The sequence below is a fragment of the Zingiber officinale genome, chromosome 5B (assembly GCF_018446385.1).
Source record: "Zingiber officinale cultivar Zhangliang chromosome 5B, Zo_v1.1, whole genome shotgun sequence".
NCBI lineage: Eukaryota > Viridiplantae > Streptophyta > Magnoliopsida > Zingiberales > Zingiberaceae > Zingiber > Zingiber officinale.
Window position 1 is genome coordinate 80,601,264 of NC_055995.1, and position 71,874 is coordinate 80,673,137.

General features: G+C 37.8%; 4 protein-coding genes across 5 annotated transcripts; 2 read left to right on the top strand and 2 right to left on the bottom strand.

The window, feature by feature from the left end:
* Window positions 1–1,753: 1,753 nt before the first annotated feature.
* LOC121984668 (cell division cycle protein 48 homolog) lies at window positions 1,754–9,362 on the bottom strand. The gene is made up of 9 exons (XM_042537735.1): window positions 9,215–9,362; window positions 8,917–9,079; window positions 8,355–8,583; window positions 4,183–4,949; window positions 3,870–4,091; window positions 3,496–3,567; window positions 3,135–3,416; window positions 2,703–3,062; window positions 1,754–2,228 (listed from the first exon to the last, which is right to left on the bottom strand). Exons 1-9 carry the CDS (start codon window positions 9,247–9,249, stop codon window positions 1,935–1,937), a joined length of 2,424 nt encoding a protein of 807 aa, XP_042393669.1. The 5' UTR covers window positions 9,250–9,362; the 3' UTR covers window positions 1,754–1,934.
* A 7,012-nt stretch (window positions 9,363–16,374) lies between these two features.
* Window positions 16,375–18,567, top strand: LOC121984669 (putative glucuronosyltransferase PGSIP8). The gene is made up of 4 exons (XM_042537736.1): window positions 16,375–16,901; window positions 17,167–17,425; window positions 17,508–17,709; window positions 17,787–18,567. The coding sequence occupies exons 1-4, from the start codon at window positions 16,651–16,653 to the stop codon at window positions 18,482–18,484; spliced, it is 1,410 nt and encodes a 469-aa protein (XP_042393670.1). The 5' UTR covers window positions 16,375–16,650; the 3' UTR covers window positions 18,485–18,567.
* A 384-nt stretch (window positions 18,568–18,951) lies between these two features.
* On the bottom strand, window positions 18,952–31,957 carry LOC121984670 (GATA transcription factor 4-like). Its single transcript, XM_042537737.1, has 6 exons — window positions 31,711–31,957; window positions 31,499–31,620; window positions 21,871–21,968; window positions 21,439–21,577; window positions 19,792–21,285; window positions 18,952–19,700 (listed from the first exon to the last, which is right to left on the bottom strand). The coding sequence occupies exons 5-6, from the start codon at window positions 20,218–20,220 to the stop codon at window positions 19,080–19,082; spliced, it is 1,050 nt and encodes a 349-aa protein (XP_042393671.1). The 5' UTR covers window positions 20,221–21,285; window positions 21,439–21,577; window positions 21,871–21,968; window positions 31,499–31,620; window positions 31,711–31,957; the 3' UTR covers window positions 18,952–19,079.
* A 320-nt stretch (window positions 31,958–32,277) lies between these two features.
* Window positions 32,278–40,951, top strand: LOC121984671 (E3 ubiquitin-protein ligase BRE1-like 1). 2 transcript variants are annotated; one of them, XM_042537738.1, is made up of 18 exons: window positions 32,278–32,786; window positions 33,498–33,659; window positions 33,757–33,841; window positions 35,302–35,526; window positions 35,634–35,801; window positions 36,016–36,209; window positions 36,297–36,380; window positions 36,458–36,577; window positions 36,670–36,856; window positions 36,929–37,089; window positions 37,166–37,237; window positions 38,031–38,107; window positions 38,586–38,780; window positions 39,094–39,166; window positions 39,252–39,338; window positions 39,736–40,076; window positions 40,144–40,306; window positions 40,385–40,951. In XM_042537738.1, the coding sequence occupies exons 1-18, from the start codon at window positions 32,673–32,675 to the stop codon at window positions 40,514–40,516; spliced, it is 2,640 nt and encodes an 879-aa protein (XP_042393672.1). In that variant the 5' UTR covers window positions 32,278–32,672; the 3' UTR covers window positions 40,517–40,951. The 2 variants fall into 2 exon arrangements, with proteins under 2 accessions (XP_042393672.1, XP_042393673.1); XM_042537739.1 differs by lacking the exons at window positions 33,498–33,659; window positions 33,757–33,841 and having other exon boundaries at window positions 32,682–32,786.
* The last annotated feature ends 30,923 nt before the right edge of the window (window positions 40,952–71,874 follow it).

A 71,874-nucleotide genomic window follows, 5' to 3' on the forward strand; every position in this document is an offset into this window, starting at 1 on the left:
CAATCAAAATACGATGGCGACACAACTAGTATATGACCTCGGCTCGCAGGCCAGAATGCGACAATGGCGCGCAGGCCGGATAATATTAATAACTCACAAGCATGATAACGATACGAAATGAAATAGAACGGCTCGATGGCCGACATCCAACAATGGTCAGATCTGCGCAGCAAACAGTGGGCACCGACTGTAGAGTCATCAGAGTCGCCTGTGGGTACGCTAGAGTCGCCTGTAAGGCCACAAGAAGTGGTGGCAGCTGCTGGGAGAGACGGCGACGACCGCTGTACGGCGCTAGACGCGGGAAGAGGCGGCGGTGGCAGTTGCCATGGCCGCCGGAAGCAGCACTAACCGCTAGAGAGAGAGAGAGGCGGTGGCCGCCGGAGGCGTCGCCAGCCGCTGGGGGTAGAGGCGGTGGCCGCCGGAGGTGGCGCGAGCCACTGGAGGTAGAGGCGGTGGCCGCCGGAGGTGGCGCGTGCCACTGGAGGCAGCAGCGGTGGCTGCCGGAGGTGACGTCGGCCGCTGGAGGCAGTGGCGATGGCTGCAGGAGGCGACGCATGCCACTGGAAGCAGTAGCGGTGGCTGTCGGAGGCGACGCCGGCCGCTGGAGGCATCAGCGGCGATGGCCGCAGGAGGCGACGTAGGGCCATTGGAGGCAGCAGCGGTGGCTGCCGGAGGCGACGCCGGCCGCTGGAGGCAGCGGCGATGTCCGCAGGAGGCGACGCAGGCCACTGAAGGTAGCAGCGGTGGCTATCGGAGGTGGCGCGAGCCACTGGAGGCAGCAACGGTGGTTGCTGGAGGCGACGCCGGCCGTTGGAGGCATCAGCGGTGATGATCGCAGGAGGTGACGTAGGGCCACTGGAGGTAGCAGTGGTGGCTGCCGGAGGCGATGTCGGCGTAGAGAAGGGACTCCTTCCCCGTGTGTGAGCTCGGCGGCGGAGAAAAAGCCAGCCCCTTTCTTCCTCATGAATAGTGCATCTTATAAACTCAAAGCCCTGATCTTGCAAATGACTGAACTGCCCCTCCCTTTCTCCCTAATCACTCCTACGCCCCAAGCTGCATCCGCATCAGATACAGTTTCCTTGAAACAGATTCGCTTCACCTCTGACTGTGTTTCAAAGTTTTCTCGGGTCGTCTATTTCCTAAAATACAACGATTAATTGTGACGCGCACGAAGCACTCGTGGTTACCACGGTGAACTAAGAGTTACCCGACTGCTACCACAGATAATCTGCCAAGCAAGAGATGCAGAACAAAGGAGGGAAACAGAGGGGAACGAAGGTGGAGAACTACTACTTGTGTGTCTATTGCCTGTGATCGCCCACTTGGACAAATTTTATCCTGACCAGTCCGACATTCAACGCGCGCAGGTCGTGTTCGCACATGAGTCAACTTAATTCAATGCAATTGAAGCCCTGAATTTATAGCATCTAGGCGTGAAAGAACCTCTCCCGCATTTATTCACATCATCAATGCATGTAAATCAATATAAACCAACTAATATGCTTTGAAACTCCCAATGTGAGACTAAAATCTCATTCACAATGAAACTTCATACCTCTTCCATATCTTCTTCATACACATATATCCAAGAGTTATCACTTTGACCATATTCATCAAACTGAATTTGTTATAACCATTCTATTTAATGCAAAAGTGAAACGTTTTTTTTTCTTCCTGCAACACTTCGTATCCGAACTGTATTTATCTTTTATTTTGCAGCAAGAACACTTCCTATGCGATGCACAAACTAAACTGAAACAATAAATCACAAGTGAAAGGTTTTTACTTGGATATAGTCATATAGTGATACCAATGCCTATGAGCACATCCTGTGCCCTTAAATTCGTAGTATGGAGTCAACACGACGAAAACTAAAGGTGGAAATTCAACATGGTATCACAATAACATTTTATCCATTCTTCTAAATCAGTTAACTAACTATATAAATCATCATCATCAGCATCGACAGTTGGGGTTGCAAAAGGGTCTGCTCCAGGTGTAGCTTCAGAACGATCGGCAAAACGGAACTCACTGCCAAGACCCCGTGACTGCTGCAAAGTTTGAGCAAATGCTTGGTACTTGCGAATGTCAGCGTCGCTGACACTCCTGCGGGCAAACTTCATTGACTCTTCAAAATGAACGGCTTTGATCTCTGCTATGTCATCAGCCTCATCGTCTTCCTCCATGGCTTCAGGATTTTCACTCTTCCTCTTTTCTCTTTCAATGTCCTGCAGAACAAGGTGACCAGAATTTTCTAACCCAATCACTGCAGGAAAATCAGAAAGGAACTACATTGACGAAAAATAGTTATGAAAGTGCTCATACCAGAATTATATCTATAAACCAGCTGTATTTCAAAATAAAAACAAGTATACAATAATAAAAAAAAGTGTGAGCCATGAAATGTTGAAGGTTAGGTTCTGAAACACGAATAGCACAACTGATGAATTGATTCAACAAACTGGCGCTATCAGTGTAATGGAATTGTTCCAAATGTTGTAGTTCCAGCACCTATTTCTCCCACACAACTTCTTGCCAGTTATAATAAAGCTTAGCTTACATGCAAAGTTGCAGGTTTCTATTGAAAAGAAAACCTGATAAGTTTGTGTTTTTTAAATGCAAGATCAGTAACATTTGGCATGCTATAAATTTGCACTGCAGTAGTAACAGAAACAAGTGAACCAATACAGAAATGGCATTACCTTTTCAATGTTTTCTCTAATGGCATACTTGCATGCCCGCTGACAAATTTCTGTGATGTCCGCACCACTAAATCCCTGAGTGTACTTCGCAAGAGCCCTCAGCTCAACATCTTTTGCCACTGGAGATTTTCTTAGGCAAGCTTTAAAAATTTGGTACCGAGAGGCCTCATCTGGTAAAGGAATATAAATCAACTGGTCCAACCGGCCAGGCCTAAGCAGAGCAGGATCTATGATATCTGGTCTGTTGGTTGCCCCGATAATGAATACAGTTTTCTTGGCATTCATGCCATCCATCTCTGTCAGTAGCTGATTAAGAACCCTATCAGCAGCACCTCCTGCATCACCGACACTGCTGCCTCTCTACAGGGACAAAACAAAACAGTTAGAGTTGAAGACAAACTGAAACGGCAAAAGTTGACAACAATAGCTAACCTGAGTCGCAATGGAGTCAAGTTCATCAAAAAAGAGCACACATGGTGCAGATTGGCGAGCCTTATCAAATATTTCACGCACATTTGCTTCGCTTTCACCAAACCACATGGTCAGCAATTCAGGACCCTTCACACTAATGAAATTAGCTTGGCATTCATTAGCAATGGCCTTAGCTAGCAATGTTTTACCACATCCCGGTGGTCCATAAAACAAAACTCCCTTGGAAGGAGACATTCCAAACTTCTCAAACTTCTCAGGATGCTCAACTGGATATTGGACAGTCTGCAGAAGAAAAAAAATAATCAAAAATCACTGTCAAGCACTCGGTGGGCATAAAACATCAAAATATCCATGAAACTACCTCTTGCAGCTCCCTCTTGACATTTTCCAGCCCACCAATATCATCCCAGCTGACATTTGGTACTTCGACGACCTTATCAAAATCCAAAAAACTATCAGCATTTCTCAAGGATAAATGAATATACCAGCTTATATCCCAAGTGCCAAAAGCATTTGAAGAAGAAAAAAAGGATTTTTTTTTTAGGCCATTCAATAACCTATGGCAGTAGCCACAAGTTGCCAACCAGACATTTGAGTTTATAGGATTTTTTTTGAGCTGAAAAGTGTCGTTTAAATTAGAAAAAAACATCAATCTCAAATTTCTTATTTTCAACTTTTAGCAATGTAGTAAACTAAAGCAATTGAAAATGATTATAGTTATCAATGAAGACTTACAGTTTCACGGAGAGCAGATGGGTTACTAGATCCCAAAGCAGTCTTAAAATGTTCATTTGTAACAGCCATAGAGTTGAGAATCTCTGCATCAATTGATTCATCTTCTAGATCAATTATGTCCATCTTTTCCCGGATACACTGGAGAGCAGCTTCAGTGCATAAAGCAGCAAGGTCAGCCCCAACATAGCCATGTGTGTCCTTAGCAATCCTTTCCAAATCAACCTGCATTATAGAAAGCAAACTGCATAAAATCAACATTCACTGCCACATGTTTATTGAACAAGGTAACAACAATTGGCAAATGGTCACTTACATCATCAGATAGCTTCATGTTCTTAGTATGGATGCGAAGAACCTCCAATCGTCCAACCTCATCAGGGACACCAATGTCAATTTCTCTGTCAAACCTACCGAATCGTCTAAGAGCTGGATCAATACTGTTCGGCCTGTTGGTAGCTCCAATGACCATTACATGAGCACGTGACTTCAACCCATCCATCAGTGTTAATAGTTGAGAAACTATACGCCTTTCAACTTCCCCATGAGTTTTTTCTCTCTTGGGAGCAATGGAATCAAGCTCATCAATAAAGATAATTGAGGGTGCATTTTTCTCTGCTTCTTCGAAAGCCTTCCTCAAATTACTCTCACTCTCACCAGCTAGCTTTGACATGATCTCTGGGCCATTGATGCAAAAGAAAAAGGCTCCCGTCTCATTTGCAACTGCTCTTGCTATTAAAGTCTTACCTGAACCAGGTGGTCCATACAACAAAATACCTTTTGGCGGCTTGACGCCAATAGATTTAAATAATTGAGGATGTCTTAGAGGAAGCTCTACTAGCTCTCTTATTTGAGCCATTTGTTTCCTAACTCCTCCAACATCATCATAACCTACCTCATCAAGCCTGTCTTCGTCTTCTCTTTTTACAGGCTCCCCCTCACAGAAAATCTCAGTATCAGGAGCGACAATACAGTATTCAGCAGGATCAGTTTCTATAACCTTAAACTCAACACTCCTCATACCCCCTCTGACGAGGAAAAGATCCCCTTTTCTAACAGGACGATAGGCTTCTAGAAAATAAGCTGCAAAAATGTTAATTGTTAAGTTAAAAGAGAATAATAAAGAAAGCAAGTCACGAGTATCAGATAACTCCAGCCTTCGTAAGTATTGTTAAAGCTAGCATAAATTTTCATGTGGTTCCAATATATTGAAACCATATTAACATAGGGTAAAAATGCAATGGTATGCATAAATTCACAAGTATAATATTGCGTATGGAAAATAGGATTAGGAACTGATCAAATTGAAACTGAATAAGATAGATGTAGCCAGCATAAACCAACAACAACCAAGCCTTATCCCACTAGGTAGTGTGGACTATGTAGTTAGCATAAACCAAATGAGGAAAACTAATGACTCAAGTATGCACCAGACATAGAGTGAGCATAAATCTTGACTCACATTACAGAATCTCTGATCTACTCCACTTAGAACCACCAATCTGAGCTCATGAAAACATTAAATGCATATTCACATGAGAAAAATACTACTACAGCATTTCAGCATTAGGAAGTAGAAAAGATGATTTATCAAGACTTTTTCTGATCAAAGTATATGAATCAAATAAATTATAGATCACAATAAGATTGCAAGAAAACTTCAAGAAATAGGCAGGTAGCTTGATTAGTTAGATTACCAATGCAAAAGACTAGCAAGTAAACAAGAAATCCAGAATTGATCATATACCAGAAACATAAATTACAAATGAATGTATAAAGAATGATTTAACAAAGACAAAATCAAGTGACCAGTCTTTGCATAAATACTTAGTTTGCATGCTGGGGAAATCAATCGGCATAGTCATAGTTGTGAAAAGCATGCGCCTGGGCGCAACGCCTAGCCAATCACCCAAGGCAAGTACTTGAATGAAGCGCGCCTTTTGAGAGGTTAAGGCGCGCTTAAGGCATAATTTTCCTTGTTTTACTAAAGTTTTAATTTTTTTTTAAGTCCAATCCATACCTTTAAAGACCATTTAAATTAATAAGGTTGCATTAACTTGTATGCATGCGACACATTTTTCTTGCTTGACTCTTCCTCTCCCCTAGAAAATGAACATTATGGGCATCTCCAATACAAGGTTTATGAGAGGTTTATAAAATTTAAAAAAAAAAAACGGAATAAAAAGCCTTGAACCATTGTAGATGTGAGGTTTGAGGTTTGTAGTTTAAACTTAAACCTACTCTTTTGTCTCAAAATTGATGCAATATGCTCGTAGCCATGCAACTACATGCTATGAATTGGATCACAAAAAAGTTCATTTAGAGCTCTAACCATTGGAGATGTTTCAATAAGTTTTCATATTATTGATGTGGCATATTGAGATCATAAAAAAGAGCTCATTTAGAGCTCTAACCATTGAAGATGCCCTTAGTTCCTTGCAAACTTATTTCACTAATTTTCTCTTGCATGACTCTTTTTCTCCCCTAAAAAATTAGCATCAACCTCCCCTCCACTCCACTCCACTCCCTTCTCAAAAGTAAACTCTTCTCTCACCTACACCATCAACAGTCTTCTAAATTTGGCTACACTTTCTTGCTTTTCTCCTTTTGTTTCGTCATAACAGTATATTTTTTTCTCACATTAAGTTCATAAGTTTTCTTATCGATTTACATTCTAATTATTTTATTTTTCGTTGCTCACAAATTCAAATTGTAAATTAGTTTAGAATTTTCATTCATTGATTTTGATTTTTGTTTAATTTAAAATCTGATTTTGATTATAAAAATAAACTATTTCAATATTTGAATGTTAGTAAATTTTATATTTACATTATTGTTTAATAGTTTGCGAAATATTTGAATTTTGTTGGTGAAATATTTTGGCAAAAATTTTCTATATATGTTTGAATTGTAAAAATGTATATCCATGTCTTACTTCGGTAAGGTGTGCACCTCACCTTGCGCCTAGCGCCTTAGGCCCCACGGCACCTATGCACTTTTGGTCGCTTCACGCCTCAAATAACTATGGGCATAGTTATTGTGCTTTAAAAATTGCATCTAATTTGTATTAAACTTGGAAAATGCTTTAGAATGCAGCTCTTTAATGCCCTCAGTTGACAGGGACTACTAGCATAGAAATGAAAATAGTGATATATCTTTAAGTTGGTGGAATTAGTACCATCCTCAAGATACGAGTTAATGGAATTCCAACAAAGTAAATTTTAGTCGGTATCTGATAACCATTATAACATCATACAATATCATAATTCACTTATGTCAACTGTCACAATTGGTTAGGAACATCAATGATGAACTCTCAATTTCATATGCATGTTTGAACACTATTGACTTTGATGAGGAGACTCCAATTGGAGAAATGAAAAGCATATTACAGGTTTAAATTTTGATTTAAATGCCATTAGACTAAAGATATTAATGAATTAGTATCTTATAAATTCTCCATCTACAACTCTAAAATAAGATATCAATATGCATTTACTCAGATATTTACTTTTCTATCCAACCAAGGTTAAGATTGAGTGCATATCCCTTGCTAGTAAGAGGGTCTAGAATCAAGAAACAAAAGAAGTATCCACCCAATTAATAAATTACATTTTCAAAAGAGATAATATTGTGTGATCACTGATCACAGCATCTTTTTTCATAAGAGAACAGAGAATGACCACTATACTCAATGAATAAATACTATGAAAGATGTGATTGTGAACCACAAGAGAAGTTTAATTAGAACCCATGAATCCAGGTGTTCAACTGTTATAAAGAGCATTTTAACAATGAACAGCTACGAAATGGCCATGAAAGCAGAGCATCTCAAAACCAATTAATCATATTGTTTGCTTGAATCAAATGAGGGTTCAAATCAATTTCAAGCACAGAACAGGGAAAATAGTTAAAGCATAAAAGTAATCCTAATTTGATCTGGAAGTCAAATCTACCAAGAAGGACACATCTTGCTGTAGTACATACACACAGGATTTCTCGAAATAGAAAGGTTGCTCCATTGCAATTAACATTGCCAACGATTGGAACCGTTTTCAAATCAGACAAGTAGAGTATTGAGGTATTCTTATCAAATGATTAAAGGTTAGAGTTATATGTTCAGCTAAACAAAAAGAATGGGACTTAAAAGAAGCAGAATTTTCCAAAATTCAAACGGGATGAATAAATATCTAGAATTTGAATGTATTTATTCCAAATAGAAGCTTGAATATGATGAGACAGAAGACTATAGTGTAAGCATAGTGCATAAGTTCTTTATTTGAAAAACTGAAACATGTTATGTAATGAGTTCCAGCAACAATACCACAAATTGTCTCATTAACATGAGCCATGATATTAATGATCACCTTATAGGCAAATAATTTTAGAAGAGAAATCATAGCAAAGCCGACAATAAGTAAAACAACATATACAACATAAGCTGATAAATATCTATATTCATTCAGGAGAAATTTAATGAAAACTCACGTTTCAAATATGCATCAAACAAGTTTCCTGTAACTCCTTCAATTGTGTCATCAATAGGAAGTATGTGGACACGCTTTCCATACTTGACATCTTGGCATTGATGAACAGATACAACGTCACCAAGCCTCACCCTGAGATTTGATCTGACAACCTTGTTCATCCTGATCTTTGGTTCATCGCATGTATCATCAGCTAGAGCAATACAGATTGTATCCCTTCTTTTCTTCCCCTGAAGAAAACAAATAGTGTGAAATTTGTCAGCTTAGGAAGACCAGATTTTTCCAACTGAAGTCCAGCCTAATTCTGGACATTGACAGTCACTCAGCAAAGTAAAATCATTATACATTCAAAGTTCGCCCAATAGATGTCAGAAGTCGAACATAATTAGAATTCATGTAATGTTAGAAAAGGCATAATCTGAAGAAGCACAATCACCCACAAAGCCCCAAACTATCACAAATCTTAAGATCCTAAAAAAACCCTAATTTTTCCAGTTCATCTAAAACCCCTACTGCTGGACTAGCTGCAATCGGATACAGTTAAGAGGAAACAATCTTGGAACCTTCAAGAGTATGGTATCGCCACGAAACAGCTGCAGCTTCTCCATCGTGTCGGGATGCATCGAAACAACCGAATTGTCGTCATTTGTAGCTTCATCCACAATCAAACGGTTCGGCGCCTTCTTCTTCTCGAGGATCGCCGTGCTGTAATCCTTCTTCCCCTTTCTGCATCAATTTCCACCATCCATCCAATTAGAACCAACATAAAAAAACAAAATAAAAAACAAAATCTTAACAATCCAGATAGAAATCGCGAAGCCAAAAAACGAAAATCAAAGAAAGAAGGCGGTGGAGACTCACGGATCGGAAGAGGAGGCCTCGCCCGGGTTCGCCATCGAGATCAAGATCCAAAAAACGACGGCGAGAAGAAGCGATGAGAAGATAAAAGCTATCGACTGCAGTGACGGGAAATTTATAGGCGCAGAAGGGTAATTACACGAGGAATTCTTGTTAAGGAAGCAAAGTCGCGGGTTCATCTGATCGTTATGCGGGAGCGTACATCGCCGTTCGTAGTTTCAATCCAACGGATTACGTTCTATCTCATTATCCCACTCATATGCGGACTGTTCAGGGACGCGCGGCCGCCATGAGCCTGCTCCGTTGGATTTCGATAACAATCAGATTTCGGGTCTCCCCGTAAAGGGACTAAATCTCAACCGTTGATTCGGACGGAAGGAGAAGAGGAGGAAACCCGATTAGTAAAGAATTAAATATATTCTTTACTTATTATATCATAATTCAAATATTCGATCCTTAATTGAGTATTATAATTGGCTAATTGAATTTTAATTTCTCTCGTAAGTTTAAATTTCCAAAAATGGTGTTTGATTGATGATGAGAGATGAAACCCCATTGAACTAATAATACAAATAGAAAGTGCTTTTGATGAGATGATTTATTTCCTAAAATGCTTAGTTCATAAGAATTCCCTTTTAAAATTTTTAAAATAAAACAAGTTCATTAAAAGAATAAAACGAAGTCATTAACTAGATTGTTTAATAAAGGAAAGAATCATGAGTCTTGACTAAATATTTCACAAGTTAGCATATTTAGTTAGAAATCGGCTATTGATTATGCCTTTGTGCTACAATGATAAAGCTTACCCCCGTAATTAAAAAAACTCATTAGTGATTTTTCTTTAAAGACATAAAATCAACCTTGGGTCGCATGAAACTCCTATAATTAGAACAAGAGATTTAAAGAGAATTGCAATCATTGACTAATTAGTAGCTATGATTATTTTAAAAATAAAAATAAAATATGTGAAAAAATTACCTGATTCACCAAAACTCGCTCAAAATAGAAATCTCTAATTATTTATATCGAAATATTTTTTATATAAAAAAATATCAAAATAGAGTCAATAATAACTTTGACTAAAACTAGGGTTATAAATAAGTTACGTCGAGTCAAATTTTATGGTGTTTAAATTTATTTGATAAGATAACTAAGTTGAGTCTAAAATGAATCAAGTCGTTAACATAAACCTTGGCTTGATTTTGTTTTACAAGCATAAATTTAGGGGGTGTATTCAATGTTGAACTTTTAATTACTTTGAATGACTTTTGTGGATTTTAAAAGTCTAAGGGGGTGCTTGTTTGGGGGGTTTGGAATGGGAATGAAATGAAACCTGTGCTTTGTTTAGGGAAATGAAGGTGGGACCCACGGATTCATTCCTCTAAATAGAGGAATGGGTCATTCCCCACTAATATGAGGGGTATGGGTATTATTCTCATTTCATTAATATTTGCAATCAATCCCATATCATTTCCCATTCCCTTACCTGAACCAAGCGCCTCCTAAGTGTATTTCTAGACTTTTATAAACTTTATAGAAATCTAGTAGTATCCAAATTAGATTTTTATAGAGTTTTAAAAAGTCATGTGATATTCAAACTTAACTTTTTAAAACTCTATGGAAATCTTTTGGTATCCAAAATTTCAATAGATTTTCATGGATTCTTTTAGAAATCCTTGGATATAAATTTTAACCAATAAGAGTTCTCCAAAATATTTGGTATAATTTTAAAAATAAAATAAAAAATCTTTTCCTCATCCTTGAAATTTCTATATATTTCAAATCGCTTTAATTTTTTACAAATAAATCCTTTCTCTTCCTGCTCCTCAATTTTAATTATTTTTTTTATCTTAAAGGTCATGTCCTTGTTCAACCTCTCTACAGTCTGCATCAACCTCTCAACATGCATTTCATGCGAAGTTGAGAGTCCTCTGAAATGTCATTCTTCGACATTATAACGACAAAAGAATGGATCAAAATGGCTGGAACAGAATAGCAGCCACTTGCAGTCTTTTCTTCGCGTGGCAACTCACGGCGGTTGGTTGCAGGCGGAGATTTTTGCTCCGGTTGCTCCCAGTAGCGTAGCTAAAATTTGCATTTAGGGGGGCGAATTCAAGCTGACCACGGTACACTACTAAGGTCACGCCTAACCTCGCCACCTCACTATAAGGTCGCAACCAAGAAAAGACCTCAGTGTGAGGTTATGGCCAAAGCGAGACCTCACTGTTAGGCCACCGCCAAGCAGTCACTAAAAGATGAGAGGGAACGGGAGAAGATCATGCATACCAATGAGATGCATTCCAATGCCGGAGATCGAAGAGAAGAGGAGAGGAGCGTGCCATAGATCGGAGAGAAGGTCGATTAGAGAGGAAGATTTTAGGGCACTGAGAAGAAAAATCGAGAATAAAAACCATAATTAAAAAGTTAATTAGCGACAGAAACTTAATTGAGTCGCTAAAATAGCAATGGAAACTTATTTTGTTGCTAAAATAGCGAGGGAATTAAGTTTTCGTAGCTAATTAAATAGGTTAAATAAGTATAGAGATGAAATTGACAACAAAATTTAATTTTCGTTGCTAAATTAGAGACCATAATTTATTTTGATCAAATTTTGAACGATAAATTGATCACCTTCATATAACAAATCAAACATTAAATGCATAGAAGATCTCAGTATCTATAAATATTTGGCATACTTAATTAGCAAATAAAATTATAAATATATGAAAAATTAACACTAAATGTTTTTCCAACACTTAAATTCCTAATTGAAAGAGATAAAGTAAGAAAACTTTACCTCAATCAAAACGTGTTTGCTGTGGAGCGTTAGCAAAGCGACGATGGCAGTGCTGACAACAAATGACAACGGTGCTAGTGATAGCGGCGATAGCAATGTGGATGGCAACGACATCAATGTGCGACAAAGGATTTTGAGTATAAAATTAAAGTTAGGGAAAGAATAATAAGGAGATTATGAGAGGAAGAAGACCATAGGAGAGAAAAAAGGAGAGGGGATTAGAGGAGGAAGAAAACAAAAGAGGGGAGAGGGAAAAAAAATACAGGTAATGGGAGAGAGAAAAAAATATCGAGAGAGAAAAATAAAGGGTTGGCGGAAAGAAAGAAAAAAAAGGTTTGGGGTCTTATTTGTTTTAATTGAACATTTTATAAAAAAATCTTGAAATTTTTAGAATTTATAACTAAATCCTTTCAAAAAAATTCACTGTATTAATTTTTTTCCCCAAAAAATTTTAGGGGGGCGGTCGTACGCCCTCGACGCCATGTAGCTACTCCCCTGGTTGCTCGTGAAGGGAAATAATGAGTGTCATCTGGTGAAGCCTGCGGTGTGCCGGAAAAGAGGAAAACAAATAGAAAAATTATTTGAGGCGGTTGGCGATGCTTCCGTCGACTTCTTGCAAGCAGGTCAAAGTCGAAATCGATTTTGACGGTGGCTGTGCGTAGAGGGAAGAGAAACTTGAGACCGTAGGTTTTAATATAAAATATATATTAATAGATCAAATTAATTCTCAACTTAATTAATAGATAATTTAATAAAGTCCAATGAAATTCGACCTAAAAATATTATATAAAATTTATTAAATTTTAAAAATTCCTAAATAAAATTTATATATTTATATTTATTTATTTTAATAATATTATTACTAATCAAATTAATAATATTATTATTAATTTTATTACTAATCAAATTTATCAATTCAATATTTTATTAATAGTTTGACTGAATTTAAAAGTTGACTAACATTTCAGGTTAATTTGGATTAAAATTATAAATAAAAATATTTACAATTATTATAATATTATTGGATTTAAAATTATATTATTAATTTTTTTTAAAGTGAGACGTTATCTTCTCTAAGGGTGTTAATTCGGGTGGATCAGGTTGAATTTTTTTTAACCCAACTCGAATCCGACCCGAACCCGACCAACCCGAACCTAACCTGGATAACCAGAAAACCCAATTCAAAATAACTTTTTTTTTTTTGCTATTTTTCTATAATTCTTTACTTTTATCCCAATACTCCATCATTATCATACTAACATTGATATTAATTAATATACATAAAAATATCTTAATTTTCAAAATAAAATTTAATTTAACCCTAAAAAACTGAATAAACCATGTATCTGGGTTAACCCGGGTCAACCCGAACCCGACCCGACCTAACCCGAAAACCCTTCAACCTCAACCTGACTTGAACTCAAAAAAATCCAACCCTAATCTGATTTTTTTCGGGTCGACTCAGGTTGGGTTGTTGGGTCGAGTTCATTTTTGACACTCCTAATCTTCTCTTTGTTTTTAGCTAAAACAAGATAAAAGTTGAAAATTTTTTTTGGACAAGTATGTTATTTATTATTTTATTAAAAAAATAAATTTAATTAGATATTTTAGGTTTTGTTTGAAAATAAATATTGCGCGAGACCATGACCACCTACGCTTTTCCAAGATTGAATACACCCCCCCTTAAATCCACAAGTTTCCGTGAAATTTACAAATGTCTGTAAAAGTCTTGCAAAAAAGTCTATAGAACTCCATGAAATTTTTTCACAACTATACGAGACTCTATAAAAGTCAATAAAAATATACCAACTTCACAAAAGTTTATCATTAAAAAAAATCAATGTAAATATTCAATCTCTTAATTGAATACACGTCCATCAGTTTTGAGCTTGGCTTGGATTTGATTCATTTAAATGTTATCAAACCCTCAATTCTAACTTATTTCATTATCTGAAACTTTTATATTTAAAACTTATTTAATTAGTTATTGAGCTTATAATATAAATTTATTTATTCATTTCAAAAGTTTTTTTATTTATTTAATAAGTTGAAATTCAGAAATATTGTTCACAAACGTTGTTCATAAACATTGATCACGAATGTTATTCACGAATATTATATACGAGCGTTAACGAGCTAAATATATATGTTCAAACTTTTTCGTTTAGTTAAACGAATTATTCAAACTTGTTCATTTAATTACTCTATTAAACAAAAGATTATTATTAAACTGAATATCAAACTTATTCATTAATATATGATTCATTTACTACCAATAAAAAGATTATACTTTCAGAGTACAATTTTTGTTTAAATTGCAACACTATTTTGAAAACTTTTGAAAATTATATTATTTTAAAATAGTTTTAATTAAAATTATTTAAAAGTGTAGAGAAAAAATATTTTAGATATTACATTATAAGTAAAATATTCATTTTAATATTTTTTTAAAAGAAAGACGGGTGTAATTTTCCTTGTTTCATATTTATAAAATGAAAAAAGGTGTAATAAATCATCGAAAGTCATCATTGTGAACTGGCGTCTTGGTGGGCATCACGCGGCCGGTCGTCGGTGTTCGGCACGAAGAACTTGACTCAGCCGACCGCGTGCCCGTTTATACTCGCCGTCGAGGAAGTGTCTTGACCAGTTCAACCAATAATCCTTATCTCGGCGACCGCCTAAGTAATCTCGTTGACTTTCCTTTAATTAACCTCTCTTAAGTAAGAAAACTACCTTTTTATATAAATAAATTATTATTAAGATTTAAACAAATCATTACTGTATTTGGACCGGACCGCGCACATTTGCTTATCAAAGAAATTATATTTTAAGAAAAACATTTTGCTTTCTTTTCTAAATTTTATTATATATATATATATATATATATATATATATATATATATATATATATATATATATATATATATATATACAAAATCTCATGAATAATGAGATTAAATTTGGACAAAAATTCAAAGAGCATCACAAATTTTACAAATAGGTACATCTTTTTTTTTAAAAAAAAAAATCAAATAGGCATTTCCCATAATTTTATCCCAAAATTACCCTTTCACTCCATGTTGTAGAAGTCATCGGATAGCTACTACAATATATTTAGAATGAGTTTAAAATTTATATCGTGTAGAAATTACCTAATAAGTACTACAACGTATAAAAGTTACTCAATAGCTGTTATAGTGTGTATAACTTATTTAGTAGCTATCATAACATGTTTAAGATGAGTTTAGAATTTATATCATATAAAAATTATTCAGTACTTGTTACAATGTGTAAAATCTACTTGGTAATTATTATAACGTATAAAAACTATAGGTAGCAACAATAATATTAACATAGTGAATTTAGGATTTAAAGTTTAAAATATTTAAATACTATTATAATATAATAATTTCTATAACTATGTTAAAGTTATTTGGATGAAGTTAGTTATAATATAATAATTTCTATAACTATGTTAATTAGTTATAAAGTTATTTTGATGAAATTTAAATAATCCTGACTGAATTGTTAAATAGTATTTTTAGTATAATTAGTATAATAATATTCAGATATTCTAAATTCTAAATTTTAAATCTTAAATTCATACTAAACACGTTGCAATAACTATCGAGTAGCTTTTATATATTGTAATACAATATAAATTTTAAATTTTAAACTCATCTTAAACACATTGTAACAATTATTAGGTAGTTTATATATGCTATAAAAATTAATTCTAAAATTCATCTTAAACATATTGTAACAATTACTCAGATACCTTCTATATAATTTACAATTATCCGATAGTTTATACATTATAAAAATTATCTAATAGCTGTTATAATTTTTAGAAGTTGATTGGTATCAGTTATTTACAATTATCCGATAGTTTATACATTATAAAAATTATCTAATAGTTGTTACAATTTGTAGAAGTTGATTGGTATCAGTGTTAGATCAAGAGTTAATTTTGAAATAAAATCATAAAAAACATTTGATATTTTTTTTTTTTTTGAAAAAACGGAGCTCATGTCATGTTTATCCTAATTTGAGGGGGCATTTTTTCGCATTAAATTTTAATTGAATGATAAGATATAATTAAAAAAAAGTTAAATATGAAAAACAATATTTGGAATGTTCGTCTTTTAGGTAGATAAGTGTACATATTTGACAAGGTCAGACTTTGTAAATATCTACTCGCTCTCTCGTTCTCATCTTTTTTTTTTAATAATAATAATAATTTACATCATAAATCAGAATCTAAATTAATAAAATATTTACATTTATTCACAATTATTTTGTCGCCACCAACCAATTTCCTCCCCTGTTTTCCATATATAAGCACCTTCCCCTTTCTTCGACCTTCACCATGTTAAGAACAGAGATCGCAGCAATCTCTTCTCCGGCGAACCTACGGCCGTCAGTTTCCGACACAACTCTGCAATTGTCCCGGAGCGAGCTTGATTTCGTCGTGAAGGGGAGCTCCGAGCTGATCGACCGGGCACAGCTAAAGGTTCAGTAATCGCAAAGTCCGATTTTTATCGCCGTCGGGCGGCTCGGCGTGAGACGGATCCCTCAGCTGGTTCGATAACCCTAAAGTTCGGATCTTTTGGAGTTTTCCGCTCGATCAGGAAGCGCATCGATGGGGACGCGGTTTTTCCCTGCGGTGGCGATGGCGGCGCTCTTGGTGCTGGCGCTGGGGGCGTCGGAGGCAGCGGAGAAGAAGGGGCGGAAACACGCCTACGCATCGATGATGTACATGGGTACACCGCGGGACTACGAGTTCTACGTGGCGACCCGCGTGCTGATGCGCTCGCTGGCGCGTCTCGCCGTCGACGCCGACCGCGTCGTCATCGCCTCCGCCGACGTTCCTCCCCGCTGGGTCCAAACAATGTGAGTTCTCTTCGTTCTTCATTTTTCAGAATAAAGACAAACAAATATCTCCTTTTTTTTTTCTTCTTGAATCGCGTACAAGTTTCAATTGCTTTTGACGTCGGAATCTTGTTTCTTTTGATTTCTTTAGAAGCTTTTTAAATTTTCGAGCTGGCGTTTACTTCTTCGTCGCAATGGTTTGCCGTTGACTTCCGACGCGCTTCTTTCCTAATCCTGCAAATATTCAATGCTCAACACTGTCCTAATGAAATGGATGGAAGAACAGGGAGGAGGAGGACGGGCTGAAGGTGGTGACGGTGGAGAACATCAAGAACCCCTACGTGACGCAGAGCAACTTCAACACTCGCTTCAAGCTCACCCTCAACAAGCTTTACGCGTGGAGCTTGGTCTCTTACGACCGCGTCGTCATGCTCGACGCCGACAACATCTTCCTCCGCAACGCCGACGAGCTCTTCCAGTGCGGCAGCTTCTGCGCCGTCTTCATCAACCCCTGCATCTTCCACACCGGCCTCTTCGTCCTCGAGGTCCAATTCTATTCCTCATCCTTTAATTCGAACACGTTTAGTGTAAAAAATCAAATTTTGAAAGTCGGCGGATCGATCGCAGCCTTCGACTGCGGTGTTCAAGGACATGCTCCACGAGCTGGAAATCGGACGAGCGAATAAGGACGGCGCCGACCAGGGCTTCCTGGTGAGCTACTTCCCGGAGCTGCTAGACCGGCCGATGTTCCACCCGCCGGCAAACGGCACCAAGCTTGCCGGAACTTATAGGCTTCCGCTCGGTTACCAAATGGACGCTTCTTATTACTGTACGCTCTGCTCCCATCTCTCGCTTGAAATCGAACTCATTTAGTGAATTTGGATTAATTTGTTCGTCGTTGCTCAGATTTGAAGCTTCGATGGAGCGTGCCGTGCGGCCCCAACAGCGTGATCACCTTCCCGAGCATGCCGTCGCTGAAGCCGTGGTACTGGTGGTCGTGGCCGGTTCTCCCTCTGGGCCTGCAGTGGCACGAGCTCCGACGGAGCACCCTCGGGTACGCCTCGGAGACGCCGGTGATGCTGATCCAGGCGGCGATCTACCTGGGTCTCATCGCCGTCACCCGCCTGGCGCGACCCAGCCTGCTCAAGCTCTGCTACAGCCGGCGCTCGGAGCGCACGGTCCCGTTCCTGCACGCCCTGGTGAGGGCTGCCGCCGCGTGGTCGGTGCTGACTGCCTATGTCCTCCCCTTCCTCCTGGTGCCACGGACGGCGCACCCGGTGGCCGGATGGGCGCTGTACGCCCTCGGCGCGGCTTCGCTCTGCTCGGTGGTGGTCGCCGTATTCCTCCTGCCGGCGCTAGCGTTGATGACGCCGCTGGCGGGGGCGCTGGGCTCCCTGCTCGTGATGGCGTCCCCCTGGTACGCCGACGGGGTGCAGAGGGCTTTGGCCTTGTTCGCGTACGCGTGTTGCTGCGCGCCCGCCGTGTGGGCGGCGGCGGCGAGCACGGCAAAGTCGTTGAATGGGTCGTTGGAGAGGGAGTCGTTCTCCCCGAGCAGAACAGGGGAGTCCATCCCCATGACCCAGTCCAACGACAAGTTCTACTAATATCATTTTCTCCTCGATCTGTAACATTCTTACCTATATTTGCTTATCATTCCTTGAGAGTTCCGATGACCTTCTCATCTCAATTCCAGCCTTTTCCGATCATCTTCTCGGACGCTAAAATCCTCAATTTGTTAAGAAGGATAAAATATTTAATATATTTACGGCTAAAAATTTTAATTTTGTAAAAATCTCAAAAGTCAATTGCCCACGATTAAAGTATTTATTTTTATTTTATTTATTTATATTATCACCGCCACCGCGTCTCCTTCACGTCGCGAGAAAGCGTTCTTTTCGCTTTCTTGTCAGGGTTGCAGGCACTTCACGTGCCTTTATCACCCCTCCATTAATCATGCCTGTGTTTTTTTGGTTGAAAAAAAAAAAAAAAAAAAATTTAAAATCCAACTTTTCCGGAGAATCTACGACGTCGAGATTAATCCAATGAGAATAAATTGGCGGAGCACAATTCGTTGAGAAACGGAATAGAATTTCTTGCTTGTTTTTAGTTTTGGATTAAAATAACTAACTAATGGAAGGGGAGGGGAGGAGAGGGGGGAATTTGCTACCGACAATCGCTGCCTTTGAGCGGAGGCGGCGCTCAGCAGACCCCGTAATCGCCGAGGAGGAGCTCTGAGATGGCCGCGGCGGAGGCGGCATCGCCCTCCTGGCGGAGGCCGCCGACCACGAGCATCTCCTTCTGGCGGCGGAGCTCCATGACCTTGCGGTGCGAGTTGGAGTGTTGGGTGAGCACGAAGGTGGGGCTGGCCGCCGGGCGGTACTCCGGCACGAGGCGGCCGGATTTGAACCGTACCCCACACGCGTTGCACAGCGTCTTGGGCCCCAGCGGCCCCGTCCGCCACTGCGGCGTCTTCTCCGACGCGCAGTGCGTGCAGCGACGTACGTTCACGCCGCCGCCGCCCTTCTTCCCCTTCCCTCCCTTCCCTGCACTCTCAGCGCCGCCAGCTTTTTCCGCGAACTCAGACGACGAGGAGGACGACGGGGACGGCGGCGACGCGTTCTGCATAGTCACCGGGGCCACCAACGACGACCACACGGCCGAAACAGAGGTCGAGTGGTCCGCCCTACTCGGCGTCGTCGCCTCCCGCTTAGTGGCTGGCGCGATGACTGCCCCCAGGCCAGAATTACAGTAAGGCACGTCGGAGAAGGAGTCATCCACAAACTTCGACAGCCATTCCAGCTCCGCCGCCTCCTCGCATTGCTACACAATCAACCATTAAACCTCCTCATCAGTACTCTGCCCAAATCACACCCAAAATTCTAGAAGTTCAACCGCACCGACGATCACTCACCGGAATGTAAAGATCAAAGGACGAAGAGGAAGACTTAGGCCCCTGCAGAGGTTTGAACTCAGAGAAGTACGGCGTCGCTCCTCCCGGTGCAACACCCTCCATCGAGGGAAAACAATCCTCGTGCTGCTGCGGCGACAAGTCAAGGAGCTCATCGACGATGGGAGGAATTGAGCCGTAGAGGTACGTCGCCGCCGGCGAAGCAGCAGCAGCAGCTGTAAACGGTGCAGCAGGCGGAGCAGACGCCATCCCCACCCCCATTGTGAAATCCATCATCTCCCATTCCTTAGCCATGACCACGGAACTGAACTTCGAGAGAGAGGGAGAGATATGGGTCAATTGGAGAGGAGGATCAACTTTGCCATACAAATAATGGAGAAGGAGACATGATGGGAGCAGCAGCAACAATAATAATATTAATAATGGCGGCATGCATGAAGCCGTTGAAGTAGCAGCTACTTCTGCCCCCCTCTCTCTCTCTCCTCTCCATCATCCATGATCATCCATCCATTCATCTTCTTCTTCCTCTCTTTTTCGAGTCCTTTGTGGAGCTGAGAACCGGGGTTGCCTGTGCAGTGCGTGTCTTTTCGCCACGTGGCGTTTTATTCCATGCATGGAGATCATTGGCCCAGTACAACAAAACTTATCCCGCCGTAACTCACGTTTCTTTTCTTCACTCTTACGTGATGTCAGAGGAGCAGTTACCGCCGCCGATACGGAGGAGCGTCGTCGGGATTTGCTGTTTCTCGTCCGACGCAGCGCAGCGTGTCAGACGATGAGAAGCATGGTTGGGGAGTGGGCGGAGGCCACGGCCAGTGAGACATGCATGTGTGGTGTCGGACGCCATGGGGACCACCTCATCTTCGGGGTTTTTTTTTTTCACGGCTGGATACAGCTGCGCGATCGATGGTTCAGGGATCCGGTTCTTTCCGGATCGGCCGGTTCAAGGACAGCGACCGGACGGCGATTCGCACTCACTCTCACGCGGTAGAGCCGTACTGGCTGGACCCCGCGGAAGCGGACGAGCCGAGAGCCGCCAGGTCGGATTCCGGGCCCTCGTACGGGCAGCGGTTCGCGTGCTCCTCGTTTTTTATTCGACGTCGTGGAGTGGGGGTCGCGAACCGTCGGATAAGGCGGGGAAGCTGACAAGGTGAGGGCATCCAATCACGTGAGGCCGGATGGGATCCCGAGGTGGAGGGAAGGGGAGGGCATCGAATCACGTGCCGGCTCGTGCGCCACTCCTCCATGATCGCCTGCCTGCACGTGATGACCTTAACCCGGGGTCAGACTTGGCTGAACCGCAGTGAAGTAACCGCAATCGTTGTCGGCCGCAGCGAATTAGTGAACAGTTAGCTGGGGAACTTTCATCCGAAGCGGAGCACGTGGCGGTTGCCTTTGCTTCCTCGCCGCGTGCCGGTGGCCGCTACCGACAGGAGCAGGGAAAGTGCTCGTTCGCTTCGCGCCGGGTCCACCGGCACGTGGTCGTCGTCAGGTGGCCTGCCAGCGAAGGAAACGCAAATCAATCAATCAATCACTTTTACTCTCCGTAATTCCTTTTTCTCTCGCTTTGATAGATACTTGGTTTCAGTGAAGCGTGACTTCAGCAAGAAGGAAATAATGAAGGAACTCGAGGAGAGGCGGAGACACTACCTTGAGTTCAGAGTCCAGTTGGCTGGCCATGACGGTGTGGAATAAGCTCTCCGGCGTTGCTCACTGATTGTCCTCCAATTGCGAACTACGATGCGTTAGAAGTCAACATTCACACCCATCGTTGACAAACATCAACGAGCTTCATGAAGTCAAACGAATGCAGCAGTTAAATAATGTAAAGTCAAAAGAATGCAACTACTGTATATGATTTTCCGTTTGAACTGTGGCTTAATTTAGCAATCATGAGCATTTTATGCTTTTGATTCAGTGAGAATGGATGGTGTTTCATCAGCAACAGAAGAAAAAAAAAACACCAATCGTTGACATTTTCTTTCTGTATTCATACTGAAATTTGTCCAAAACTGAGTAATTTAAATAAGTGGCTACAAAAATATCAATGCAGTTACCAAAGTTCATCAAAAGTTGAGAGACCTTGAGGAACGAGGGGAACGAGAGCTTGCTACCAAATTAGGAGCACTCGAACGATCAGGTCAGCCTTGAAGATCACCTTCTCACTGAAAGGCCCATCTCTGGATGAATCATGTACATGTCAATATTAATCAGAAGAGTTGGACTATAAGCATTAAGGAGAAACTATTAGTTTAACCATCAGCATAGTTAAGTTATGTTTATCCTAATAAACTGAAATTGGTTGCACAAATCTTATCCCTTCATTGATAGCCAAAACTTGTACAAGACAAATTTGTAGAAAAACATAGCAAACCAACTTTTTGATTTTGTTCGAAAACATAGAAGATGACTGAAGCATAATACATCAAATAGTCATGATAGAATCAACCATTAAGCTATATTGCGAGAATCAAGTCATGCTACAATCTATAATCTTTCTAATTAGTTTAATTTTGTGATCCAAGCCAAGAATCAGTTGTCATCCTTGATACAGTTTCATTATCTTTTCAAAACACCCAATGTTTAATAGTCATGATAGAGAATCTGCTTATTCTGTTTTACCCTTGCTTAGTGCCTCAGTAAATTTCCTTTTTTGTTTGTTAAAGTAGAATTGCATTAAATATTATATTTAGGTTCCATTTCTCTTGATTCCGGCACAAATTTTGTATATTGGCTACATCCCACAATGGTGTAGTGACGAACATGGTCATAATATACCCTTCACGGATTTGGTAAAAAATTCACCCACATAAAAGATAGAATATACAATACCACATGGAGTACAATTTCGGGTTTAGGAAATGCAGATGGTAGATGCTCCCATCTGCGAGAGGTAGAGTTCGTTCAAGAAATAGTGGGCGTCCACAAGTTCCCCCCACAAGCACATGGTCCAGCCACACATGGAGAAGCCCGAGCTAATCGAATTAGTCATGGTGCAGTTGGTAAAACCGGGGGCTGTGGAACACCCTTTGAATTCTGATAAGTTAGTGTTGAGATCAGAGCACAGCGGAAACATATAAATAATGAATTTTATTGTGGTACATATAATTTTATATAAAATAATATAAAAAACATAACTTAGTAGTCGATAGATATGAATGATACCACAGATAAATAAAAGCCCCACGTATAACTCCTCTAGCGATATCTACACACACTAGATCATGAACTTGACACGATCCATTAGGTGCTAACTTCTTGTATTAACAAAGCCTTTAAAACACTACCGATCTCTTCCGATAAAAGAAAACAAATAAGAGGTCGACGAGAGAGAAATGGAGAGAAGGAATTCTGCTATTGAATCTGTCAAGAATGACTACTTATAGCCTCTAAGGAATATAAAGAGACATGCTTTTTCATATTCTTCATTAATCATCATTATGATGACTTTTCGACTTCTCTATTAATCATCATTATGATTACTTTTCGAAATCTCCATTAATTATCATTATAATGACTCTTCGAATTCTCCATTAATCATCATGATTATGACGATTCAAATTATTTTCTTTGGATCAAATAAATCCATATTTGATCTTGATCTCGACCAGCTTCCGATATTTCAGAATTAATTAATAATCTAATTAATTCATATTCTGAAATAATCAATTAATTAATTTTAGTATTCACTAAAATAATCAATTATAAATAATGTTCGTGTCTACGTGCTATGCATGCAACCCTCTAGATTTTATACAGAAGGCAATGTAAATCTATACACAGACTAAAGTAACCGTCTAGCAATAGTTTTTAACCACTCAACGTGATAAAATTAATATCAGTCATAAACTATAAACCACCATGTGTAATTCAATCTTTTTATCTAAGCCTACATCCCAATTAATTCGGTACATTATGCATTATTTCGAAATTAATTATTTTACTTGATTTTCAAGATATAATAGACTTCTCTATGATAAATCATTCCTCCCATGACTTTGGATTTTGAGTCACTAATATCTCTATCGAGCGGCTAGGATGTTAACTCCTAATCTAAGAGAGCGATGAATCCTCTATTGACTCAACACTATTCTCTCTACGCTTTGCTATACACCCAACTAACGTATTAATTACAATCCGATTAAAGACTACTTTTAAAGACGTCAAAGCACATAACTCCATGCATAGAATAAATGAATGTCTCAAGTCAAAAGATCAATTACGCTCGTTCATAAGAGAAATGACTAATGATGCTTAATATGTGGTCTTCTCTTAAACGGATTGTGTCCAGTGTATCTCTAAACTCAAGGCTCCTCCAAGTACAACTTGAATATCCATCTCTTGGTCTATCTTGACCTAGTTATACTCAGCGTTGATCTAGATATCCATGTCCCTTCTAAATATCTATCCGATCAAGGACTGTTTTCAGATTAATATATCCATTAATTTGTGAAACTTTATCATTAATCATATACGTAAAAAAAAGTGAATAATTAATGATAAATAATTATCTTTATGAAATAATTATCCATAAAATATATAAGGAGTGTCTTGGCACATAAGTGCACACAATAACAGTTAGAAGTGAACGTTTTGGTAGGCCAGCTGGGGAGATGAATAACCCTACAATAAAAGTTAGAATTTTTCTCTTACTATTGAACTTAGCAAAGACACACATTAATTGAACAAAAAGATAATTAACATAAACAAAAGTAAAGTAAGAAGAGACTCTGATTTTACTTGGTTTGCAATAGGGTGGTTGCTAATCTAAGACAATGAACGTTCCACTAAAGATCTCCTTTAAAGAGGGCGAAGTAGCTTCTTACAATCGTTAAAAGCGCAGACTTAAAAACAAAAATGAAAATCGAGTACAAAGTGTGTTATATTAGACTTGGAGTACTAGAGCTCTATTTATAACTCACTGGTCGAAGTTAACCGTTGGCTGACGTGACACCTCCCAAGCGCTTAGTCTTGGTTCGGGCGCCTAAACCTCATCGCCTTGATCCACTCTACAACGGCTTCCTTTCAACGAATCTTCGCTTCCTGAGCGCTTGGACAGGTCTAGGCCCCTGAAGTCGGTTGACGTGGACTTCGTGCTGATCCTCTTCACTGCAACGACTCATTGACATGGTAGAATAGTCTAGGCACCTGGACCTGGTCCGGGCTCTTGGAGTCTGGGCGCCTAGACACAATCAATTCTGAAGTTGACCGCTTTCTCATCCGATCGCTTGGGTGATATTCTGGCCTTCCCGAATTGAGCTCACCCGCAACTCTGACCTTCTCCTCAAGCAGTTTTCCTCCTCGACTTCTCGTCCCTCGAAAGCGTTGTGTACATCATCCTTCTCGTCCATCAGTGTGCTCTTCCACAACTCATCGTCTCTAGAAACAATTTTAGGTTTAGCTAAGGATTAAGGAAACTTAGATAGAATATATAGGTATATTTTATTTATGTTAAATTGTCATGCTTTGTTTGCTTATCATATACCATGACATTATATTTTGCATTCATGCTTATTATGAAAAACAAACAAAAATACCATGTCATGTCATACATACATCATGTAGTAATAGTACATTTTCTTTTGAAAATTATTCTTTTTGATGTATGTCATAACTCATCATGCATCATTTTAATTTCTTTATAATTAAGGACAATGACATTTACTAACAAGTGACTTCCTAGGTGAATATTCATAATTCCTAAAATGCTTAGATAAATATACATGATCCCTAGATTAGGGCAAAATCAAAATTTACATCTCACAAAGACTATAAGGTAACTTGTATGTGTTTTAGTACACATTAGATACAAGTGAGATGCTAGGATGATGAACGAGACTCAAGATGTTGACTTAGTGCATCTATTTGAGTTTTAGTTTCATCAAAACACATAGTTATTTATACTCCAATCATTAGGAAAACTAATGTACAAGTCATGTGCATTGAACCCAAAGAACATGATTGGAAATTAGTTTTGAAAATCATTTTAAATATACTTTGGAAAACCTTGGTGAAGACTATCTTTTAATAGTAATCATCATTGAAAAGTTAGATACAAACTTGGAAGAAACATTGAAGTTTTCACAAGTTTTCAATTTTGTGTCAATCTTTGAAAATAAGGTGTATATTAATTATTTTTCCATGATAGTATATATCCTAAATAATGTCTACTAGAAGTTTCATGATTTTTAGAATTTTGTAGAATTTTTAGGATATTTCTGAATTTCGCTGAAATTGAATTTCAGGAAATCAGAGATTCAATCGATCAGCCGATCGATTCATTCATGCCTGGATCGATCGGACAATCGATTTAGAGGCATTTTCTGCGAACAAAACCTCGCTGAATCAATCAATGGATCGATTGAGCAAGTGACAATCGATTGAGTCCCAACCCAATCGATTAAAAAGGTTGATTTTGACTGGAAAAGTCTGATTTCAGCATTTTAAGCCATTTTTAGTCCCTTTAACCACTCCTAGCACATTGGAATATATTTATATACATTTAAGGGTGATTTTTATGATGAAAACAAGGAGAATTGGTTAAGGAACACTAGATTGAAGTTTAGGATGAGGTTGGTCTCCATATTGAATCTTTTAAACCTTAAAACTTCAAGTTTTTGGGTTTCCTAAAGGTTTAGGGATTCCAAGTCATTGTTGGTGCAATGATAAATGTTTGGAGCATGTCTTTAGGGGGAGTTACTCTTTAAGGACATGAAAATCTTTTTCAAACATCATGGAAGGTGGTTAACCTTCGTTAGAGTAAATGCTCAAGGTTGAACATTGAAACACAATGGAGAGTGGATATCTTTATTGTTAAGTTATAGATGCTCTAGTATGAGCATTATGAAGTGGATCAATGCTTAAGGGTGAGCATTGGGTACAATGAAGGATATGAGACTTTCATTGTTGGAATGATGAATGCTCTAGGATGAGCATTGTAAAGTGGTTAATGCTTAAGGTTGAGCATTGGACAAAATGAAGGGTATGAGACCTTTATTGTGGTGTTGTAAATAACGAGTGAAGTTATGAACAACGTATGAGTAACTCTTTAGAGGGAGAGTTTTTAATATGTGCCAAAGGGGGAGAATGTAGGGTTTAAGTTAGACCTTCATTACTAAGAAAGAGGGAGAATGAAGGAAACCCTCATTCATGATTTGGCATGAAGGAGAAGTTGAGGCGGGACTAGCCTAACTTGAAGGTATTGTCAAACATCAAAAAGGGGAGATTGTTGGTGTAATATCCCGTGGGTCAAGGTTGACCAGGTTGACTAAGCTTGAGTAGGCTCAAGTTTGAGTCTCGATATTTGGGTTTCGATGTTTGATAATATATGGAGATTGTAGGAGCAATCGTCCAATTGGGGGAATTGTTGATACAATTCTCCTTTGGTCTAGGACTGATCAATTATATGTGAAGAAGAATCAAGTAGGTCAAATATTTGACCGGATACTTGACTGAGAAAGTCTTAACTGGAAGTTAGACAGGTGAAAGACCTAGTGAGTGAAGTTAGATAGGTAAAAGTCCCGATGAGTGAAGCCGGGCAGTGGAAAAATCCTAATGAGTGAAGTTAGATGAAAGTCCTGGTAAGTGAAGCCAGGTAGTGGAAAAGTCTTGGTAAGTGAAGCCAGACAGATGGAAAGTCCTAGTGAGTGAACCTAGATAGATACAAAGACCTGGTGAGTGAAGCCAGATACGTGGAAATCCAGCTGGGTCAAGGTTGACCGGACACCTGGTGTTGGGAAGTCCAAGTAGGTCAAAGGATTGATCAGATACTTGGCACAAGGAAATCTAGATGGACCAAGGGAGACCGAACATCTGATGAAAGGAAGTCCAAGCGGGTCATGAAAGACCGGACACTTGACACGAGACAGTATGTCCAAGTGGGTCAAGGTTGACCGGACACTTGGCACGAGGAGAAAAGTCCAAGTAGGTCAAAGGATTGACCGGACACTTAGTGAAGAAGTCTCAGCAGATTAAGGTTGACCGGATGCTAGGCATGAAGAAGTCCCAACAGGTCATGATTGACTGGATGTTGGGTTTGAGAACCTTAGACTTGAGTTAAGCAAGTCAAAAGAAGGTCAATCGATCAGCCGATCAATTGAACTGTGATTCAATCGATCAGCCGATCGATTGAAGGTGGGCTATGATTGAAGGTTGGCCCAATCGATTGATGGAAGCAAAATCGCGAGCATAGAATGCTACCTAATCGATCAGCCGATCAATTGGGCACTGCCAATCGATCGGTCGATCGATTGGGGGCTGGTTTTCTCGCGCGATCGCAGAAAGCCTGAATCGATCGGTCAATCGATTAAGGCAGTTTCCAGCAGAGCACAGAAGCGTTCTGAATCGATCAGTCGATCGATTCAAGCCTCCCTAATCGATTGGTCAATTGATTGGGATATGACTGTTGCGAAGGAAAGCGCACAAAAGCCTTCTTCCTCGCAGCGATTCGATAGAGCTTTCTTCTCTACTTCTTGCGATCATTTCTCATAGGTTTACACCAATTCTTGAAGTTTCTTGAAGCAAAGTGTTGCTGCACTTCCAAGGTCTCAAGAGGCGTTTCACACAAGTAGAAGAAGCTAGCTAAGGTTTCATTTGTGTAAAATCTTGTAAGATTTTCTTTGTGTTTGCTTCTTCTTTTCTTCTTGTTGTATTGAGAGATTGTATAAGGCTTCTTCGCCTTCAGTAGTTACCGAGAATGAGTGTTTTTCATAATGAAGAGTGCGTCGTGTGTGAATCCTTGAATTAGTCACCTCTTCTTGAGGTGGATACCAAGTAAATCTACGTGTTAGCGTTGTGAATCTTGTTTCGAGTTCTTTCCGCTGCATATCACCATCACAAAGCAAGCAAACGAAGCGCGACGAGCTATTCACCCCCCTCTAGCTACAAATCGACCCTAACAGAAATATGCTTGTAACATAATTTCCCTAAGGTGCATGATTAATGTTGATCTCCAAAAGGCTTTTGATACGATTGATTGGGGTTTTCTTATGTCTGCACTTGTAGGTTACGAGTTTCCCCAACAATTTTGTGGATGAATATATGAATGTATAACTACGGTCTCCTATTTTATTAGTCTCAACGTATATGACTTCTTTAGTGGTGGAAGAGGTTTGATATAAGGTGATCCTCTCTCCCCTTTATTGTTTGGATTATGTTTGGAGGTTTTCTCGTGCTCTATGAAAGAAGTTTCAAGGCTGGATGCTTTTCATTATCATCCTATGTGTGCTGAGGTAGAACTCACACACCTAGCGTATGCCGACAATCTATTGTTATTTGCAAGGGCGGATGTCTCTACTTTGAACCTTATCATAGGTTGCTTAACGGATTTTGGTGACAAGGCAAGGCTTAGGGCGAACTCACTAAAATCTAACATGTATGTGGTCGGAGTTGATGAATAAATGCGTGAGCAACTACTCCATATTACCAATCAGGGGTCCTTTCCCTTCCGCTATCCTAGTATTCCATTAGCTATGGACACACTATGATTGCAAATTATAGGCACTTCTTGAGGCAATCATAAAGAAGCTAACCTCTTGGTCAAAGCACACCTTGTCACATGTTGGTCGATTGGAATTAGTATGATCGGTGCTTCAAGGAGTTGAATGTTTTTAGTTGTCTATTCTTCCAATGCCTAGTGGGGTGATTGACAAGATTTATGGTCTTTCTCAATCTTTTATATGGTCAACAAAACATCCACCAATCTCTTGGGCAACCATATGTCTAACCAAAGAAGGAGGTTATGGGTTACATGATTTGCAAGCATGGGATACGACTATCCTATGCCAAATCCTATGGAACATTCAAAACTGGAGGGAGTCTCTTTGGGTGCGATGGGTTCATCACCACTATCTTCGGCGTGTGGAATTTTAACCTTGGCGGAAAACCTTCGGATTCTCCTCTCATTAAGCGTTTACTTCAGATTCATGTTCTTTTGCAGCGAACTACTTCAGTAAGTGCAATGAACATGAAGCTCATTGAATGGTTTGCGGCAGAACAAAACGGTGCAGCTTTGACTTATGAGTGCTTTCGACCCCAAAGTCCCTTAGTTTTCGGTGATATGGAAGCCATGCATACTACACAAGCATCATTTCACAACTTGGTTGCTTGCTCACAGGAAGCTAACGACAGTGGATAGATTGCCTTTTGAACCGAACAAGATGTGCGCCTTATGCCGAAGATATGAAATTGTGCTTTTGCTAGGTCTCTTTTTGATAAAGTCAAGAGATGGTTGGACATCATATTTGAAATCACTAGTATGAGCAGATTGGTTTACATATTTCAGCATCACTACAAAGGGAACGAATGGCGCACCAAGACGCGATATCTAGCTGTATCTTCTATGATTTATCTGGGATGCACATAATCGGAGTCTTTTTGAGAACATTGTACCCTGTATTGAGAGGATGTTTCACAAAATCCAAATACAAGTCTCACACTTTGTAGACATCAAGTGATTACCTTTCAAAACAAAAAAATAATAATAGCTTACTCGTAGATATTAATTTTTAATTCTTATACTATTTATAAGCCTGAAAAGACTGTTTAGGTTAATCAACTGATTAGAACAAGCTACGAAGAGGATAGTTTCCAGTTTACTGCATAGTTCGTTTATGTGAAAAGGATGAAAAGTCAGAGAAGAAAATCTATGAGATCAAAACGATTGTAGTAAATTTGAATAGTTTTCACAAGTACAACAAGATCCTGAGAACTGGATCATGTTATTTCGCAGCAAAGATTAGCTTGCCCATCCAAGCAACATTATGTTAGGACCTCCTTCCTACTAAATTAGCCATTTAATCACTGATAATACTTCACCTAACATAATTTTGAAGAGATTGGAGTGTATGATAAGATTTAATACACTAAATAATGTTAACTCAATATGCTAGTTTTAGATATCAAAAATCAAAAGATGAGCAATTTATAATGTAAACATGACATACAACTGTATACTGACACAAGATGAAATTGTGTGTGTGTGTGTGTGTTAAGATGATATCAGTGGCTAAGCATTCTAAGCATTTTGTATCAAATGTTCAGATTCAAGAACATTCATATAAATATTTATGTATGAAGTAGCGCTTGCCAATCCTTTGCTTCCATTTTTCTCTAACCAACCTACATCAAGTATCATCACGAAAGCTGGTTCAAATTTCACATGCAAATGAATTCCAGATAACAGTATTTAGAAGATGCAATAAACACAAGTGCAGGGGAAGATGAAATATGTGAGATGAATTGTTAACTTGTTTACATGTTAAAAAAGCATAGAGCACGACTCTACAACAGTTCAGATGAGGCATAGAATTAGCATCCCATACATCAAATTAAGAAGAGGCTGTTCAGAGATGTCTTATGGAAGAAAATTGAACAATTTTACTCGACACTCTTACATTTTGATTAGCATAATTCATACTATTTGATTCTGAAGATAGCAGATCACTGAAACAAACAGTCACATGATTATTCCCTAATACAGTTTGAAACGTAAAATGCTAAAGGAAATTCCAAGTCGAGTTATCATAATCTATCAGCTCAAACGTTGACAAGAACGGAAAAGTGAACTTCAAAATTTCTGGACAAAACATAGTAAAATCCAGAAGTTTCAGCTAAACTTGCATCCAAGAATTTTCAATGGGATGAAAAGCAAGTAGACAATCGAAGGAAAGCAACGCACAGATTAGAGTAATAGAACTACACTAGAGTATACCCTGTGAGAGAGCCCGGTCACCGCAGGACGTCGTGCTAAGACGCGACATCAGCCTCGCTGCCGCTACCGTGCTGTGCAACGGGAACAGCGACCCTCCGCAGCTTCCCAATTCCAGAGGAAGTCTGCGTCACATACCACCCAAAAGGGAAAATAAAAAACTTCAATTGATGCACACACAGAAATGTTAATCCCGCACCAACCGGAGAACTGACCTAGCGAGCGATGAAACGCGGCGGATCGGGCACGGCGCCGCTGCTCGGCGGCCAAGCAAGCAGATAGTGCAGCAGATCTCGATCTGACACCGAGCGATCGAAGGGAAGCGACAGGAATGCAGCAGCGCAAGGATCTCAAGCAGCTCGCAGTAGCCATTCGAAGAGGAATCGCCTGCGAGGGAGAGAGGAGGACTTGATTAGGGTTTATGGCAGGAGCCGAGCCCGGCGAAAATGGGGAAACGGGTCAAAGAGGGCCGTTACAAAAATTTAATTAATAAAATAAAAAAAACAATTAACTTTCAAATATAAAATAAAATAAAATTTAATTTATTTCTTTTTGGGATAATACAAAAATCCAACTAGATAAAAGTATGCTGAATCTAATTTGATGATATCCAAATCCTATCCATTAATGGAAATGAACTGCTATTACTCAATATAATTTATCGGTATATTTTTAGCAAATATCTAATTCTTTGGTATATTTTAGCCAAAACTAGAAATGGTATAATGAAAAAGACGAAAATGCCCCTATTGCTTGCAAATAATCGCCGTCTAGCTCCCTGCTCTCGTCATCGGAGTCGAAGTTTAATGATTTTCCTTCCTCCTGTTCGCCTCCCTTTCGTCTCTCCTCCTGAGACTCCGCCGATTCCTACTTTTCCGCCTCCTAGATCCGGTGGCCTCCCGCCCGCATCGAAAGATCGCGTCTTTGAGCGGAAGGTCCCGGGCTCCGGTTCCTTCTCCTCGCCCTAGTTCGTTTCCCTGCTTATTTCCCCCCTTTGTTTGATGGCTGTCCGATCCGTCGGTTCGGGTTCGATCTGATAGTTTTGGTCGAGGAAGGCCCTCTTGTGCTGTCTGTTAATTGATTGATTTTGCTGGGACTTGAAGAGATAGTGTGCGCGGTGTATGTATGTGAGTGCGGAGCTGCTTCCTAGGGTTTCTCGTTGCTAGTTGTTCGGGTCATGGGAAGCACTGGGGAGCCAGTGAGAAAGCGACGGTATTTCAGTCCCATTTCTCCCACTAGCGCTGGTACCACCAAGAAGCAGCCTTTTTCACCTCGTTCTGAGGACAAGAAGGTGCCATCACTGCGCTTCATAGTTCTTTGTCATTTTTTTTTATATTTCAATCAAGCGTAGATTAGTTCATTTATTGAATAATGTAGCCTGTTTTCACTGGGGAAATGACTTAATCCATATTATTTTCTTCTCTTTTATTTTTCTTCAGATTGCGGGCTGTAGTAAGCCAATTGTGCCAACTTTTTGTTCTTGATTAAGATTCTGTGTCATATTTGATAGTCATTTTTATCATTGATCAATTGCCAACTCAATCTACTGTTCTTGAAAGTATCAGTTAGAACTAATAAAGAGGGATCAAATATATGCGAGTATAAACAGACTAGAAAGTTGAAGTCATTTAATCCCCTTCTCATTTCTGGAGTGAAATGACTCTGATAAGCATTTCCTTGGCCTTGAAATACAGAAGTGATATATGTTCCTTGAGGAATTTTTTTAACGACTCATTTATAACTCTGACTGATATAGTTTGAAACCACATGATCTTGATTAAACTAGTTATTGACTGCCCAATGTTTATATATATATTTTTAATAGTGGTAGTAGACTGATGTGTTGTTTTGTTGATCTCTCTCTGTGTTTTAATTTCATATTAAAAGATAAGGTTTATTTTTTATTTTCTTGTAAGGCTCTTACAACATCACAGGGTGGTAAGAATTGCATGGGATTTTGATTTGTCTCTTAAACTTATTCACAATGATTTATTTTATGTAGCTTGATGTTGCTGTGTTGAGATACAAGAATCAGAAGCTCTCTGAACAATTAGAAGCTCAGAAATTTGAGTATCTTACTCTTGAGAATAAATTTCATCAGATCAAAGAGAAACAAAAGACACATGAAGACATGTTACTTTTGGTCAATAATAACTGGGAGACGGTTAGTTGGCTTTCTTTTAGATGGTTGGTTACGAAAGTTCCAGAATAACAATGCTGGTTTGAATCATTTGATAATAATTTGGTTGTCTTTTTACCAGCTTCTCAGTGACCTGGACTCACTTTCTGCCTCAACAAGTGGATCTACAAGTGCTATTCACTTGAAATGCTCTCATTTGTCTAACGGTGAGATTTTGGTAGGATGTATATTATGTTAACTTAGGCAATGTATAGGTTTGACGAGAGCAATTTTGTTCACTGCATATGCTTTATGCTTCTTGATTCATGAGAAGTCATTGTGTTAGAAGTATGTTGGGGAAGAACTAATGCTTTGATTAATCAACAGGAATAATTGAATAGGAAGTTGTTTCTAGCATAGAAAAAATTATCTTGTGCATTCATTTGGATGTCCAAGTTAGAAGAAGTACTTGGGGTCAGTTCATATCCTTTGTTGTCTTGCACCTTGTTTTTCACTTCTAATTTCTTCAAACTCAACACTCAACTAACTGGTCTTTTTGTGTTGGTGTATACTGTGTGTTGTTAAGAGCATATGTAATCTGTTTCTTTCACTCAAACTATATGTGTTCTTTTTTTTTACCCAAAGCTATGAAATACAATAGTAGGCTTTTGCTGTGCATTTTGTGCCACAACATACACAGGTATTTTCATATTGAATTAGCCAACCGAGTTAAAGCTTTGGCTTGTTGGGTCAGGTTTGGTCAGATGGGCACCCACTTAACACATACATGACTCAATTAAGCTATTTCTTTCCTAATAAATACGACCTTAGCTTAATTCTTTGAACATCTATCTTCAAAGAAATAGAATCTCAGATACTTCTATATTGTTCGTCAAAATGTGATGTGAATCTGTATAATTTATTTGCTGGTTCAATCTTTGTGAACTAGTTATTTACGTAGCAAAAAATTGCTTTGTTGTTTAATGGAAGATAGGCAAACGAGAAGGGCAAACATGAAAAATTAAAATTAAAATTAAGAAAATCTCACTGAGGAATGTGAAAGAACACCTTTATGAGCAGAAAATCTCACTAACAAGTTAGGCATGTAAAAGAAAAACACTATTATCAGCAGGTATACAAAAACATATGTTTTGAGTTTTTAACTAATGAGTATGAAACACTGTAGAGATCTTATATGTCTTCTTACTAAATGTGGCAGTCTCGATTTGTCATCATCATCAAGCCATATTTGTCCCAACTATGTGAGTTGGGCTACATGAATCCATTGGTGACTAGGCATCTTTCCTGTTGTAGTTGGCCTGTGGAACTCCCTCTTTGATTATTCTATGTTTAGTTGATATCTGTTCAAAAGAAACTCTACCGAAGTATCTTGTTTAGTTTATTGATTTTTTCTGCTGCTTCTTTTTGTGAGTTAAGCAAGATGTAATCATTCAATCTAGATTTCAAATTGTAAGTACATCTTAGGGTGGAATATGTTTTTATTTGGGAATTCTTGTCCACAATTTAGGCAGTTTTCTGAATGAAAATTGTGATTGTGCTACAAATCTAGGTATAAACTTTCCTTTTGGTTTCAGTGGGGAAATTTTTTTCAAATGCCAGCTTTTCCTCTATTTATTAATTAAGTTTGAAGATTTTTAAAAACTTTTCCATAATATATTATTCTCAGGTGGATCATCCTTCTCCATAGAAGAGGATTTCTTGAGGAGACTCCTGGAAACAGGTGCAACCGAATGTTCAGAGGATGCATCTCCTACATCTAACCAAGATGATACACAAACAGAAGCTTCGATGACCAAAAGCATCTTGAAGAATCTTATAAGCTTGCTCAATGATGTGTGGCATGTGAATGAGGCATTTTCTAGTGCTTGCCTTGCAACTCTACCTGAAGATGGTATCAACCTCTTCCATTCAGTGTTTTGCCGATTTTGTAGTTCTGATTGAGCTTCAGAGCTGTGCTTGATGTATTTCTCTTTCAATACTTTTTTTGGTTTGTTGCAGAACCCAGCAGGAAATTGCTGAAGGTTATTCAAAACCTTGAGGTAGAGGTCAGGAACTTTCTAGTGGCTGTTGGTGATCTTCATTTAAAACATAGATCGGTGACAGATGATCTCCTAAACCACCAAGATATTGATTTGAAAAATAAGGCTGAATGCAAACGACTAGCAGGTACCCTTCTAGAAGGTGTTGAAGTTCCTTCCAAATTTTTTTGCATCTTATAATTTGAATTTAAGGAAAAGGATTTCTGATGTTGAATTTGCCTGTGATACCTCTATGAACTTACAAGCAGTCCTATCTGACTTTTGTCACAAATGTATGCATCTGTACTTCATGCCCTTACTCTTTTGATGTTGACATGCTCCTTTTTGAAACCTTTATGAAGAGGAGTTGGCCAGTACAGTTGCGGAGTTGGAAGAAAACAATTGTAGAATATCAAAGCTGAAGTTGCATAAAGGCACAACCCAAAGTTCCTATTTCCTTTTCCCTAATTTTGGAAACAAACAAGTTGCTGGAGATAAAGTGAAGGATGCTGAAAAGGATATGCAACACATGGAATCTTCCCTCAAAGAATTGATGGTAGATATCCAACTTTGCTTTTCTTATCTGCATATTGCTCAACAGGCCTATTATTGATTGTTTCATTTGTGCTGGAATTTTTATCAGGGTCTGGTTTCTAGCCGGTTAGAGGACATAAAGAGACTGCATGAAGACAGAATTGAGATTCTAAAGAAACTAGCTGATACGCGGGTTGGTTTTCTTTGTATTTGATTATATTTTTTGTAAATTATAAGGCTATCATGTATTTCTGAAATAATAAATTTCAGAATGCTTTGATGGATTTCAAGAAGATATCTTCATCTAAGGCTTTTGTGTGTCTGAGCGATCGCCTGAATACATCAAAGGAAGAAATGGATCAGTGCCGGGTTTCACTTGAGAAATTGCAGGTGATAACTGGTCGGTAGTTTGTATGGTTAGTTTTGGTATTCCATTTCACATTTTTAGCCTTTTGAGATTTGGTGCAACATATTTATTACAGGTTGAAAAAGACAGCTTCATTTGGTGGGAAAAGGAGGTGAATTTGAAACACGAGATTGCTGATGTTGGTAGGACAATCTCTTTCCTTTCTGAATCCAGAATTGCTGAGCTACAGCAGATTCTGCAGAAATTGGCTGATGAAAGGGTTATGTTAGAGACCAAACTTGAAGCAGCCACGAGAGAATCAAGTATTTGGTCCAGTTGCTCAATCTTACTTCATTTTAGGTATGAAAGAACATTATATGGTTTGTTATTCCCAGGTAGGGAGGAGATAATTCAAGACTTCAAGGCACTTGCTGCTTCACTGCCTAAAAGCATGGAGATCATGCAAAGTGAAATTGATCAAAAAAAGGAAGCTACTGTAGATCTTCATTCTCTGAGAGCAGAAGTGCAATCTCTTTCTAGTTTGCTGCATAGGAAGGTAACAACTTATCAATGTCAATACCTTCATTTTTTTATGCATCAAATTATCAAGAAGGATATGTTATTCATTGCAGGAGAACGAGATTAAAACTTTATTCGGTACATCTTCTCATCAACTTTCTGAAATAAAGCAGCTGCATACAACTGTAAGATTAGTATTGGTTTGAATCTAATTTTGTTACTAATATGAGCTCTCGATAGAATTGATGAACTGGATCCGTGTCTCTGCCTAATCTCTTTTTAATTTTGATACTAACTGGAAAATGTGATAGGGATTTGTCCAAGTTGAGATATCTATACTTAATATTGGAGGGTAATTAGTAAAATGAGGATCACCTAACAAAAGAAGAAATTAACTGTAATTTTTGTTAAGAAAAGAATGATGTTATGTTACTAATACACCAGTTTGTTTTCCCCTCCTAAAATACAGTATAAAAAAACTGTGGGATAAGTTTGAGTGCAAGGTCTATGAGAAAATTTGACTTAAAAGTAAATCTTTCAACCAATCTCCTTGAAACAAAAAAAGAACAAAACACATTTTTTATTTCACACCAGTTAGAACTTTCTTAATTGTAGTTACTAAATTGCAATAGTCAAGACAGAATTAAATCAAAATCTGTATGGAAAGATGATGAATCAAAAATGGTATGAAGGGTTAATAAAGTCACACTCAATCAAAGTGCCTATATACATTTTTGGACAATTATGTATGCAATGTTCCTTATAATTTTTTGAATGTACATGTGTGCCCATTCAAATGCAATCTATGAGTTACTTCTGATGCATTTCTTGAATAACCTATTTCTTCATGATATGTTGTCTTGTTTTTCCTGATCCATCAAATTATGCAAGGATTTAGAGATTTGGTCTTTTTCTTTGTAATTATATTTATTTGCTAAATTTGCATGTTTAATAATTGCTTGTTTATGCCTGATACAGGTTCAAGATTTGAGAGATAATAATCACGAGTTGAAACTTTTCATAGAGATGTATAGACGTGAATCCACCGATTCCAGGTTTTTCTTCCTTTACCCTTGTGATGTCCTGCAATCTAAATCTATGTCGTAGTTTGATTGTCTCAATATCCTGCTTCGTTCTTACACATGGTCTAATAATATATTTTGGTGAGAATACATGCTAATGTAACTCCAAAAAGAGTATCTTCAATAGATAAAATGAGTGAAAATTGGTTGAGATGGCATGGCCATGTTCAAAGTGCACCAATAGATCTTATTGTTAGAAGAGTTGAATCTTTTGTATGGAAGGTGTAAGAGTCCCATTAGCGACTTGTACCGTTTTATTCTGAAGTGTATGCCATTTGTGTTTGGTAATGCACATGTTTGTCAGCTGAGATATTCCCCCTTTCTTTTGTGATATCTTCAGACAATATTGGTTATTATTGGATTGGATGGAGCAAATTATTGTTTCCTCTCATCATTAAGTTCTATAAAAGTAGCAACAGTAATTTTATTGTGTCATCTTTCTCTAATGTAGAGATCTCATAGTATCCAAAGACAATGAATACAAGGCATGGGCTCACGTCCATACCCTCAAATCATCTCTTGATGAACACAACTTAGAGTTGCGTGTTAAGGCGGCCATTGAAGCTGAAGCAACATCTCAAAAGAGGCTAACCTCTGCCGAAGCTGAGATCGATGAATTGAGGCAGAAGTTGGAGACATGCGAGAGGTAACTTGTTTTGTGTTACTTGCATAATATCTAGTCAATTAACTAAACACAGATCTTTCAATATCTAATACACAAATTGTAGGAAAGATTTAAGTACCAGGTTTTTTTTTTACATTCTTTCCATAAATATTATGATACTCATATGATACTAAAATATAATTCTTATCTTTCACTTCTACATTTTTTTATTGGCAACTATTGGTTGTAAATATTGGTACCTGAATATTTATCTTTCCATAAATGCATGCAATGCAGCTGTTGCTGCGTCAAATATTTATCTTTTTTGATGAATGTTCGACAATTTTTTATGCAGAGATTTGTCTAAATTGTCAGAGATTCTGACATCAAAACACGAGGAAGGAAGAACATATTTATCTGAAATTGAGGTTATTCTTTCCTTTAAAAAGATCTAACAATACTTCCAAATTCCATGCAAGAAAATGCTTACCAACTTTGGCCTGTTTGCTGCAGTGTATCGGGCAATCATATGTCGACATGCAAACTCAAAATCAACATCTGTTGCAGCAAATTATAGAGAGAGATGACTACAACATCAAAGTAACTAACATTGTTCTGTTTTACTTTTCTTTCATGGTTAGAAATTATGTTTGCTGATTATTATTTTCTTAGAGTGCATTAGCCTCGTGTTTTCGGTGGATGATTTCTATGTTTTTGATGAATTTTGGCACGCAAGGTGGGGAGATCTTTGATTTGGGGTTTACGAGTAATGTGGGTCGATATTGTAATACACTTGATGCCTCTAATTAACATCTCTAAGATTGGCTTTGAGAAAAAGGGTGAAAACCTGTAGGTCGACAGCTGACAATGACATCGATCTGCAATGTGCTGGATCATAGATTTCATTTTATGATATATCAGCATTTCCAATTTTTTACTACTGATCCAAGTCTGCTAACTATTCTTTGGTCCACTTAATTTTACGATTTTTGTCTAGCTTGTGATGGAGGGCACGAAAGAGAAGCAAGTGCAGGAAGCTCTTCGCTTGGAAATACAAATTACGAACAGGAAGCTACAAGAGGCAAAACTGTTGATGGATTCATACGACCTGAGAGTTTCTAAAATGGATGAACAGTTGAAGATATGGTCAGAGCAAGTTGGAAAACTCGCCGAGGATGCTCGACAAAGTAGAGCTGCTTTTGAGCACACAATGAAAAGGCTATTGGAGATACAGATGGAGGCCCAAAAATCAAGACAATTACTCGATCTCGTCCAAAACAAGGTCGAGGGAAGCCGACTGGAGGTAGCAAATTTGCTGATAGAAATAGAGAAAGAGAGGTAATGAACTGCATGTAAACAATTTTAGATCCAGTCGATAGCCTATCTAATCTCGCTGGGTGTTCAGGTTCAACAAGAAGAGGATCGTGGAAAGTTTAGACGACATGACAAGGAAAGCTGCCTATCTCAGGGTACAAACCAAGGGTTCTGTCCTGGAGAAACTTCAGCAAGAAGTAAAAGAATATCGTGGAATCCTCAAGTGCAGTATCTGCCTCGATCGGCAAAAGGAGGTAAACCAATTTCAAGAATCAGAATTGAGGGCTTTTCCTTCTGGTAAACTGGTTCTTAAGCTTTTGTCATGCTAACAGGTCGTGATAGCGAAATGCTACCATTTGTTCTGCTATCAGTGCATTCAAAGAACAATTAGCAACCGTCAGCGCAAGTGTCCAACTTGCGGTTCGAGTTTTGGCGCCAACGATGTCAAGCCGATCTACATATAATCCTCGCATTGCGTTCTGTTTTGGAGGTGGAAAACAAATCCATTGGAAACGCTCCTCCGATTTAAAGATTGTGCCATCGCAGTGTCTGGAAGTGTAGTTCCTGTAATATATTCTGGTATCGAAGGTTTCGAAGGCAATTTAGGCTGTCTCATTGACCCTGTGTGATCGACTGATCAAGTGGTTTTCTGAATCTTTGTAAAGTTCGATTGTTTCATAATTCAATGAAATGAGAGTGTGTACCAAACTAGTACAAGTCAATTTGTAGTAATTAATAATAATAATTAGAGCCCATGGATTCTAACATTCAGTACAATTGCTGTGTTTTAGAGAGTGGCAGCTTTGCAACACTGAATCTTAAGTTTTAAGGATACTCGATTGTAAAAGAATGTTTCAAATTGTGTAAATTGCCAGAGGGATGTTTTTTTTTTTTCAAAATAAAAATTAAAACAAATTAAAAGGTGATGATTTTTTGTATTCATAATATCTATTATTTTATTATTGTTGTGAGTTATTTGGTAGTTGTTATAACTTATAATAACTACTACTCAGGGTAAAATTTATTATTTTATTTTAATTAAAATTATTATATATCAAGTCTTATTATATTAAAATAATCTTTATCATGTCTCGTGTAACAGGATCTAATGGTAAGAAGTAGGATAAATTTTCATACAATGAGAGTTAAAATCTTTCTTAAAATATATCATACAAAAAAATCTTTATCAATTTAGTTAAAACTATTTAAATTTTATCAAAATATTTTTAAATTAATCAAATTATTTTATTTTATTTTAAAAAAAAAACTCTTTATCCATTGGGTGTTCTTTTGATTTGTTTTTTTTGGAAAAAATATCCTTTTGATTATTTATATAATTTAAAGTTTTTTTTTTTAAATTTTTTACCAACAATATTTAGCTCAATTATTGGTCCTTTGATCTGCAGAGTTGTTTGTAAGATTGTAAGTTGATTATGACATTGTTTTCTTTAAGATTTCATTCTACAGATATATAATATGCCTATTTAATTAGAAAGGTATCTTATAGATGTTTTGCAGTTATAATATTTTTTATTTTAGTATTGTCGTATTAGTTTATTTGGTACCATCGAGCAGTTGGCATGGCTATTTCATTTAAATCAAAATATTATTATATATAAAATATTATTATATTAAAATACTTTTTATTATACATCCCTGGTATAATGCGATGGTAACAGGTAAAAAAAAAAAAAAAAAAAAGACGAGCTCTTATATAATGAGGGTTCAAATCTCTCATAGGGTATATCATACAATTATAATATTCGAATCACTTGTGATACTGGGTCGTTAGGATTTATCGACACTTCTTAGATTTATCTTGCTAGCTGATGTATTATTTTTGTGAGACTGAGTTGTCATTTTGAGAATTAATTGATTCGAATAGTTAGATATTTAATTTTTATCAAAATCCTTTTAAATTAATAAAAACATTTTAAAACAATGGTAAAGCTACTTAGATGTTATACAATTGTAGTTAAATTGTAAACCATAAATTTTAAAACCTAAATTTTAAATCATGAGCACTATTATATCAAAATGTTATTTATCTACATGGTTAAAATTATTTAAACTCCAATAAAATAAATTTAAATTGATCAAAATTATTTTAAAATAATTGTAATAGTTAAATAAATAGCTATTATATGGTTGTAAAAGTTATTAAGTAGTTGCTATAAAAATATTATATTCACTATTATATATTGTAGTGGGTCTAGTATCTATAGATAGAGTAGTTATATGCAGGGTCGATTTTGGCTTTTGGGGGTCCTTGGTGGAAAGAGAAAAAGAGACCATTTAGGATTTTATTTTACTAATATACAATTTGAATAGAGTTTAATAGAAAAGCTTAAAAAATAATATATATTATTTAAAATATGATAAACTCCATTTAAATATATTTATCAAAATTCTCTAAAAAAATATAGCATCATACAAAATATATTTTCAAGTTTTTCCAAAAAGTACAGTACCTACAAATAAAAAAAAGTATCAAATAATCATTAAAAAAAATCAAGACCTTTAGCATTTTGAGAATCAAACACAACAATAAGGTCTTCTAAATCAAGTTTTTGTAACACTTCATTTTCAATGCATAAAATTGATAAACCATTTAATCTTTCTTGAGACATAGTTGAATGCAAGTGCGATTTCATCAATTTTAGTTTAGAAAAACTTCTTGCTATAGTAATTGGTATAGTTAACAAAACTCGATAAGCAATGAAGATATTAGGAAAACAATATAAGATTTTTACAAACTCAAGAACTTCAAAAGCTAACTTTGTTTCTATTGGTAAACACATTTGTAGCACTTGCAATTTAGAAAATAAATCATCAACATCAATATCAGACTTAGTCATTATATTTTAGAGTAAATTGAAGATTATCACAACACTCATGTAATATATTATCATCCATTTTAGGATTGAATAAAAAATCAAAGATGTTTTCAAAGATTTCTAATTATTCAAATCTACTTTTTTAAAGATGAAATAGCAATATCAACGACAATAAAAAATAATTAATCCTAAAAGATTCATCAGCAGATTGTAAAATCTCTTCATGACAATTTTTATCAAATTATTTTTTGCTACGAGTTGTACGTTTTTGAGAAAAAATAGGATCAATTTTCATTTTAGATGCAATCTCTTTTGCTAATGTCATAGCAGATTGGAAACCTTCCTCCCTATATCTTTCAAAATAAGAAATCAATCCTCTCAAAATCTTTATTGCAATGTCAATTTGCATATTTTTAAATTGCAACTTTTTGCCAATCAATTCAATTTTTTTTCAAAATGTTACGTCATATAGTCGTGCCCAACAAAAATTTAAAATTTTCAAGTTCATGTGTTGCTAAAGATTCATCCTTACTCCTAATCTTAGCATCTTCACTAACTTTTGATAATTCATATAAAACTTCTCTTAACTTATTTTGCTGAGTTATTATGGCTTGATACTATTAACATGACTTTCCCATCTTGTTGTTGTGATGAATATGAACTTGAAAAATCTTCCACGTTTTTGTAGAACTAGCAAATAAAGTATACATGCATCGCACAATTCCAAAAAATAACATAGCCTTAATACAAGAATTTGCCATATCACAAATTGTTAAATTAAGAGAATGACAAGCACATGACATATAAAATGCTCTTGGATTTATTTCAAGAAATCTCTTTTGTATACTTTGATTTTTTACTTTTCATATTAGAACAATTATCATAACCTTGCCTCCTCACATTATCAATATCAAGTCCAAGGGTTTCTAAAATAGATTGTAATTCATTAAAAAGTCCTAACTCAAATGTATCATCCACTTTCAAAAACTCTATAAAAGACTCATTTACCTCTATAAGACAAACTAACACATCCAAAATCGAATTATCAAGTCATTTGCTCATGATGACTTGCATCTGAAGTAAAATCAAGTATCACTAAAAAATATTTTATCTTTTTTATTTTTTTCAATTATAGTACTTCTTACTTTAGAACCTAATATAAAAATCAACTCATTTTGAATCTTATAACTAAGGTAATGATGATGAATCTCATTATTTTGAATATGTCTAAAATGCTCTTGTATTACCAAATCAAATTATGCAATTAATTCAAATAGCCCTTACCATTACTACCTTGGTAATTTTTACTCTTAGTAAAACATTTCATAATAGAAATAATCCTTACTAAAACAAGTTTCCAATGTTCTTCTCTTTCTTAATTTAAATTTGGATTTCTTCATCAAATGTTTCATTTTACAATCTAATTTATAAATCAATCCAAGTTCTCATATTAGTAATATGCTCAATACCATTCTCATGTTGTCTAAGTCTATCACTTAAATGTTTCCCAACATTAAGACCTTCATTTGCTAGCCAAATTTTATTTTTCACTAATTTAAACAATTTACAATAAAAACAATATAGTTTGTTTGCATCTTTCGACTTCACAAGCTATTTTCTATCTTGATTCTCTCCATTTGACAATTTTCTTGTGTAATAAGAATATGAAAAATGTCTCGAAAGCTCATCTACAGTGAACTTAAGATTACCTTCTCTTATAGGACCTTTCTCTACCAAAAGATCTCTTATTTTATTATCAATGTTAACCCAAGATCTTGGATCATATATATCCAAAACATGACTAGTTTCCTCTAACTCATTTTCATTCTCAATTATATTACAACTTCTACATTCAAATCATTATCATCATTTTCTCTCAGTTCTTCTTACTCATTCGTTGCATGATTATTATCATAATTTGCTATCAATTCTTTTTGCTCATTGATTGCATGATCATTTAGTTCTTCTTGATTACTTGGTTGTTGCTCATTTGTTGCACAATTATTTAGTTCTTCTTGACTTTCTTCTTGTAATTTATTAACTGAATCTTCAATTGAAGAGCCAATTTTTTAAAAAATTATGAAGAGCACCTTTTTGAGCTTTAATAATTTGTTCCACTCTTTTTCTTTTGTTTCTTTTCTGACTCCAGATTGATATTTCTTTGAAAATATGTTTGTAATGCAAATTTCAAGTGTAAAATAAAATACACAAAACCAGCAACAAAGCTGGCAAGTAGCAATGAAACAAACACAAGTAGTGAAAGAGCAATAAAACCTGATTTGTATTTGAAACAATCGATAAATACTGCCTTTGCAATTATTCCCAGCGGAACCATATATCTAAGGCAAGGATCACCAAGAGATGGAACTTGTGGCAATTTTTACTCTTCGAGCACAAATCCAAATTCTTTTTCTCAGAGGAACTCAAACACTGAGTCACTGATAGGGATGACAATGGGTCGGGTTTAAACCTAACCCCATATTAAACTCATCTCATTCAGGACAAATTTAAACCGGGTCAAACGGATTATGGGGTGGGTCTATATATATATAACTTATTATTGACTTGTATTTTTTTTAAGTTTAGTGGGTTGGCGGGTCCAACCCGCTATGGACTCGTCGGGTTTTGAGAAGAGTCGGGACGGGTTCGGGTTCGAATCTATTTTTTCTGGCGGGGTAGGTTCTGGGATTGGCCAAACCCAATCCGAACCTGTCCCGTTGTCATCCCTAGTCACTCACTTGACCAAATATATTTTTTGAAAATAGAAAGAAAAGAAGAAGACATCGCAGCCAAATCAAATCGTCCAGAAACCAAAGCTATGAAAGGGAGAAAGAAAATCAATAAATCACCTCAACTAATGTGGCTGGAAATTTCCAAAGATGATCTCTAAAACCTGACGATAGTGATCAGAAGCTGACATTTTTTACTCTTCGAGCATAAATCCAAATTCTTTTTTCCCAAATGGAACCGTGTTCGATAACTCTATTCCTCCAAAACCGTCAGCTTTCGCAATAAAATATATTTCTTAAGTTTTTATTAAAACAATTTAATTAGGCCCTAAAAAATTAGGGGCCTTAGGTTGTCTTCGATGATATATTTTAGGGCCGGTCTTGATTGTATGTTGTAGTAATTCTATAATAATATTAAAAAGTAAGGATATTTTTAAAATAAAATAAAATATCTAGTGGATTCTTTTGACTTTTTTTTTAAAGTAATGGTCCCTTTGAATATATTTTAAAAAGTCTTTTTGATTTTTTTTCCCATCAATATTTAGCCCAATTATTGGTCCTTTGTATTTGCAAGTTGTTTGTAAGATTGTAAGTTGATTATGACATTGTTTTATAATATGCCTACTTATTCTACTAAATTATAAAATTCACTCTTTTTTTTTTTTTTTTTAACCTTGGCCCACCCTTTCCAGCTCAGTCCATCTGATCACTGCATTAGATCCATTGAACAGATAGATATATATTACGATATTGTTTTCTTTAAGATATGCATTTGAAACGAGAAAGTTGTTATTGCAAAAGAACGATCAATGCATTAGATCCATTGAACAGAATTTATTTGGTCTATTTGTAAATGCTATTAAATGTACTTTCAATTATTGCATCGAAGAAGTTGAGGAGACAAGCACGAACCTCGCTGTAAACTATTGTACTATAAAAGGACAAAATTAAATTAGTTGGTGTAATAATCAATTGAACGAATGGTTCACATGTAAAATGTTTGATGTTTGAGTTATGATTCATCTATTTCAAGTTGTTTATTCAATTCGAATAAAACCAAATTCGATTCTGTTGGCGAGTCTAGTTTGATCATTAAAATATGTATTAGGATGGATTCAATGACATGAAACTGATTCGATCTAATTTTTTATTCATTGATATTGATAGAGAGTGTTGTGAGTGGTTCTAAAGGTAATATGAGATTGATAGTTAAGACGATGTGACAATTAAAATCAAAATAAAATGCGTGATAGTCAAAATCAAGATGTAGATATTCAAATAAATCATTTTTAACGGGGCTCAGTTTCTCATTTCTCATGCGCAGAGTCGTTTCAACCGGTTCGAAGGCCCTAGACAAATTTTATTTTATTTTTTCAAAAAATAATATTAATTTATTTTATATAAAATTTATTTTTTTATTTTTATGAAAAAAATTAATTAAAATTTTATATTTAAGTTTGATAATAATTTTTTCCCGCGGGGATAAAATTATTAAATTATTTACTTTTTTAAATTAGATATTATTGAACATAAATAAAATTTTATTAATTTTAATTTTAAAATTTTTCCACTTTATATTAACAAATACTATCAGTATTTCATAAGTTATTGATGCATAAAATAATATTTTTTAATATCTCAATTTTAATTTGGATTTATTATTTATATTTTTTTCTAAAGTATTATCTTCTAAGTGATTTTTTATTTAAATTTTTAATTATTTTTTTGAGTTTTTATTTTTAATCTTACTATTTTATTAAAAATCCCCCCCTTTACTAACTAACTTTGGTGAAACCTAAAATGAATTTACGTTACTGTCCTTTTTTTTATTCACACTAAAAATAATTCCAAGATTTATTAGTAATTCCACAAGCGAAACAATCTAGAGTTCGAGACTCAGCTACGACGTATTATTATGAATTTTTTTCATCATTAATTTTCTCTGGTTGTTTTATATAAAAAAATAAAGTTCTCTTTAGCCCCACATCTTAGAATTGATAACACTATGATCAAAGAAGCTTTTATAAATATTTTAAACCGACGATGTTAATAAATATACTTTTCTTAGTTTCTTTTACTAAGATAAGTATAATATTAAATTAAAATAATTTTTTCCATAGGGAAGCCCATTACAGTAGTTTATTGCTGGGACCCAAATAATTTATATATTATTATATTACACACGCAACGCGTGTGCATGATCACACTAGTATTAATAATAAATCTATATGGTTCACATTTTTTTTAATTAAATAATATATTTTTAATATTAGGAATTAATTTAATGTTTTAAAAAATTAATATACTATTTTACAACAAATCTAATGAATAAAAATCCTTACTTTATAGTTTTTGTCCCTTTATGTTCTTATCTAAAAGAGGAAGAAATAATACGTAAGGTAGATCATTAATGAGGAAGGAAAATGACATCTAAAAGAGGAAGAAATAATGCGTAAGGTAGATGAAAAAAAATGACATCCTTTAAGAGCATCATTGATGAGAGAGAAAGAAAAATTCGAGAGAGAGAAAGATGCGAGAACACCAATGAAAAATTAAAAGGGTATGCTATTACCAATAATTATTAGAGAGTATATTATTTAGAGATCAATGTGGAAAAGAAAGAATCAATTGAGGTTTTTCAAAAATAAGATATAAAAAATTAGAGGCTCCAATTTTATTGGGACCCTAGGCATAGACCTTTTAAGACCTATGCCTTGAGTCGACATTGCTCATGCGCATGACTCCTAACATAAATTTGATCGACCCTAGAGCCGATCGAATCTTCAGGGTTCAACTCTCCACTTCTTATGAGCATGACTCCCAGCATAAACCCGATCGGTCCTAGAGACGGTCAGATCTCTAAGGCTCAGCTCCTCACTTTTTATGGCATGACTCCTAGTGTAAACCCAATCAACCTTAGAGTATATATATATAATACTAAAATATAAAAAATTAGGGGCCCCAATTTTATTGGGGCCTAGACATAGACCTTAATGGCCCATGCCTTGAGTCGACACTACTCATATGCTTGACTCAACATAAATTCGATCGGCCCTAGAGTCGGTCGGACGCTTGGGGCTCAACTTCCCACTTCTCATGGGCATGACTCCGAGCATAAACCTGATCGGTCTTAGAGATGGTCGGATTTCCAAGTCTCAGCTCCCCACTTGTCATAGGCATGGACCTCAGTGTAAACCCGATTGGCCTTAAAGCCGGTTAGATCTTCGGGGCTCAGCTCTCCACTTCTCATAGGCATGACTCCTAACATATACCCGATCGGTCCCAGAGTCGGTCAAACTGCTGGGGCTTAGTTTCCCACTTCTTATGGGCATGCCTCAAAGTATGAACCCGATTGGCCCTAGAGCCAGTCGGATCTCCAGGGCTTAGCTTTCCGCTTCTCATGGGTAAACCTGATCAACCCAAGAACTGGCTAGATCTCCAAGACTCAGCTCCCCACTTCTCACGGACATGACTCCCAACATAAACTCGATCGACCCCAGAGCTTGTCGAATCTCCAGGGCTCAGCTCTTTGTGGATTGCAAGGTTGCAAACAAAGTTTCACATTGAAAATACACGGGAAAGATTATAGATTTATAAGGAAAAGATATATCCATGGTATGAGGCCTTTTGGGTAGAGCCCAAGAGCAAAATCATGAGAGTTTAGGCCTAAAGTAGATAATATCATGTCATTGTAGAGATATATAAATTCTTTTTTATTCTACAATTGGTATTAAAGCTCGGACTGCCAGAAGATCTAACTGCCGACTGTGCACAAGAGCTATGGTCTAATTGAGCCATATTGTGCATAAGAGCTATGATCTAATTGAGCTATGTGAGTAGAATATTGATCTTGAACAAAGGAAGTGGGGATCCCGTGTCCAAATGAAGAGGACCAAACACCAAGAAAAAAAGTCCTAGTTGCAGCTAGGCAAGGAAGTCCTAGTAGGTCAGGTGGACCGAGGAGCAGAAAGACCTAGTGGGTCAAGGATTGGATGTGGGAAGCTTGTGGTCCTTCTTTTAAGAGGGGGTGATTGCTGGGTTGTAAGGTTGTAAACAAAGTCCCATATCGAAAATACATGAAAAAAATCATAAATTTATAAGGGAAAAGATATTTCCATTGGTACAAGGCCTTTTGGGTAGAACCCAAGAGAAAAACCATAAGGGCTTAGGCCCAAAGTGGATAATATCATGTCATTGTGGAGATATCTAAATTATTTTCGATCTTACACTCTCCACTTCCTCTCCACTTCTTATGGGTATAACTTTCAGCATAAATCCGATTGACCCCAGAGCTCCACTCCTCATGGGCATGACTCCAAACACAAACTTGGTTAATTCCAAGTTGATTAGACACCCTCTGGGAGACAACATTATCAGAGAATTGCAACCATCTATCAGAGAATAAAGGCTACTCACCAGAGAATAGTCCACTACTCTGATATATACACGCAATGAAACCTTCCTCTGTCTAGGGGAAGGCTATTGTACATTCTCCACTATCCAACATATTCTGACACCATACATTGTTTGACATGTTATTATTATGGAGGTTATGAGAGGCAATATAAAAAGGGGAGTCCTCTCCGTTGGTTAGGTACATGCATGCACTAGCATCTACACTATTGTTCTACAGTTCATTTTCTTCTCCATTTTTTCGCTAGGACTATGGTTCTGACTTGAGCGTCGGAGTGCTTACGCTAGGGATCCCCTTCTTGGTTCTCGGTCTAACATTCTCGATTGCTCTCTTTGTAGTGTGCATAGGTTTGTGGCTTCCAACTCTAGGTCCTTCCTCCGTCAACATTCTTGCCTTCTTACTAGCTGCTCATCTACTCAACTTCCAGATGAGATCAAATTTACCACTGTTTATGGGAACACACTCACCTATTTCAGAACATAAGGATGGATGCAGCTAGTAAAATCAATGTTGCCATGACACCGAAGGAGTACGAGCTATTTATGAATGCTAAGGTGCAAGCACTGTCCCAAGATCATGCCGCAGATTCTCACCCACACCGGGCACCTGCAACCTCGATAGAGGAGTTTCCTATGCCAGAGAGAAGATCCAAGCATAAGCAGCCATTTTGAGTTTCCCCGAGCGATTTTTCAAGTGCCTGGGGCAGGCTGCACTAAAATTGAGTGGTTGCAAGCCTCTTCGGCTGAAAATTTATCCTTGAAGTGTTAGATCGAGACACACGTGAGAGGGGGTGGGTGGGGTGAATCACATGATTTTAAAAAAACTTACTTTTTTGATTTTGAAATAAGTACACAGCGATAAAAACTAAACACGAAAGAATAACAGAAAACTCGAACTAACTCGATCAATTTTATTTGGTTCGGAGCATTCGGGGACTCCTACTCCAAGATGTTAGTGCATAAAGCACTAGATGATCGAACCTAAATTTTGATTATGGCAAAGGGTTCAAAGTTAAAGTTTCTTGTTGTCTAACAAGTTGAACTGAGTATGTAGGAAAGTCCTAAGTGATCTTAGGCAAAGTAAAGTCCTAGTTGATTCTAGGCAGGTGAAAAGTCTTACCTGCGGTTAGACAATGAAATCCTGGTTTTAGGAATTGGGCAAGGTCTTGGCGGGTTGAGAATATTGGCGAAATCCTAGAGTCGAGGATGCTAGGTGTGTCACGCCCCAGAGGAGTCCCTGTCCGAAGAAATTTCGGCAGCATCTCCCCTGTACAGCGGACAATCTGAAACTTTTCTACATCTCATATACCTCAGCCACAGGCGGCTGGAATAATAAAAATAAATAAAAACACAATCCACACAACCATCCACGCAGTTATATATAATAAACAAGGTAGTAATACTCTGACTCAAAAACCACCCTACTCAACTACACTCGTAAAGCTCAAAACCGACGAACTCACCTCTTCTGTCGTCCAGGCAGGCATGTAGTAGAGTAAATCTAAATCATACCAAAAGTCCATCCAACGGAAAGATTCCATACAATATCCATATGTAAAGTCCAAAACAAAACTAAAACAAAGTCTGATAGCGGAAAGCTAAAATAAAACAACAACTCAAAAACCAGCAGAGGAGTAGCACTACGTGCTGTGGGGACCAGCGACTGGAACTCCCTCCTGACAGCATCAACCTGAAAGTAACAACAATGGAGGCGGGGTGAGTCCAACACTCAGCAGGTACAATTGATATGCAAAGTAAAGAAACAACACCTAGCACTAATCATGCGTACAGTCTCCTGATAAGAAAGATAAAAATGCATCTGAAGTAAACAGGAGAATACTGTACTAACCAGGTCCTGAGTATAAGGTCAAACAGTCCGAGTGGTATAGGGATCCTGTATGCATGTCAAACATAGGTATCCAAACAATATGCAGCATATAAATGCAGCAACCACAAACACAAGCAATAAATGCATCATGCATATGATGCCAATGATGCGTCCTGGTCACCCCTGACGCCAGTCGATCATCTCATACAAAAGTGAGGCCGAGTGGGTAGGGCTGTGACAACCGTGCACTCTGTCGTCACTACTCCTGATGAGTGACCGAGTGGACGGGATGCTGTCGGAGTACACCTATCCTCCTACCCCAAACCATATATGGGGGAGCGCAATGCTCTCAACTCCCGGTACACGATGACGGGGAGGAATCCCTGCCGGATAACTCGTTGTGTCACACTACCCATGAGCGGACCAACGGTGCCTAACAGAGTCCCTGCTGCAACACACTCTGCCTGAATCGACCACTAACCCATGAGTGGTGGTGTGTGCAGATCCATGTAATTGGCGATGTGCTCAACAATAATGGAGCGGACTATCGCACAGCATGCAATCATGCAAATGATGCATGACAATAACCATATAAACATCCTGACCTAATCCATATATATAGAAAAGTGCACCCTAGGTCAACGAATCATATCGAATCAAAGGTACTACACAGAAGGTATAAAAACCTAGGTCCTGAACATGGTGAAGCATGGTATATCACTACCCCTATAAGCATGTATAGACAGGTAAAGTATACATGGAATGCAAAACAAATCAATCAATCAAACATGTATCAAGATTTGGGTAGTGATTAACCGAAACAGATAAGAAACACAATTGATACAATATGTTAATTTCATTACTATGCATATCAAAGACAAAAAGTCAAAAGTACCCGCCTCCGAAAATAGAAAGGTCCAATCTGACTCCGAGATACTCGTCTCGCGTCAAAGTCCTGTGGCATCAAACGTAATGTCTAGTTTAGCTAATTTATCATACAACTATTAGCCAAACTAAATTCTAATTCATCGACCAACTAGGGTTAGCTTCATTAACCCTAATTACACCTTTAGATTTATTTCTAAACTTAAGTTAACAAGTATTGCTAACACAACTAGCAATCACCTATAACGAAGATCAAAACCCTAAACCTTACCTTAAATTCCACAACTGTAATCACCGATCCAGCTAAGAGATAGTTGTCTTCTGGAATTAGAATAAATCCACAGTAAAGCAAACCCTACGGAAAATCTTTTCCCCACTGTCAGATTAATAAGATGTGAACATCACCAAATCAAGATACCCAATTACATAGCACAAAATTCCTTACCAAGAATCCAACTTACCCCAACTGTGACCTAACTTCACCACAAAGAAGGAATGATCAAGAACAGCGGAGAGGCGGCACAGCGAGAGGCGACGCTGCTCCGTGCGACGCCGGTGGCTAGCTAGGGCACGATGGCAGTAATCGAAGGTGCTCAGTGGCTGGCGGCTGTGAACTCCACAGCAAGGGCTTGGCTAGGGCACGGGGTGAGTCGCCGGCACTGCTCGACGTCGGTGGAGATGCTAGGCTTGGCGGCGAGCCGGCGCTAGGGCACAGGGAAAAAGGGCGGTGCTCCGTGCGTCGCCGCCGCTTGGACAGGGAGGAAGAGGAAGAAGACTGCGGTCGACGGTGGCTCGTCGGATCAGAGAAAGGGAGGAGAAGTCGCTGGTCGGCCGGGGCTGGCTAGGGCACAAAGGAAAGGTGGCGCCGTGAGGAGATCAGAGAGGACGCCGGTGCGGCAGTGGAGAAGAAATTGTCGGCGCCGGTTAGGGCTAGGAGTCGGCGACGGGGGAAGAAGAAGGAAGGAGATGTGGCTGCCGGAGGATCGCTCCTCTCCGCGTCGGAGTGTTGGCAGAGAAGAAGAAGAAACGAGAAGGAGAAGAAAGGGAACCGCTCGGCACGCGGGGGTCTCGGCGAGGAAGAAAACGGGAATAAAAAGAAAATAAAAAGAAATAAAAGAAAAGGAAATGTAAATATAAACATTTCCTCGCTTAAACGGGTCGCCTAAACAGGCTTTTCCGGATCCCGTTTTTATCCCCGTCAACTCGTCCGCACGAGCTCCGAAAAATTCCCGAAAAATTTCCAAAAATTCCGGAAAATTCCCTTATTCATATTCGCCTATTTCCGGTATTTTACAAGGTGAAAGCCTTGGGGGTTGTAAATACTAGGTGGAAGACTGGAAGAGTCAGGGATTGGACGCCCAGCATGAAATCCTGATGTATCGGACGCTGAGCAAAAGTCTAGACGGTTGGGAGAATCAATTTAGCAAAAGGTAATATCTCTTGAAAGGAGTAGGTGAGGGCGCATTCCCCAAAGAGGGAACAATAGGCGTCGGTTCAACGTAGAGTTTCAGTGAAATTCAAAGTTAAGACCAGACAATTCAGAAACTGTCAAAATTATACTTTATATTGTTTATTGCTTGAACTAACTCTTTTTTTGCTGAAAGTGAAGTGCTGGAAAAAGGTGTCCGGGTGCTCGGAGAGGTTCTGGGCGCCCGGAGCTACTTCGGGTGCTTGGGAAGGATTCGGCGAAGTAGCAACCCGAGCGGCTCTTTGCCAAGTACCCTAGTGGTCTGGGCACCTGGAGGTGCTCCAGACACCCAGACTATCAAAATTTGAACGACTGGTCAACCCATGTCAGCAGTCCAGGCGCTCGGAGGGGGTTCGTGTGCCTGGACGTGGATAAACTTTAGGGGTGAAGTTTCGACAAGAGCTTGTCACATTAGCATAGTCCAGGCACCTGGGAGGGGATCCAAGTGCCTAGACAAGACTATAAAAGGAGGCTTCGACCAGCAACTTCAACACATTAACACAAACAACTTTTGCTTTTGCGCGCAACTTTGAAAAGACCTCTACAATACCCAAAAGCTCCTCCAACGATGACTACACTACAGATCTAATTCTCCAAGTCGTCAATATCATTTTTGTTATTGTTGAAGTTACTTATTCAATTGTAATCATTCTTGTAACTTTTCAAATTGATTAGTAATTTCCCATTGAAAAAACTCTCACGTGCGGGCCTTGGAATAGGAGTCATTACAGGCTTCGAACCAAGTAAAACTTGGGTGTGTTAGCTTTGCTTTTATTTTCCTTTATTCCGCTATGTTTGTCTCTCGAAAGTTTTTAAACGAACATAAAAACCACGAGAGCTATTCACCCCTCCCTTTCTAGCACAACGATTATACAATTGGTATTAGAGTGGGGTCGCTCTGAATTGGTGAAACCACTGTTCGAGAATTTTTTTTTGTATTTTTTCACTAGTGAATATATTCTTATGCCCTTTTCTGGGTTTTTACATCTTGAGATTTTCAGAGTCAATTGAAATCGGTCCTATCACACCTTCTGATCAATTCTTTCGTAATTGAGTTGTTCGTTTCTCAAAGTCTGTGCAAACACCACTCGAGTTTTATTATTTCTTTTCATACCGCACTACTAATTCAAGACCAAGTCTTGGAACAAGTTTACTTCTTGTTTTCTTGTGCGAGACTTCACATGATCCATCAAGAAGGCTATAGTACCACACTACTCCCCTTTTCTCTAGCGAGGATTTCAGTTACTGGAATGGCCGAATGAAATACTACTTGAAGACCCAAGTAAAAATGTGGATAAGCATCCAAATGAGATTTGTACTACCACTAGACGGCATTGGAGCACCAGTAAAATGCGAGAATTGGGACCCACACCTGATGAAGAAGATCGAATCCGATGCCAAAGCGACTCAAACACTCCAATGCGGCCTGACCAAAGAGGAGTAGAATTGAGTCGGTTCGGTCACAAGTGTGAAGGACCTATAGGAAAATATAATCGAATTACACTAGGGGACCACCGACACTAAGGTAAGCAAATGAGACTTAATTTTAAATAAGTTATATGATATTAAAATGTAAGATGGTAAATCGACGAGCCAATTACACGCTCGGATTCAAGACCTGCTTAATGGACTACATGTAATTGGCTAGAATATAGAGAATCGTGACATGATAAGGTACGTATTAAATACTTTTCTGATGAATACCTTGTGAGTATCGATGTAGATACTTACAAAGTATCTAAAGACCTTTCTTTAATTAGGCTAGATAAGATATTTTCAGAATGTGAATTGCATGAACAATCTAATGCTATTCCGATCGAGAAAGATATCACTTAATTTAATCTTTAGAAATTAATTTTTAAATATTAATTAATTTTTCAATTATAATTATTTTCAAAATATAATTCGAACTTAAATATTTTTTAAAATTTAAATTATTCTAAAATTCAAACTTAAATATTTTAAAATTCAAACTTAATTTTTTTTTAAAATTTAAACTTAAATATTTTAAAATTCAAACTTAATTTTTTTAAAAAAAATTCAAACTTAAATTTTTTTTAAAAAAATTCAAACTTAAATTTTTTTTAAAAAAAATTCAAACTTAATTTTTTTTAAAAAAAAATTCAAACTTAAATATTTTTTTAAATTTAAACTTAAATATTTTTTAAAATTTAAACTTAAATTTTAAAAATTTAATTTTTTGAAATTCAATCCTAAATATCTTTCAAAATTCAAACTTAAATATGTTTCAATATTCACAATGCAAACTTAAATATGATTCAAAATTTAAATTTAAATTTAAATATTTCAAAACTCAAATTAAATGCTTAAAAATTAAAGATTAACTCCATCTCACATAAAATCATAAGCTTAATATGTTTGATAACTTAGAATGAGTGAGATGGAAAATCAAGAAAATAAATATATCATTAATTTTAATTTGTTTCATGTTTGGACTCTAGGGCCCTCAAACTTAAACAATTTACTTAAAAATTTTTAAGGCATTAATCAAGGGAGAGAGAAAAAGGAGGTTAAAATTTAAATATTTTCAGTATTTGCTAAAGTTAAGTATTTTTTTTTTCAAAGTTTCAAGTTTTTAAAGGCTAAGTTTTGTAAAAACTTAAGTTTTTTTTTAAAATTTAAGTATCTTCAAAAGGTTTGTTTTTGGGATAAGCCTAAGTTTTTTTTATAAAGTTAAGTATCTTTACAAAAGTTTAACTAAAGTTAAATATTTAGCTAAATATTTTAAGAGATTCTTTTTAGCTAAGTATTCTCAAGGAAATCCTTTTCAAAGCTAAGCATGAAATCTTTTTTAAAGTTATGTATTTAATTAAGTCTTTTTATAAGGAAATTCTTTTCAAAGCTAAGTAAGAAATCCTTTTCAAAGCTAAGTAATTAAGTATTTTTTTTAAAAAACTCTTTTTAAAGCTAAGTATTTTTCTTAAAAGAAAGTGATATTTTCAGGGGGAGCTTAAGGGAAAAAGGTTAAAAAGTTAGATTTTCAAAATTAAGTACTATCCTTACAAGTTAAACTACATTTCTCTCTACTTAGTATGCTTTTTGATATATATTAGAGGGGGAGAGAAGGGTTAAAAGTTAAGTAACAAATAACTTAATAAGTTTTTTCTCGAAAGATTGAGGGGGACCACAAGAGGGAGAATTTTTTCTCTGTTAAATTACCAAATTACGTTCTTATGCTCAAATTCCTTATGTTACACTATATTTTTGTTATATTTTACTTAACTTTGAATTGTGTTGCCATAATAAAAAAGAGAGAGATTGTTGGTACAGAAAGTACCAGATGATTGAATCTAAGTTTTGATTATGGAAAAGGGTTCAAAGTTAAGGTTTCGTGTTGTTTAAAAAGTTAAACTGAGTGTGCAAAAAAGTCCTAAGTGATCTTAGACAAAGAAAAGTTGTAGTTGAGGTTAGGTGGAAAGTCTTAGCTACGATTAGGCAATAAAGTCTTGGTCCGGGGAGTGGGCAAAGTCTTGGTGGGTAGAGGACATTAGGCGAAATCCTAGAGTCGAGGCAAAGGAAAGTCATAGGGGTCGCGGACACCAGACGGAAGACTGGGTGGGTCGAGAATCGGATGTCCAACATGAAGTCCTGATATATCAGACACTGAGAAAAAGTCCAAACGGTCTGGAGGACCAATCTAACAAAAGGTAATATTTCTTGAGAGGAGTACGTGAGGACACGTTCCCTGAAGAGGGAACAGTAGGCGTTGGCTTGATCTAGAGTTTTAGTGAAAGTCAAAGTCAGGACAGGATAGTCTAGAAGATGACAAAATCATACTATATATATATATATATATATATATATATTGTTTATTGCTTGGACCAACTCTTTTTTTTGCAGAAAGTGAAGTGCTGGAAAAAGGTGTTCGGGCGCCCGGAGCTGCTTTGAATGCCCGTGAAGGGTTCAGTGAAGTAGCAACCTGGGCAAGTGCCTGGCCAGGCACCTTGGTGGTCAGAGCGCCTGGAGGTGCTCCAAGCACCTGGATGTGCTCCAGGCACCTGAACGGTCAAAATTTGATCGACATACTGAGCTAGAGCGCAACGACTGACCGACCCACGTCAGCGGTCCAGGCGCCTAGAGGGGGTCCGGGCGCCTAGACATGGATAAATTTCAGGGATGAAGTTTCAACGATGGCTCACCACATCAGCACAATCTAGGTGCCCGAGAGGGGATCTAGGCACTCGGACGAGGCTATAAAAGGAGGCTTCGACCAATAACTTTAACACATCAACCCAAACAACTTCTACTTCTATGCGCTACTTCGAAAGGACCTCTATGACGTCCAAAAGTTGTTCTGACGAGGACCACACTACAGATCTGATTCTCTAAGTCGTCGGTATCATTTTTGTTATTGTTAAAGTTACTTATTCAATTGTAATCATTCTTGTAACTTTCCAAATTGATTAGTGATTGCTGAACAAAAATACTTTCACGTGCGGGCCTTGGAGTAGGAGTTGTCACAGGCTCCGAACTAAGTAAAACTTGAGTGTGTTAGCATTGCTTTTATTTTCCTTTATTCCCCTATGTTTGTCTCTCGAAAGTTTCTAAAGGAACGTGAAAACCATGAGCGCTATTCATCCCCCTCTAGCGCAATGATCCTACATAAGGTCCAGGTTCCGCAAACATATCGATAAGTAATCCACTAATAACCTCTTCCGAACCATCCAGAAGAGGGGATCGAGTACAAAAAGAATAGGAAAAATGTAACAAACTACACTTTCCTTTATGCAACTATTAAGTACAATATTAAACGTTCATTACTCAATACCTTCAAAGATGATCGGATTAGGCTTGGTGTTGGATGACTCCTCAATAGTAGTCAGGAACAATAGTGTCATAGCAGAGCAGTAGCACGAAGCTGGAGCAGTCAGAAAATCAAATAGACGCGTAGAAGCTTGTAGAAGAGTTGCATAGAAGTTTTGGTTGAATGCCTCTTTTATAAGGGATGGAAGACGCCTTCCATAGCATTGAAGGTGCCTTCAATGCCAACTCCCATCCTGTAAAAATCAGCTTCTTATCGTCGATCTCTACCTTATCCATCCGAAGGCGCCTTCTAAGCACTCAAAGGCGCCTTCCATGAATAGTACTCAAGATGCCTTCCGTCGCTTGGAAGGTGCCTCGGGTATTGTTCACCGAGGCACTTTGTGCTCCTTTTACCTTGTAAACAATATTAGTTCAACATAAAAATATCTAACCTATAAAATAAAGTTAGCACAATAATAATATGATTAATTTATGACTTAGACCCTATCTTCCAGAGTAGGATATAGTCAGGGTCTCAATTTAGGTTTCTTAAATGGACCTAAATTTGACCGACACCTACTGTCCCCTCAATCAGGATGCGTCCTCACTAAGTCACCCTCCACTGGTGACTTACCTTCACTTACCAAATGTCAAGTTACCTCCTTGATGTTAATCTAACCCACTAGGTATTCCTGCTAGAATCACACATCTGGACTTCACCTATCAGAAATTGAACATCACAACCTCCTACCGGAATCACACATCTAGACTTCACTAATCGGGAATCACACATCCTGGCTACACTTCCTGCCTGGTGTCAGGTCTTCTTGACTCGTCAAGTTAGTTAACCTTGCACACTCGGTAACAAAGTTAGATCAATAACACATCTAACTTTAATCCACTTGTCAATCATCAAAACTCAGGTTTGATCATTGGTGTCAACTACACCAACACGAAGGACTTGAGGCGAGGCAAGGCTCCTATCACTTGGGAATCACTTGAACAACCCCGTGTACCTTTTCCTCAAGAGGTACTAGATGAAAACTGCCTAAGTATTTCCGACCTTTGTCGATTGGAGAGTATGGAGACAACACTGATCCTGAAGATCACCTCTAAAGATTCAAGAACGTCACTCTACTGTACCATGACACAATAAAATGCCAAGTGTTTCTGACCACTCTCTCAGATTCGGCATAGAGATGGTTCAACTGACTGCCGGTCAAATTTATTACTTGTTTTAAAGAATTCAGAAAAACCTTCCCGCACCACTTTACCAGTAGCAGGAGGTATCAAAAGACCAACCTGAATCTGTTCATGCTCAAGCAAGGGGCCAAGAAATTCCTGTGAGCATACATCAAGCATTCAACCAAATGGTGCTAGATGTTCTGTCTGTCACTTCAGAAATATTGATAAGTGCCTTCTCTCAAGGACTTTTAGAAGGAGAATTCTTTTGAGCCCTCATGAAAAAGCGTGCAAAGCACTTCGACGACTTGTTAGGGAAGTGGTCAAATACATTAATGTAGATAAATCTCAAGCTGCCGAAAGACAGAGGTGAATATACCATATCCGACCAGACAAACCGATTGGAAACCACCACCACCTCTAGTACTCCCCAAAGACCCTCGATCGAATCCTCCACCGGTCTAGGAAGCGAGAGAGATACAACTCATCGAGTCCATTCATACCTCTTTTACTAAACCCCTCTAGTGGGTACCTCGATTTTGTACTTACCATTGGTCCAAGACCCATGATACAAGAGACTGTTATCAGCTTGCTCATGAAATGCATTGAGCGGTCAAGCTAGGCCTGCCACCACTTTAAATCGCACATTAGCTCCTAATCTCAGCACCTCTGGTCGACCGACCAAAACACCTCCAAGGTGGTAGATTAGATGACCAAGGCAAGGAGCCACGGTAGACTAGGGAAGAAGAGAATCGAGGAAATGCTATGGTAAGAGATGTCAGTATGATCTCCAGAGACCCCACAGACGGTAGTTGTCGACTTGAGGTTTATATGGTTGGCTATAACCAAGGACAAGCAGTGAGGCCCCAAATCAACTTTGGGCCTCAAGATCTTGAGAGAGTGGAGTTCCCTTATGATGATGAGCTGATTATCAAAGATATAATTGCTAACATATGAGTGGCCAGAGTCTTCGTTGACACCAAAAGCTCTATTAACATGCTTTTTAATAACGTCTTCAACAAGATGTAGCTCGATGCAAGCGAGATCCAATCGATGGCCACGACCTTATACAAGTTCATAGGAAATGAGGTACAGTCGATCAACCAGATTAAATTGACCATCTCTTTGGGTACCGAGCCCCTAGTGAGAACCCGAAGGAGAACATTTATAGTGGTGGACGTTCCATCCACTTACAATGTCATCTTGGAAAGGCTTTCCTTGCACCAATTATGTGCGGCTGTCTCTGCTTTCCACTAGAAAGTAAAATTTCTACTGGAGGGCCAAGTTGGTGAGGTAAGGGGGAGAAGCTCACCGCGTAGAAATGTTACATCGATGTAATAAAAATAGAGACGTACAAGGCCCAAAAAATTTAGGATGGAGGAGTGCACACCATCCATGAAGAGCCGTTGTCTCTGGTTGACGAGCCGGTCAAATAGGAGGAAGTATAGATATATCTCGACCGATTAGAGGGCATTACGAAGATAGCAGCCGACCACCCACCAGAGACCAAGAAGAGCCTGGTGAATTGTTTAACTTGGAACTGGAACATCTTCACCTGGTCTCCACGAGAACTAATGAGGGTAGCTCCGACTATGATGGAGCACAAACTCCACCTTGTTCTATGTTAGAGGGGGGGGGGGTGAATAGTTTGTTGTGCTCTCATTGCTTGCTTTGTCGATAATGAACTGGAACATCTTCACCTGATCTCCACGATAACTAATGAGGGTAGCTCCGACTATGATGGAGCACAAACTCCACCTTGTTCTATGTTAGAGGGGGGGATGAATAGCTTGTTGTGCTCTCATTGCTTGTTTTGTCGATAATGATATGCAGTGGAATGACTCGAAGCCAAGCTATCCAATGCTAACATGTAGATTTACTTGGTATCCACCTTAAGATGGGGTGACTAATCCAAGGATCCACACACAACACACTTCTCCGCTAAGAAAATAACTCCTTCTTTGTTGCAGCCAAAGGCGGAGAAGACTCGTATAAGCTCACGCACAAGAAATACAAGAAGAGAGAAACAAGAAGCTAATACACAAGAAATCTTACAAGATTACACAATGAAACCCCTAGCTTCCTCTTCTTCTTGCTTGAGTACACCTCTTGAGATGCTTGGAATGGAACAACACTCCTCTCTAAGCTTCCAAGGACTAGTGTGTGTCACTGAGCTCGGTGGTGAAGAATCGGTGAAGAATCGGGAGCGCAGGAGAAGAAGACACAAAGGAAAATGCTCGCCAATGGTTTTATCTTGCGCAACGGTCATATCCCAATCGATTGAAGAGGCTCAAATCGATCGACCGATTGATTTAGAGCACCTCTGTGCTCTTTGCAGAATCCGGAATCGATTGACCAATCGAGTCTCTGCCTCTGCCTCGCGTTCTCGCGAGAAAAATTGAGCCCAATCGATTGGCAACTTTCAATCGATCAATTGATTGATTTAGAAGCTCATGTTCACTTAGAAGCTCTCCCAATTGATTGACCAATCAATTAGGAAAGTTTTGATCGATTACCCAATCAATCAAGACAGTTTCTGCACCAAATCACGTCAACCAATCGATTGGATGATAAATTGACCCCCAATCGATTGGCCAATCTATTGGCAAATAGAAAAATGTGTAGATCTTGAAACGAGTTTCATTTCACATCTGAGATCACCTCATTCCGATATCTGAGTCAATAGTTATGGGGTTTGGAAGTTTACTATGTCTGAACTTCCCAATTCCATGCCAACTCCCTATTGGACTTAGGAATGCTAAGTGTTCGATCAACTTTTGACCCATCTGGACTTTCTCTTTGCCAACTTCTTGTTGGAGTTCTGATCACCAAGTGCGGTCCTTCTTGACCCACTTAGATTTTCTACATTCCTGGTTTTACTCACCAGATCTTTCACTTAGCTTCACTTACTAGGATTTTTCATCTGCCTACCTTCACTCGCTAGGTCTTTCACCTGGCTTCACTCACCAGGATTTTTATCTGCCTAGCTTAACTTATTAGGTTTTTTCCATCACCTGACTTCACTCATTAGGATTTCCAACTGCATGGCTTCACTCATCAGGGCTTTCACCACCAAGTGTACGGTCAACACTGCCCCACTTGGATTTTCCTCTTCAGCCAACCTCCCCGTTGGACTTATCTTTGTCTAACCTCCAGTTAGGACTTTCCCAGTCAAGTATCTGGTCAACCCTGACCTATTTGACTTTTCTTCATCTTGATCTAGTCAACCTTGACCAATCGATCTATTCAGACAATTACAACTGCAATCTCCATATTTTGTCAAATACCAAAACTACAATATGACGACTCAAGCTTGAGCCAACTCAAGCTTAGTCAATTTGGATCAACCTTGACCCAAATGATATTGCACCAACATTCCCGACTCTCGATTGATCAAGAAGAAGAAAAGAGATTTTTCGGTCGACCAAAATAAAATTATCTGATTGAAAGTTGACAAGTTACTGGAAGTAGGACACGTTTGGGAGGTGCAATTTCCCTCTTGGCTTGCTAATGTAGTCTTGGTGTCCAAACCCAATAACAAGTGGCGGGTTTACATACATTTCCATGACCTTAACAAGGCAAGTCCCAAAGATTATTATCCACTCCCCCGAATCGACTAGATAATGGACTCTACTTTGGGGAGCAAGATAATCTACATGCTAGATGCTTATCAGAGATATCACCAAATCCCTCTCATCCGTGAGGACCAGGAGAAGGTTAGCTTCATTACCTTAGATGGTACTTTCTGTTACACAATTATATCATTCAGACTAAAAAATATAGGAACAACATATCAAAGGATGATGGATAGGATCTTTTGAAAGCGAATCAAGAGAAATATTAAAGTTTGCGTAGACAACATTCTTATCAAATTTGCTCGAGCAGAATACCTCATTGGGAACATCAAGGAAACTTGCGACACTTTGTGGCACTATGGGCTAAAGCTAAATCCCCTGAAGTCAATATGGGCTAAAGCTGAACCCCCTGAAGTGCATATTCGGAGCTAAAGGGGAGGAATTCCTCAGATATATAGTCACTGAATGGGGAATCGAAGCCAACCCTGAGAAGATATAGGCCCTTAGAGACATGCAAGCCCCTCGGAACCTCAAGGAGTTCTAGAAGTTGGTGGGTCGGTTCACGACACTTTCTAGATTCATATCCTGAGCAGCGACCGGATCCTCCCATTCTTCAAAGTACTTCACCGAGTGGCAAAGTTCAAGTGGGACGAGGAGTGCAACAACGCTTTTGAAGAATTGAAGCAACACTTGGAAGCCCTGCCCTCTCTTTTTAAATCCATCTCCGGAGGCTGGGGGACAATCCAAGTCAAAGAATATGATAATGTGCAACAACCAATGTACTTTCTTGATCATCTATTTAAAGGTGTCGAGTCCTGCTACACCGTGCTTGAGAAGTTAGCTTACAGATTAGTTCTGATCACTTGCCATTTACAATCCTGCTTTCTTGCACACCCAGTAACAATTCCCACCAATAGCTCTCTAGGGAGAGTTCTCATCAACCGAAAAGCATTCGATCGGCTCATTAAGTAGATGATTGAGCTGAGCGAGTATGATCCACAGTGATCCACAATACCATCCCTGAATGACCATCAAGGCATAGGCTTTAGCCGATTTACTACCTGAATTTCATCATCCAGAACCTGAGGGAACATGGAATATTTATGTTGATGGGTCTTCCACTAGGCGAGATAGTGGCGTAGACATTCTTTGCATATCTCTGCAGGAAGATATCATGCAATTATCTGTCCGACTAAACTATCGGGCCTCTAATAATGAGGCCTAGTATGAATCTTTGCTGGTTGGGTTGCTAGGAGCTAAATACATAGGTGCTGCTTGGGTAACTATCCGCTGGGACTCTCAACTTGTGGCTCAACAATTGGTGGACAATTTTGAGATCAACCGTGAAAGGTTACAAATGTACAAAAAAAAACCTACAAAAGACTAAAGGAGATATTTGTGGAGGTCACACCGGTCAAGATACCCCAATCCGACAATCAAAAGGAGGATGAGTTGGCTAAAATGGTTAGTTCACTGTCTACTTAGGTCCTAGACAGGTCGGTGTCACAAAATCTATTAAAATCCCAAATCAACTTGCAAGCCAATATGGGGGGGGGGGGGGGCTGATCGATTGGAGGGCTCCAATCATCCTATACCCGCAATAAGGAGTATTGTCGGTCGGCTTTGAGCTGGCTTGATAGGTCAAAAAGAGAGCTAGTCGCTCACCCTTATCGAAGATTAACTATATAAACATATATTCTCCCAGCCTTTACTCAAATGCATTGGATTGGATGGAGTCAATTACATTTTGTAAGAAATTCATTAAGGCTGTTGTTGCAACCACGCCGGAGGAAGGATGTTAGCTCGTAAGGTGCTACTGGTCAGTTATTTTTGGCCTACTCTATAGGCAGATGTCAGCCGATTGATAGCTACATGTGTCTCTTGCTAGAAGCATCAAGACATACCCCATCGTCCAACTGAATAGTTAAAGACGTCAATAATTTTGCGGCCTTTCGGCCAGTGGGGAATGACCATTATTGTTGGTGTAGTTAGCATCGATGGTCAAACTCAGGTTTTGATAAATGACAAATGGTTAAAGTTAGATTCTGTATTATCTAACCTTTTTACCAAGTATGCAGGAATTTACGAATTTAGAGGATCTGACACCAGACTGAAGCGCAGTTAGGTCTGAGGAAATGATAATTGGCACGAAGTCTAGATAAATTAAGGGTGATCCGATATCAGGTAGGAAGTCATGCACACTTGGTAAAAAGGTTAGATAATACAAAATCTAACTTTTACTATTTATCATTCATCAAAACCTGAGTTTTATCATCGGTGCTAACTACACTAATAATCTCTCCCTTTTTGATGCAATGACAACCTTGGTTAAAGTTAGAAAAATATATAGAAACAAAATAATATGATTAAGGTTTAAGAGAATATTTTCTCTTGATCATTTTAGGGTTAAGATTTTAATAGAATTCTTACTTTTTCTAGTTAAGATTTTCATAGAATTCTTACTTTTTCTAGTTAAGATTTTCATAGAATTCTTACTTTTTCTTACTTAAACCCTTACCCTTCCTCTTTAGTATTCATCAAAAATAAATATACAAATACATTACACCAAAAGTATAGGATCAAGATAGTAAATAGTGGTTTTCAAGTCTATCTTAAAGAGAGTTTCAAAAGATTTTAAAGGAATATTCCAAACATTTTTTTTACAAATGTTTTCAAAGAAAAAGCTTTTCAAGTGATTTTGCAAGTTTTTTCAAACCTTATTGTCTAAAAAAAATAAATTTAAAAATAATTTTAAAAAATATTTACAAGATTTTTCCAAGAATACTTGTCCAAAATATTTTAAAAAAAATCCAGAATTTTTTAAAGAAATCTTTTAAACATTTTGCAAGCCTAAAATTTTACAAGTACTTTTCAAAATATTTTTCAATCATAAAAAATTTGCAAACATTTTTCAAAATATTTTTCAAGGAAAAACTTTTAAATATTTTTCAAAATATTTGAAAATATTGTTTAAAACAATTAGAAAATAATTTCTCCCCCTTAACTTGATATTTCTTTAAAACATGTAGGGTATTTTTGAAAACTTAGTTGTAAAAATAATCATCTAAATATAATATCCTTAAATGTCTAACATCTAGTTACTAACTAACTACCAAAAGATAGTAGTTGTCACTTGGTTAGTCAAGTTGTGTACATTTATCCATCTAGTTATTCACTAAGAAGGATCACTTAACTTGATCAATATTTTATGATATTTTCACTCTGACTTATATTGATACACTGATATAAGAATTTGAAGTCCAAACAAGACCCTGTGCATCTCACACCATTCTAGGTTTTTGAATATAAATTAAAGTTTAAGTTTGATAACATAACTAAAAAAAATAAGTTTTATAAAACTTATGGTTTGAAACATAAAAAACATGATATTGAAAATAGAACAAGTTTTAGTCTATTGTGCACATTTCTAATTTTTTTGTAAATTACTAAAATCACATTCTAGTAGTGGTTTAGTGAAGATGCTAGTCAGATTTGACTTGGACTCAACATAGTTATGTTTAATGTTTCCTATGACTACATGGTCTCTTATAAAATAATGTTTGATTTTAATATATTTTGTTTGTGAATAATGCAAATTTTTAGTTAAGTTAATTGAGTCAATGTTATCAATAAAGAGTTTTACATGTTTATATTCCAAGTTAAAGTCTTTTAAGTATGCATCATCCATAATAACTATGTTACACACTCATCCATCTACTTCAGTAGTAAATAAAGTAATACAGTGTTATTTTCTACTATACCAGCTTACAAGTGATGGTCCAATTAGTTGACATCCACCACTTATATTTTTTCTATCTAATTTACAGTCGGCATAATTTGAGTTAAAAAATCCTATAAGTTCAAAACTAGTTGTTCTAGAGTACCAAATTTCTACATTAGTTGTGTCTTTTAGATATTTAAATATTCTTTTAATATTAGATAGGTGAGATTCCTTAGTATAGGTTTAGTATCTAGCTCACACACACACACTAACTACAAATAAGATATCAGATCGGCTTGTAATTAAGTATAACATACTACTATTGGATTGTAATGGTTGCAAATAAAATCTCACATTAAAAACACATGGAAAGGATCGTGGACTTATAAGGGGAAGATATCTCCATTGGTATGAGATCTTTTGGGTAGAGCCCAAAAATAAAATCATGAGGGCTTAGGCCTAAAGTGGATAATATTATACCATTGTAGAGATATCTTAATTCTTTTAGTCCTAACAATTGGTATCAAAGCCCAGACATCTAGAAGGACTATCCGCTGACTATATACAAGAGCCATGATCCAATTGAGCCATGTGGGTAGAATATTGACCTCTAACAAAGGAAGTTGGGGCTCCTATGTCTGGATCAAGATGACCAAACACCTGACAGAGAAGTCTAAGTTACGACTAGGTAAGGAAGACCTAGTAAGTCTATTGGACTGAGTGTCAAGAAAGTCTTAGTAGGTTGGGTGGATCAAGAGGTAAGGAAGTCCTAGTAGGTCGGTTGAACTGAGGGGCAGGAAAGTCCTAGTGGATCAAGGATCAGATGACATCAATCATAGGCTTGAGAAGGAGGTCCTTCGTTTGAAGGGGGGATTGTTGGGTTGCAATGGTTGTAAATAAAGTCCCACATTAAAAATATATGGAAAGGATCATGGACTTATAAGGGAAAGATATCTCCATTGTTATGAGACCTTTTGGATAGAGCCCAAAAATAAAATCATGAGGGTTTAGGTCCAAAGTAGACAATATTATACCATTATGGAGATATCTTAATTATTTTGGTCCTAATAATTATGGGTCCTTTACCCATCGTCTAGGCTCAGAAAAGGTTCTTACTTGTTACAGTAGATTATTTCTCTAAATGGGTAAAGACTGAGGCCCTAGCTAGAATCATTGCGCTGGCTGTAATCAATTTTTTGTGGACTAACATTTGTTCCAATTCAGGATTCCTCATAAGTTGGTCTTGGATAACGGTCGACAATTCCAAGGGCAAACTTCAAGAATTGTGCCAAGAGTTTAGTATTACCCAAGCTTTCACCTCTGTAGCATATTCTCAAAATAATAGCCAGACTGATGTCACAAATAGAGAGATTATGAAGAGGCTTAAAGTTAAAATTGATCATGTGGGAAGGGACTAGGTTAAAGAGCTCCCGAGCATCCTATGGGCTTACCGCATGACTCCCTAAGAGAGCACAAGACTGACTCCTTTCCACCTAGTCTATGGTGGTGAAGTAGTTGTCTCCATCGAGGTTGGTGAAGAATCCACTTAACGATTAATGTATAATCAAGATAATGTTGATCGGCACCTCCTCGAGCTAGACCTTATCAGTGAGACCAGGGGGAAAATTGTTGTTTGGCTAACAACTTGCAGACAATGAATGCAACAGAGCTACGATCGACGGGTAATTCCTCGCTTCTTCCAGGAAGGTGATTTAGTCAGGAAGAGGATAAAGCCAGTCGGAGACATGACCAAACTAGCACCCCAATGGAATGGACCTTACAAAGTCATCAAAAAACTTGTATCTGCTGCCTACTATCTTCATGATGCCAATGGTAAGGAGTTGGATTGCCCATGGAGCGTGAATTACCTCCAACCTTACCTCACTTGAAGGGATTTTGTACTTGTACCAACTTCTATCTAATGAACATGTCCTAGACTCTTGCCACAGCTGTGAGTTATAAGCATGCATGGCTCACGCACCCAATAACTAGTCGATCGATTGTTCTAGACTTTTACCATAGTTGAGAGTTAAAAGTGTGCATGACTCAAGGGCCCAATGACCATCTGGTAGGTTGGTCCTGACTCTCTCCACAGTTGTGAGATATAAGTATGCATGGCTCACACGTCCAACGATCATCTATTTGGTTGTTCCAGACTCTCGCAACAGTTGCAAGTTATAAGTGTTCATGACCCATGCACCCAATGACCAACCGATCGATTATTCCAGATTCTCACCATAGCTGTGAGTTATAAGCGTGCATGGTGTTGGATCATGATCGTTCGATAGAGGGGGGGGGGGTGAATATCGATTTAAAAAACTTTCGAAAGAAGTTAAGCACAACGGAAAGAGTATAAGAGAAAAGAACAATGCTAACACAGTTCGATTTACTTGGTTCGGAGCCTGTGTCGACTCCTACTCCAAGGCCCGCACACAAGGGTGCTTTCGATGGGCAATCACTAATTGATTCGAAAGATTATTACAAGACTAAGTACAGAATTAATTAGGAAAAGCAAAACACCAACAATTAGTAAAGAAAAAGCGAACTAGAACTTTGTCGGAGAGCTTTCGTAGCGTCGCAGGAGCACTAGAGATCGAATTGAGAGTTGTTGTTGGAGCTTCAGCCTTAACCCTCCTTATATAGGAGGTTTGGGGTGCCTGGAACCATCAGAGCGCCCTGGTTGTGACGTAGCGAGGCCAACCAGCGAACTCCACGTGGCTCAGTGATGTTGGGGATAAGTTTTCACCTCCGGGCGCCCGGGTACCTCCCGGGCTGCCGAACCTCCGGGCGCCCGGGTACCTCCCGGGCGGCCGAACCTCCGGGCGCCTGGGTACCTCCCGGGCGCTCGGACCTTGATTTCCAGCAGCTTCCTTCCTGCAAGAAAACGTTAGTCCGAGGCACTTATATCTCCTGCAAAACAGATTATTAGCACAGTTCATAGTTTAACAGAAAGAGTATTAATTAGATTCCGTCTCTCCGAGACCGGAATCTAGTCAAGATCTCGACTTAGAGTTCCGAAATGGTTCTAAGTTGGATCGGTGCCTAAGTTCCCTTCCCGGGAACGCGTCCTCACAGTCACTCAACTCCAGTCACTTATCTTCACCTACCTGCCAGACGTCCGGTCAGCCCTTCGACCCGTTTGGACTTCGCGCCAGCTATCCGGTCAGCCCATCGACCTAGCTGGACTTCGTGCCAAACGTTCGGTCAGCCCGTCGACCCGTTTGGACTTCGTGCCAGCTATCCGGTCGGCCCGTCGACCTAGCTAGGCTTCGTGCCAGACATCCGGTCAGCCTGTCGACCTGTCTGAGCTTCTCCTGCACACTCGATCAGAGTGTTAGATCAACAGCAAAACTAACTTAACCTATTTTATCATTCATCAAAACCTGGGTTAGACCGTTAGTGCTAACCGCACCAACAATCTCCCACTTTTTGATGGAATGACAATTTGGTTAAGTGAGTGTAAAGTGCAAGTAAAACAAGCATTAACAGGCTTTTAAGTTAGTTTATATTTTCAATTTGTTTTAGCTAACTTAACCACCTAACCCTCTCCCTTTGGCATTCATCAAACACAAACATATTATAAATGCAATAAAGAATATGGACAGTTGCAAGAAACAAGTAAGATTGACTCGGGGAAAAAATAATTAAAGATTTTGCTTTTAAAGAGTATCTGTTAACCTTTTCAAAATAGCTAATTTTAGAAAAATAACTTAATAATAGGTTTGCAGATTAATTTTCAAAAGATAACTATTGCAATCATAAATTTATAAAAGCTAATTTTTCAAATATAAGTTTAAAGTTAACCAAAAAAAATCCAAACTTCCAAACATAAGTTTATATGTTCCAAATTTTTTCAAAATAAACTTGAACTTGAAACATTTTTCAAACATAAATTCTATACGGATAATTTTACAAAAGTAAAATTTTCAAAAACCAGGTAAAATTCAATGTTCAAAATCTAATTTTTCAAAGTTAAGTTTGTGAAATCTAATTTGCAAAACTAAGTTTCTATTTTCTTAAATTAATTTTCAACATTAAGTTTGAAAAAATCATAATTTCAAAACTAAGTTTGTAACATTCGATTTTCAAAACCAGGTTTCAAACCAAGTTTACAACATACAATTTTCAAAACCAAGTTTAAAAAATTTAACATAAAACTTAGTTTTACAAAGGTTAGGTTTCATAAATACATTTCTAAAACATTTTTAGAAGAATATTTTCCAAAACCTAATTTCAAAAATATTTTTAATAAAACAATAGATGTGAAAATAATTATTGCCCCTGAACCTAACATTATTAAAATAAAGCTTTTGAAAATGTTTGCTAAGAATATAAGATTTTTAAAGTAAAGTTTTTTTTTTAAAAAAAATTAAATTGAGGTAGAATTTTCTAAAGAGATTTTAAAGAGAAAATTAAAAAA

Bases quoted from the DNA above. Each gene is read 5' to 3' on its own strand.
- LOC121984668 (XM_042537735.1), bottom strand. From the start codon at position 9,249: ATGGCGAACCCGGGCGAGGCCTCCTCTTCCGATCC. The intron at 8,584-8,916 runs GTTCCAAGATTG...TGTTTTCTTCAG, and splicing joins GCGATACCATACTCTTGAAG to GGGAAGAAAAGAAGGGATAC. The intron at 4,092-4,182 runs GTAAGTGACCAT...TCTATAATGCAG, and splicing joins ACATGAAGCTATCTGATGAT to GTTGATTTGGAAAGGATTGC.
- LOC121984669 (XM_042537736.1), top strand. From the start codon at position 16,651: ATGGGGACGCGGTTTTTCCCTGCGGTGGCGATGGCGGCGCTCTTGGTG. The intron at 16,902-17,166 runs GTGAGTTCTCTT...ATGGAAGAACAG, and splicing joins CCCCGCTGGGTCCAAACAAT to GGAGGAGGAGGACGGGCTGA. The intron at 17,710-17,786 runs GTACGCTCTGCT...GTCGTTGCTCAG, and splicing joins AATGGACGCTTCTTATTACT to ATTTGAAGCTTCGATGGAGC.
- LOC121984670 (XM_042537737.1), bottom strand. From the start codon at position 20,220: ATGCCGCCATTATTAATATTATTATTGTTGCTGCTGCTCCCATCATGT. The intron at 19,701-19,791 runs GTGAGTGATCGT...TTGATTGTGTAG, and splicing joins CCTTTGATCTTTACATTCCG to CAATGCGAGGAGGCGGCGGA.
- LOC121984671 (XM_042537738.1), top strand. From the start codon at position 32,673: ATGGGAAGCACTGGGGAGCCAGTGAGAAAGCGACGGTATTTCAGTCCC. The intron at 35,527-35,633 runs GTATCAACCTCT...GGTTTGTTGCAG, and splicing joins TGCAACTCTACCTGAAGATG to AACCCAGCAGGAAATTGCTG. The intron at 36,381-36,457 runs GTTGGTTTTCTT...AATAAATTTCAG, and splicing joins AGAAACTAGCTGATACGCGG to AATGCTTTGATGGATTTCAA.